At 43.1% G+C, this 67,412-nt stretch overlaps 2 protein-coding genes across 3 annotated transcripts; both read right to left on the reverse strand.

Moving 5' to 3' along the window:
- Positions 1–1,041: 1,041 nt before the first annotated feature.
- LOC117443131 (tetraspanin-8-like) lies at positions 1,042–15,883 on the reverse strand. The gene is made up of 9 exons (XM_034079077.2): positions 15,750–15,883; positions 13,652–13,708; positions 6,533–6,652; positions 6,271–6,345; positions 4,893–4,988; positions 4,265–4,381; positions 3,719–3,751; positions 3,546–3,629; positions 1,042–1,691 (listed from the first exon to the last, which is right to left on the reverse strand). The coding sequence occupies exons 1-9, from the start codon at positions 15,807–15,809 to the stop codon at positions 1,602–1,604; spliced, it is 732 nt and encodes a 243-aa protein (XP_033934968.2). The 5' UTR covers positions 15,810–15,883; the 3' UTR covers positions 1,042–1,601.
- A 24,222-nt stretch (positions 15,884–40,105) lies between these two features.
- Positions 40,106–60,450, reverse strand: LOC117443130 (tetraspanin-8-like). 2 transcript variants are annotated; one of them, XM_034079075.2, is made up of 9 exons: positions 60,291–60,445; positions 58,441–58,497; positions 54,532–54,651; positions 54,270–54,344; positions 49,874–49,969; positions 44,284–44,400; positions 42,554–42,586; positions 42,380–42,463; positions 40,106–41,230 (listed from the first exon to the last, which is right to left on the reverse strand). In XM_034079075.2, exons 1-9 carry the CDS (start codon positions 60,348–60,350, stop codon positions 41,141–41,143), a joined length of 732 nt encoding a protein of 243 aa, XP_033934966.1. In that variant the 5' UTR covers positions 60,351–60,445; the 3' UTR covers positions 40,106–41,140. The 2 variants fall into 2 exon arrangements, with proteins under 2 accessions (XP_033934966.1, XP_033934967.1); XM_034079076.2 differs by lacking the exons at positions 49,874–49,969; positions 54,270–54,344 and having other exon boundaries at positions 60,291–60,450.
- Positions 60,451–67,412: the final 6,962 nt, after the last annotated feature.

The raw sequence follows: 67,412 nt of genomic DNA on the forward strand, positions 1-67,412 counted from the left end.
GAAGGAGGCAGTTACGGCCCCTACACACGGCGGCGTGCGTTGCCGCATGGCGGTGGGCGTGTCTTGAGCTTGGGGAGTCAACGCGAGCAGCCCGACCAACAACCAATCACATGAATGTCCCGCCCCGGACATACAAAGCAAAGCATTCATGCTACATCCATGCTGGCTAACTATACTGTCTGCTTGCTAGCTGTCCATTCAAACGAAGTGCACTGGATATAAACTCCCCAAACAGGCGAACCCCTACCAGTTTCCCCCACTGCCTCTGCCACCCCCCCCATGCCTGGCTCCTCCGGTTTGTATCCCTGTATGTTCCCTACCGCCACGATCATTTTCTCCTCCTTTTGTTGACATATGGGAAATAACTGCGGTCCGGCTCTCCCAGCATACACCCGGTTTGATTGGCTACTGCTTGTACTGTCAGATTTACATACGAGGGATTTGATTGGCTGACGCCTCCGTCGAGGCGGCAAAAGTAGAACATTGCTCTACTTTTGCAGCGAGCACCTCAAGAGAAGCTACGCTTTGCTCCCACAATGCAGTTCGGCGAATCGTGACGTCACCCCATTCAAAGTGAATGGGCAGAAGCGTTGAAGCGGCAACGCACGCCGCCGTGTGTAGGGGCCGTAACGGCTGTAAAGCACCAAAGAAGACGAATCCTCTTTCACTTTTTGTTGGATTCTGTTCCTCAAAAAGTCCAAATAGTCCATCCATCCATCTTCTCCCGCTTATCCGTGGTCGGGTCGCGGCCCAATAGTGCCAAATATAACTGCTAATGATATTTAGAAGATCTGAAATTAAATCAGTTTAACAGCAAGGACTAATGAAATGATGGCATATCTGGAAAAACCACATAAAGAGTAGAGTTTATAACTAGATTATTAACTAATGTCTGTTCAATGTTCCCGGCAACTTTAGAAAACATGTTATTTTTCTCAGGTTTAGATGAAGACACAGTGGACTCAATGATACTCACTGAGGCTACCGCAATGGGAAGAGAGTGGAGCACCAAAGGGTTATTAGAGATCAGGGAATAACAACTTCAGGTCCGAATGGCTTTATTCAAATATCACAACAACACAGGATTAATATCTAGAATAAAGGTTTGTTTGTTTTCTCCTCAGAGTAATCATCTTTCAGGCATGACGTTACACACTCTGGACAGTAGGTGGCGGCATTCACCTTAAGCTGTTTCCTAATGATAACTTCAGAAATGTCTTACAATCACTGACCATCGAAACATGGATATGGACACTTCATCTGTAATTTCTCTGAGAGTTAAAGGTTAAATTGGCAATAATTTTTTAAGCAAATTAAATGGTAAAAAACGTACAAATAAAGCGTGGGACTGGGTTTCTTGGATCCAGAAGAAGTTCCTGGCGTTTACCCAATCCCACTATTCTATAACTATAATACAGAAAACGATGAAAACACACACGAGCGAATAAAAAAATAAATGTTTTGCAACTCAAGTTCTCCACAGAACAACAAGCTGAAAATAATAAAGCAGTTTTCCTGAACCACACGTCAGGAGAAGATATACTATGAAAGGTAAAGCAAGGCCTCCAGTTAAAGGTCAGAGGTCAAGAGAGGAGCTTTCTCTAGTAGCTCTGCATGGCCATGGACGACTCTCCGCCGTCGTGCTTTCTGATCTGATGGATCATCAGGACGCTCATCAGCAGGGCCAGCAGCTGGGAAAAAGACAGGAAGACGGTTAAAAGAAACCGACCAATCAGAAGACACTATTGCGGAAGAGAAAAATAAAAAGGTAAGCAAATTTAAAATCCACTTATTTTTACCCCATGAAGCGTTTTACCTCGTAACTAACTTGCTCGAAACATCAAATTCTACATTTACTTCGGTTATGTTGAGGTCCAAAAGCAACGTTAACTTTGCCGTTAAATCAAATCCAATCATCAACAATAGGGTACATTCTGACCCCTCTTTAATATTATTTTCTTTTATTTATTACTATTCATTCATTTAACAGGGACAGTGCACATTGATCAACACTTCTATACATGTGCCAGAGTTAGCCATCTGTAGTCCCTGGTCAAGCTAAAGACAATACATACAATCAAATAAAAACATGCAACACACATTACTGGAATACTTAATACAAAAATATAAAACAAAAAACAGAACAATTCAACAAAACAATTAAATAAAAAAGTATTCCAGGAAGTATTGTGTTGAACAAACCCAACTATCATTGTATCCAAGGTGTGGTTATTTTTTTGTAGTCTCCTATAATCAATAACCTATAATCAGAGTTGGGTGTAACGCGTTACAAAGAACACATGCTAAGGTGAAGCTAACGCACATAGCTGTTGTTTATTTATATCACGTAGTCTGTTCTTCTTCTCTGTTTTCCGGTTGTTGCCTGTTTTGAATGACGAATACACACTACCGCCGCCTGCTGGTAAGGAGAGTTATTGCCACTCACGCATGCGCAGTTCGTACGTGCTCGGCTGAAGTCTTTGCGGTGTCTGGCTCCAGTGCAACACATGGCCAACACGCAGGAGAACACGCCGACGCAACAGCGTGAGCAGAGATAGACTGCGCAAAATATACAGATAGCAGGAGACAGAGGACAGCCACGGTCAGATAGCAGGAGACAGAGGACAGCCACGGTCAGATAGCAGGAGACAGAGGACAGCCACGGTCAGATAGCAGGAGACAGAGGACAGCCACGGTCAGATAGCAGGAGACAGAGGACAGCCATGGTCAGATAGCAGGAGACAGAGGACAGCCACGGTCAGATAGCAGGAGACAGAGGACAGCCACGGTCAGATAGCAGGAGACAGAGGACAGCCACGGTCAGATAGCAGGAGACAGAGGACAGCCACGGTCAGATAGCAGGAAACAGAGGACAGCCACGGTCAGATAGCAGGAGACAGAGGACAGCCACGGTCAGATAGCAGGAGACAGAGGACAGCCACGGTCAGATAGCAGGAGACAGAGGACAGCCACGGTCAAATAGGAAAACATTCAGGATCTGGATCAGTCTGATGCGACAATGGAAACTGAACTAAAGAGAACATTTGAAACTTTAGCAGTCTGCGTGATCTGCCTGCAGAGAGGGGCGGGCCGGCCCTGCGACTAAAGTAACGAGTAAAGTAACGAGTAAAGTAACGAATTACTTTATGTAGAGAGTAACGAAGTAGTGTAATATATTACTTTTTTTTAGTAACTACCGCATCTCTGCCTATAATCAATAACCTATAATCAATAACCTATAATCATGCGTTCATGCGAAATTTGCTGACTTTTCTCAAAACACAACGACTTCTTAAGACCTCAAAATGTTACGTTTAGAACTTCGACTGAAGACTCGGAGAAAAATTGACTTTGTGCTTTGCTAGTGCATTTTTTAGGTCCAATGAAATAGTAGACCTTAAATGAAACGGAACAGCAAAGCAATGTGTCGAAGTCAACCCGAGCTGAAGCGAAGTTCATCTTTTCATACTTCAGGGTTGGGGGCGCTGCCGAATGGTGCCGAACCCATCAACACGGACAGAAAGAAGAATAAATAAGAAACTTACTGCGAGGATTGCAAACGTGAAGCAGATGCCCATAACGATCTTGAAGATGAAGTTGGCAATCACAAAGAGAGCACCGCTGCAGCTCTGCAGGAGAAAAGATGGAGAAAGGGTCGTTATCTGGAAACGTCACAGGAAGGAGAACTGGATGGTGTCTTGGTTAATTGATTGAATACCGTCGCGTAGATCTGGTCTGGGCCAAAGAGTCCCTGCAAGAAAAACAAAGGTACCGAAAGTCAACAAGTGTTCAAAAACAGCTATACATGCATCTAAACAGAAGGGAACCACACATCGTAGAGAGGAGGTCATTGAAGGCATCCCAATCCCTTAATACACCGTTACTGTATTAACTAACCCTGTAGATACCCTGGGTAATGCCACAGTTCATCTTTAAGAGTATGTTCTGATCCTGTGATGATAACTCCTTCTTGCTTTTCTCAGACGACTTTGACTTTCTAAGCAATACTGAGAATTGTAGTTCGTGGATTCAGTATCTTAATCTGTTCATTGTGTGGACGGAAGAAGCTCGAAAGGCAACTCAGAGACCATCCATGCCATCATTACCTAAAATCATACACAGCTTCCAGATGATTTGGTCCGTGCAGTGAGGAAAAAGTGGCTTTCATTTTTACACAAGAAGTCATCTTTACTTTGAAATGGGGCTCACTGATTACTTATACATTTCTAAACCTGGTCTTTCATTTTCATTTAACAAAACCTACCACATTGGCTTTACATCTAGATGAAAAGAGGGATCTTTTATCTTGCATCTTGCACTCACAGGACTGAGGGATGTACATTCCCCAGTCGCTGGAGCTGACCACACCACAGCATTGGAACTGAAAACATGCGAGACAAAGGGTTACACAAGGTGGGCATTTAGCCTGAGAACTATCCATTTCCAAAGCTTCTAATGGGTTGAGATAAGAAGTACTTTACTGATCCTAATTTGGGATTTGTTTGCATTGCAGCAGCATAAAAAGACAAGGCAGTGTACATTAGAGGAATTAAAAGACTAAAACAATCCAAAATGTAAACATCTCAAATAGAAATAAAATTAAAACAGTAGAAAATATACACGTTGAAATACAAATTTACATTAACAAAATATAAAGCAGGAAGTTATATTAAGTGTGTAAGGAATGGAATATTAAATATTACATTGAATATAAATGTAAAATGTGTGAGTTTTTATCAAATATGAATGTAACTGTAATGTTAGCATCGACCTTCATTAAAAAAAAGAAATCTATTTACTTCCTCTAACGTACATTGGAAAGCATTCATCCTAGAAGAACCATGTTTTAGGTTAGCTAGACGACATTTGAAAGATTTTAAAAGTGCATTTACACCCTCTTCGAATCTCATTAGTATCGATTTCAATTCTTTGTCTTCCATGAAAGGCTTTGCGGCATCAGCGGAGGCGGTGTCCAAAGAATGCTTCAGCTAGAATAAAACAAACAACAACATTAGCATCAAGACCGAGAGAGAAGGTTTAAAGAATGTTAAGAAAGTCCGGTCTCACCGCATTTCGTGTTATAGTCACGAAATTAATTTCATCTATTGATTCGTGTTCACCAACACGATCTTCGCATTTTTTTCGTGTCACACAGAGCGATTTTAGACATTATACGATTTAAAATAAAAACAATAATCGTGGCTTGATATTGAGTAAGAAAATGTTTTTATGAACCCCACAGCTTCCGGTCTTCCAGGACCCGACCGGACAACAAGACGTGGCGCAGGCACGAAACACACTACCTATAGAAATACATTGCTTTTAAAATCGTTCTGTGTGACACGAAAAAAAAAGGGGGAAATCGTGAATCAAGAGATTACATGTCGTGACTATAACACGACATGCCGTGAGACCGGGTTGTTTACAGACAGCACGTTAGCATCAAGGTAGATAAAGATAATATAAGCATGAAGTCAGTTATGGCGCGTTTCCACGGCAGCGGGTAGCTCGCTTTTTGGTTGCGTTTCCACTTGGCCTGGTTTTGGCGCTGGGCGACTTTTTCACCTTTTTTCTGGCCCGACTAAATCGTGGTTCTCGGGCCAGGAACAACCCGGCTGAGTCGGGCTGAGCATGCTACACTAGAGAGAGAATCGCTGGCAAGGAGCTACAACTACAACAAGATGAACATATTTGACCGTGATTTAATTGTAATACACGTTTCAAAATGATGCCGAAGTAACAACACACTGATACCGGTTAGTAACAACCATGAATTAATGCTTTGACAAGTCTGCAGAGAAAAACCTTTTAAAATGCGTGTTTTCTGAATGGAGATCGGCTAAGCTAACGTTGTATATGCTCCGACCGTCCACACTCACAACAACGGCCTACAGACATAAATAAACCAGCGACTGTACTCTCCATGACACAGGCAGTCTGTGGTTTGGACTTGTTTCACTTCTGTCTAGTTTCTGATCAGATATGAGGAGCTGTGAGCTCTGAGGGCTAACGGCTAACGGCTGTGTTGGTTTTGTGGTTCTCATTGAAGATGACGTCACGGCTCCGCCTACACTGCGTTGCTATAGTTACTGCCCCTGTTCCTAAACTGTAATGGAAGCGCAGCATTAAAGTGAGCCTGTCCCAACGAGGCCTAACCAACCCGAGCGAGGACGAGCGAGGCCTGCAGTGGAAAGGCGCCATTAGAGATAGAGAAAGTCACATGTAGTAGAAATAGCGTTGGGAAAGAAGGGAGCCGGATAAACAGATTACCGTGTTTCTTGAGACAACGACAACAATGCCAAAGATCAGCATGATGATCATTCCCGCCACCATGAAGCCTGCAAACTGTTAATCAAACGATGTCAGAACACTCCTGTTAAATAAGGTGCTTAATCTAAAGAAAGACAAATCAGTGTCATAATAGTAACTTAAGTCGATATAGCGCCTTTCGGGGGACCGAGGGTCGCTCTCCAGGAAAACAGGAGAAACAAAACATCATGAATTCTTCCTCTGCTTCACATCTTGTACGTACTATTCTGAGGACGAGTTCTTTCTCCATGCACGCGGCAACGATTCCCAAGACGGGGAGGATGAGGACACCGAGGGCAAACACCCAACTCCAGGCCAGACTCGGACCCCCCAACGCCGCTACCTGAAAAGCAGGACGACACAAGGTCTTTCATTCTGCAAAGTAAAGCGCAGATGGGCCCATGTTCCATCCTCAGTGTCTCCATCTATTTACTGAGACATTTAAAACCACTTCAGTGGAACACAGTGCTGGACAGGGAACACATATAACGTAACACATACGAGTCAAATGATAAAACAAGATAACAAGTACAAATAACTAGAATCCCAGACAGTCGGTAAAACATCAGGTCAGTGTGAGAAAAAGTGGAAATGTACTCCGAAGACATTCTTCACTTGGGGCCACTGGAATCTTCTTCTTCGTCATCGTATTTTACATTTTCCCACGGTTTTTACGACACCGCTAACGTAAGTGAGCGGTGAGATTTGACTGCATCACACATAGGGCTGGGTGTCGTTTGGATTTTAACGATTCCGGTTCTGCTTTTCGATTCCGGTTATTTTCGGTTCTCGATTCCAGTTCTTTGAGAGAGTAAAAATAAGTCCCATGACAAACTGGGAGAAAAATATATTTATGAAAACATTAAGTCACATCTATATTCCTATTTACAAATCCCTTCACACTGCTGAATTTCTTACAGTTATTGAATACAATTATATCAAAATAATCTCTGCATTGTTTAGTTAGTTCTAAGTGGTGCAGTTTGAGAATGTACAGTTGGCCCAGTGTCCTCTGATGCTACACTGCAGCCTGAGTCCAACCACACATCTCCAACACATAGGCCTAATAATAATAATAATAATAATAATAATACATTATTATTATCTCAAAAAGAGAGATGCTAACAAATAATCTAGGAAGTGTAACCACTTGGATTAAACCGGAGGTGTCATCCTGGACTCAGATTTGAACTTCAACACCCATTTAAACAAAGTGACCAACATAGCTTTCTTTCATCTCAGAGACAAAGCGAAGGTAAGACCATTCATAAATCACATGATGCAGAAGCTAATTCATGCTTTATATCTAGACACTGCATGCACTATTCACTGGTCTCCCCAAGGAAGCTAGACTCCAGCTCGTTCAACACTCTGCAGCTAGACTACTGACGAATACCAAAAGGAGGGAACACGTCAGTCCTGTCTCAGCTACTCTCCACTGGCTTCCTGTAACCTTCAGAACTGATTTGAAGGTGCTTCTCCTCACATACAAAGCTCTGAATGGACAAGGACCCAGCTGCTGACTCTCTGACGAACTACACACCTGCCAGAACACTGCGATCATCAGAAGCAGGTCTATAGAGGTCACCAGAAAGAGTCCTAAGAAGATCGGTGAAGCAGCCTTTGTGAACTACGCCCCAAACTGTGGAACATGTTACGCAACAATATTAGGGAAGCCAATGCGTTTATGTCTTGTTTTTTACTGATGTAAAGCACTGTGAACGGCAATCCCCTGTATGAAAGGTGCTATACAAATAAAGTTATTATTATAATATGTATAGCCTATAGGCCTAGCGCTTTTCTGTCCTGCAACACACCTGCTGCAGCTGCTCACTGTTTGTAAAATAAATAAATAGTATTTTCATTTCAATAATGTACTTTCGGGCACTTATTGATTAACTATTGACAAAATCACTAGTATTGTTTATTCTAGTACAAGTAATGAGTTTTGTTACACTTTATATCATATTGTAGTAAATGTTTGCTTCTCTATCTTTGGCGACTTTCTCAAAGGCAGAGCCTCCCCCGTCATACTCCAATGTAACGGAAAAACAACTAAAGAAAAACTAAATAGTAATAATAATAACATGTCTCCACTGATCTGTGTTGTGTGATTTCTGTTTGATTCCAATCGCTTCTTATAGTCAAAATCAGCAAATTGGCCGAGCTCCGCTACGACTAGGCTCCATGGGAGCGAAGAGGAGGGAGGCGGGACGAGCTCTGCCTCTCGTAAGCCCACAGTAACTGGCCAAAGCGCGGGCACTTATTTTGTGAGCGCGCTCAAGCCAGTTACTGTGGGGGGAGGTGAGGCACAGAGGAGCTCTGCCTCACCTCAGAATGCGTCACCCCACAGAAACGGGCTGGAAAGCGGCCCTCAGCGCATGCCTGCACCATCTCACTGTATGTCCCCAATGTAATGTTTGTAGATCCCTTTATTACATGTGTCCTCGCCATCCAGTCTCTAAATAACTTATTTCACATATATGATATTCAGGCTCTCATCGTACAACGGCAATGAAAAAAGCACCAGGGGAGGCAGCCGTAACCTCTGCCGCACTGAAGGGGGCGCACGCGAGCCCACAGGTTCTTGTTGCTACTGTTATTCTACGCAGAGACGGTAGACGCAACAACAAGCTAGACTTCTGAAACTAGAGGGAGATCAGGAGGACTTTTACAAACAAGTAATAGAGATTGTTGTCCAGAAGGAAAGCACTCGTGATGGCGAGATGAAGCTTTGAAGCTTTCCAGCCAATTGGTTCGCTAAAGGGTTTCATGAGGCTTCATCTGAACACAAACCCCCTGCTGGTCAACGTGTGTACAACAGGCAGATTGGACATCTCAACAGTGTGCTCTATCTCATACCGAGTTCCCAATGAGTACAGCCTTAGAATACCTCTAAACAACCAACATTAAATCATATATTCATGTTAACAATATTGTATTTATTCCAGTTTAATGATTGTGATTGAAAAGCCTAAGGAGGCTGGTAAACATTGCAAAGAGGGATTTGTATCCTTGATAATATTCATAAACGTAACCACGTTGTATTCCGGAGAAAAGCTAAACCATATCAAAGAATACATTTATTAACTACATTATCTCATTTAGCTGTAGCTTTTATAAACAACAACAAAGACGTATTGTTCAGTCGTTGAACCGGGACCCTGCGGTCATGAGTCAACTGCTTTCCAGCTGAGCCGCAGCACACACGCTGAAGCTCACTGAAACACTGTAAGATATGTATTCCTGTATTTATTCATGTTTTTATTTCTACATTTATTTATGCTTGTATCTATTTATACTTATGACATGTTCCAACCTCTATATAAGTGAGGGTCTGAGCGCTCTTGATTCCATCGTGTCACCGGGCCCGGGTACAGGAGGGGTAATATGTAGAGATGTCCCGATCCGATCACGTGATCGGCTCCGATCACGTGATTTTCAAAAGATCGGAATCGGGAGAAAAAAATCGGGGGTCGGGAATTTATTTTATTTTATTTTTTATAAAATATTTTTTTTATTTTATTTAATGTTACAAAACAAAAATGACCATGTTCACGTCTTAAAGTCATCCTGAGGACTTAGTTTTGGTTTAAAATTACACAACATCATGTATGTGTTGCTTTCTTTGGGCTTGTTTCAGACCTGGTTGCTTATTCCTCTCAAAGCAACAGAGTGGGCGCAGTGTCTGATAGTAGCAGCAAGCTAGCGAGAGGCTACGTTCAGCTGGTGACTCGGGAGTCGGGACGGAGAAAATGTCATACGCCACCTGAGAAACAAACAACAACAACAACACGACGAGTACACAGCGGCCACTCAGGTAACGGCACTGAAACAACCGACACTTTCAGAGGCTTTTAAAAGGAAAGAGAAACGGCCCCAGAACAGAGAAAAGGCCAAATAACAGCCAAGATAGCTGAATTCATCGCGTTGGATGACCAGCCGTTATCTGTTACCTTTTTTTTCTCTTAATGCATTGCATAAAGATCGGATCGGGAAAAATCGGTATCGGCAGATTGTCAAAATCAAATGATCGGAATCGGATCGGGAGCAAAAAAAGGTGATCGGGACATCCCTACTTATGTTTAATCCTTCCTTTCCAGGTTTTACAAAAGTCTTTGAATGTTGGCCCAACTTTTCCGTTTCAGATTGTTTAACATTTTGAGAATTGTTACATTTTCCCTTCACATTATGAGATGCCGTAAGGATTGATAGTTGAAGTCATGTAATTATGCTATCAGGCGTCTTTTGATGTAATATTTAATGAAGCCAACGTGAATATAATCCTAAATTGAAGACAGTGCAAGTTTGATTAGTTTCTTACACCTGAGCTGGATCTCTTAAGGTCCTGAAGTTTAAAATGCTTTCGACTAGTGATTGCCTGAAGTAAATCTTTAAGCAAGCCGGTTTTGATGTTATAGTTTGATAAGTGAGATTAGCTAATGAGTAAATGTAAAACATATTAGTTTAAAATAAATGTTTTTGTTATTATGTATCTGTGATTTTGTGTGTTATGCTTTTGACAAAAGATGCTCCAAACACTGATGTTTCTGTTATGATTGGCCCAATCATTGTGCTTGAATGTTTCAATCGTATCATGTTGTTCTTAATGTGATATTGATGTAATGGATGTAAGTCCACACTCAAATCTGAAGATTCCCGTTGATTTAAGAATTGAACAAAATATTATTAGACTAAGGTTTTTAGATTATCAAAACTGATAAAAAGAGAGAAACTGTTGGGGAAATATTTCCCAAGGCCCATAACGTTGACCCGGTTGATCAGGTGTGTCCTGACTGAGCACACGCACCTGTCACCTAACGGGGGGTAGTGGTGGTCTAATGGATAGTGAGGTGGGCTGAAGATCAGAAGGTTGAAATCCCGGCAGGAACACCACCACTAGTGTGCCCTTGAGCAAGGCACTTAGCCCTCAGTTACTCCAGGGAGAATGTCCCTGTAATCGGTAAGTGTAAGTCGCTTTGGATATGAAATGTAATGTAACCTGGCTGCCTCAGTGCCTCCCTGCTCCTGCCTGCTGGCGGCAGCTGGTAGAGGTGTTATGGTTCTATCTCGTTATGCAGTATGTTGATGCTTCTCTCTGAACTAGCTGGGGTAGAGTTCTTCAGAGTTGACGTGAACTCTACCGTGAAGTCAGAACCTCTGACTCTTGGACATGTCTTGTGAATTCTCCGGCCGAAGCTCCAAATAAGCCGTCAGTGTTTGCCATCAAAGCTCCCCGTGCCTCCTTTGACTCGATGCCTCCTCCTGCATTGCTACACAGAAGTTTCCCCCGCACCAAGTTTGCTTTCTGCTCTGATTGCATCGTCCTGTCTCCCAGACAAGGTGCAATGGAAAGTCTCCTGAAGGCTGCATCGGCTTTGCATTCAAAACAGAAGAAGGACCGAGCGCCTCCTCTACGTCTCACGCGGCGGCCAGGCGTTCCTTACACACATCCCCATCCCTCACCGTGACTTGTTTTAAACATCTCTAAACAGGTGCGGGGTTTCGGATGTGTGCGGGATTATCCAAGTAGCAAACCAGCTGCTTTGGTTTCCACTCAAAGCTTTGACATAATTAACATTCCTACGTCTGAAAGAGGTTATAAAAGGTTGTTTAATGGTAAACAAAATCCCCTATTTGTATTTACAGTAATCAACACAAACAACCTCTGGAACCTCTGTTTTAACTTATCGTTTTATGTGTCGTTCACAGCTGACTCTCATTTAGTGGAGTCACGTTACGGCGAATCTGCCGCCAGGAGACATCCCGTAGTGGAGAAGTTGTAAAAGATGTTTGTCACACGAGATGTCAAACTCTGGCAGAAATACAACCCTGTTTCTGGTTCAACTTCTGTCGGAGCGGTTGTAGTTTATTTATGCTTCTAGTAAACCCAGTAGTGTTGTTACTAGGGATGCTCCGATCGCCAACTTCGGGGCCGATCGCCGGAATCAGTATCGGCCGATACCGATCGCCGATCCGATCGAGTGGGCGGGGCCTAAATGGAAGATTTAAACTTTATATCTTCCATTTAAAGTGATGTTTAAACTCAGTTAATGCTCGTTCTCTGGAGCTTCCACAAACAACCATCAACTTAATTATTACATTCAAATTATGAACATTATTCAAGTTTACATTCACTTTGGAGTCAGTCTCAGTCTCTCTCTCTCCCCCCCTCTCTCTCTCTCTCCTCTCTCTCTCTCTCTCTCTCTCCTGACAGCCAGTCAGTCAGTATCTCAGTCAGTATCTTATGCAGCTCACTGATCCAGTAATGAGTGACCCGAAAGATATAAAGTGAGCGACAGCTATAACTAACTAACGCCGATGCAAAAGGCTGCAGTTCATTCCTGTCCACTGCCAAGAGGATGAGTCCTAACCCCAGGAAATGACTCATCATTTTAGCATTTCCTGTCCCCTGGTCTGGAGGGCAATGGTTATCTGAAAGTGCTTTTGGTTGTTGGTCGGTAGTTTAACACAATCTGAAGAGATGTTAAGGCTTTGTCCAACGAAATGGTTGGTTTTCGGTCTTTTCATGGGATTTATTGACAATGAAAAGAACCATCAACACATTTGAACCGAGCTAAAAAAGGCCAGTGCTAAAAAAGGTATCCAGCAGTTCTTCTATTGACCACTAGCTGCTCTAAAACCTTATAATGACTTGTATCTCTTCCTGTCCCCTGGAGTGGAAGTCAATGGTTGTTTTTGGTTGTTAGGTAAATACCCCACTGGTGAAATTTCATAAATGTTTGTTGGAGATTATTTTCATCAATATTCCAAAATCCAAAGGAAAAATCCCCGCTTTTTGTTGAGGGAACCAGGGAGATGCTACCTTCAGGGTCCACTACAGAAATAGCACATCCCTGTACCACTCTATAGTAAAAGGAGTCGTTGTTGTTTTTCTGCTTGGTTTGTCAGCAGGATTACAGAAAAACTAAAAGCACTATTTTCATCAAAATTGGTGGAAGAGTGTAGCCAAGCAAGAAGCTATTCTGGATCAGAGTCACGAGGCAGATACATAATTACGTTTCACTTTTGTTAACGTTTAGAGGTATGGCTTTTGCCCTGCAGTCATGTAGTGTCGGAATAATCTGAATGAATGTATCCAGAATCGAAATCAGGTAAACAGCCTTTACATTTGGAGAAACGTATCAGAGAGATATCTACGTATTGACTTAAAAGGCAGCCGTTCATAAAGTTAGAGGCTCATCTTGGCTTTTTAAACTTCTGACAATTTAAAATGTTAAAATGCAAATAAACTAATTTGCATGCTGTCTGCATTTCGAAAGCCAAAATGTAGAGTTTTTGTGGATTCACTATCTGTGATGTTGTTGTTGTTGTTGTTTACCTGGTGGCTGAAGGGGGTGGCCTGCACTGCTCCGAAGACCAGCACACCGCCGAGTATCTGAGGACAGAATCAAATATGTTAAAAACGCCAGGTGGCTGAAGAGTGCCAAACAATATAGATGTTTGGGAAATTGAGGATAAAAGACAACATGTAAACAATTTAGAAAGAAATTAAACCAATTGTAAATTAAACTAACATATATTTAAATGGAATAAAAACGCAAATTGTGATTGAATTTCTACCTATCCATGCCTGAAGTGTGTACCCGTTTCTGTCATTCCTGCCTTTGGACACTAGAGGGAGATAGAACCCAAAAACTAAAATCACTTTCTCCCTCCCAATTCTTTTTTTGGAATTTGTAAATAAATTACCTTTTTTTTGTATTATACAATTAGCTGATGCATTTACTCTGCTGCAAAAAAGATATGAGAGGCAGGAGACATTGTGTTCCAGGAAGGAATGTGGGTGTGATGGACAGGAAAAGTGAAGACATGTGCAGTTTTATTGCCTTGCACAATTCCAAACTTTATTTTTTTTGTTAATCTTTTCATTCTTTCTGCCTAAAACAAACAAAGAGAAGACCTGCTGATCGAGCTGAACAACATTATTTCTACCCTTCTAAATTAAATTAAAAAAGGGTGGAATGAAGGGCGGGAAAATATCTCTTTGATGTTTTCGCGCTTTATTATTCTAGAACAGGGGTGTCAAACTCAATTTCATCACGGGCCACATTCGCATAAAGGTTGCACTCAAAGGGCCGGTTGTAACGATATAAATATATAATATAAATATAAAATAATGTATTATATGACATTATTGCCTCTGAATTGGATTATTATCGGATAGGATAATAACTTAGTAATTAACTACGTCTGAAAGCAGAAGTCCAAGTCTCTTCAGTGTGCATGTTACAAAACGAGATGCATTGTGGGACATGTAGTTTATGGGCAACCTGCTTCTGTAAATCGGCATGTAACCGGTATAATAAACGTATTATATTCTTTGCAAGCTCTTGCGGGGCCGCATAAAATGAAGTCGCGGGCCGGATTTGGCCCCCGGGCCTTGAGTTTGAGACCCCTGTTCTAGAACCTGATTCAGCTTCTCTTGCTCAGTTTCCCACATTTTTTGGTGAGAAGGTTCAGTTTTATAGCTTTTTTCTCTTCTCCCTGCCAAAAACATACAGACCTTAAATGCCCTCACCCCTCAGACACCCCCCTCTCTTTAGTTCCTTCTTCCTTTCTCCAGCGCTCCGAGCAAAACACATAAACCATCTGAAACTCGACACGGCTGCCATTTGTTTTTTGCAGTTACTGGAAATGACTGAACGCTGATGTAGAAATCTGAGTTACACGAGAAATAAATTAAAAAAGAATCCTTCACTACTTTCATTTAAGTTGTATGCCTTCATTTTCAATTAAATCAAAGTTGTAGGCTTTGTGTATCCATCTTCTCCCGCGTACCCGTGGTCGGGTCGCGGGGGTAGCAGTTCCAGCTTTTTGTCCATTAAGAAATGTAATTTAAGAGTTTTGAAAACCCATAAATAAACCAAATAAATTCTAAAAACATATATTTGTATTTCTTTTGAGCAAATCTCTATCCTTTCTGTTTTTCTTCATCATAATACAAATAAATTCTAGATTCTACATTTTTGTTCCCAACAAGATAAAACCCCATCTTTGTTTAATAACAAGTGAAATAATTTTTAAAAGATATATTAATTCACTTATTATACACTTATATACTAATAAAGGGCTGACTTACCTAGAGCCAGTTGAGTAGCACTTGAAATGTTTGGCTCTATGAAACCTGATGTACTTTATGATTCTGTTTTCTTCAAGTTTGTATTTTGTTGGTCGAACGCCAACTTCTTGCAATCTTCATTTTGTAGAATTATTTTTATAAATCAAAAAAACACATTCCTACAATTTCGATTTCTTTCGATCTTTAAACACAGACAATTATTATTAAATATTTAACTTGGTTTTCTTTTCGAATGCTAACCCTAACCTCTTTCCCCCCCTCTTTTGATCGTGTAGCCCAAACACAAAACAAGGGTTGAGAAAAAGGAGCAATAATAATCATAAAGGTGTGTACTCACTGCAAACACCACATTGAAGAAGATAAAGAGGCATTTGATGCATCCGTTAATTTTCCCCATCTTCAGTTTTGAGTTTCTCTGAGATGAAACTGCGTCTGAAACACAGAGGGGGTGTGTGAGAGGGTTTCTGTGTGTGCGCTGGTATGCAGGAGCATGTGCTGTGAGGCTGGGAACTCAGATCTGCACGACATAGCACAGATCCTCACGACACAGAACAGATCTGCACACAAGAGTGATTCTGATCTAGTTCATTTTTCTCATTTGTTTCATTGCATCTTTTCCATTGAATATGCTTTGTGTGAACAGATAAGAATATTTAAGGCCAAACAACAAACTTTTTTTTTGGGACATTATTTACTTTTTAAAATGCTGCAAATACAAAACGCAGCAAGAAGCTCAAAACACAACGGAAACCAGGGGACACTAAAGAGTGACGCACACAGCTGGGAGACCAGGGGACCCTAAAGAGTGACGCACACAGCTGGGAGACCAGGGGACACTAAAGAGTGACGCACACAGCTGGGAGACCAGGGGACACTAAAGAGTGACGCACACAGCTGAGAGACCAGGGGACACTAAAGAGTGACGCACACAGCTGGGAGACCAGGGGACACTAAAGAGTGACGCACACAGCTGGGAGACCAGGGGACACTAAAGAGTGACGCACACAGCTTGGAGACCAGGGGACACTAAAGAGTGACGCACACAGCTGGGAGACCAGGGGACACTAAAGAGTGACGCACACAGCTGGGACGGAGCGCTTGGTGACGTTCAGGATTATAAAGCTGGACAACTGTCTCAATTTAAATGTTTTATGGTCTTCTTTTAACAATGTGATCACATGACTCCCTCTGATACTAGTACCTTAGCTACGTTAGCTTAGTTAGCTACGTTAGCTAGCCCCGGACGTCTCCAAGCACTCCGGCCATAGATAGGGTTGGCCGCCATCTTGCCACAGGCAGTTCTCTCATTCATAACATTATGGTTTACTATTTAAATAACCATAGCTTGCTCAATTTTCAAACGGTTTGGTTTTTTATAAACATCAAAGATGTAGTTATGATACTGCATACTTATAATCATGGACTTTCATATGAAAATAACATTAATCAGATAAAGCAATAGCTATACACACACAAGGTATTTATATTAAATATTTGCCGGTGTATATATTTCCATTTATTTTTATTACATTGTTAATATTTAAAATAAATTATAAAATTAAAATACATTTATATTTTATATATAAAAATCGGTCTCATGTTACCACTCTGTAAGCCAAGAGTTGTTAATTTAGCAATGCCTTAGCTTGAAGAACAGGGACACAACCAATGACAATAGCATATGTTGGTATATTATTTAGATATTCACACCTTTATCAGAAGAATCAAACCAACATAAAATGCGCTCACAGACAGGCCAGTTCTGTCTAATTTATCACAATTATTTTTGACATGAGATCTTCATATCATCCTAGTTTTGTATTTAGTTTCTAGATTCCAGAACCTTTGAAATATGTTATTGAAAAAAGACCAAGAATAATATAAACTGTACCATGTGTCCTTTTGTGTCCTTCTGTAGTCCATTTGTGGTTTGTCTTGTCTCACCCCGGCTGATATATCACAAAATCCACTGTTTAAATTGTTCCCTATATTGCCCCTATGCCCCTGTAAGGTGTGCTTGGTTGTTATGAAAGGCGGCCCCCCAACATAAATGTATTATTATTATTAAGAAGAACAACAAACAGGTGTGTAGATGTGTCGATGTGGTAGGACTGGGCAGCAGAGGACTTATCTACAGCTGACAGGTTTGTAGATGTGTCGATGTGGTAGGACTGGGCAGCAGAGGACATATCTACAGCTGACAGGTTTGTAGATGTGTCGATGTGGTAGGACTGGGCAGCAGAGGACATTGCTACAGCTGGTAGGGACTCCGTGTCATCCTGTGCCGTCACATTACCTTTGCTGCTTGGTTTAACAACCCCACACCGGGCCATCAGCTTCCGGAAGATGTATTTGAACTGGCTGGCATTAGGGTTGTTATTCCAGCCACCTTAAAAAAACACAAGATATACAATTAAGCAATCATACACGAGAGTACAGGCGAGTCCAGTACAGGCGTACGGACCTCGGCGCAAGCGCCTCGGTCCTGCCGCAGTACTGTCGTACCAATAATGACGTTCAAGAACGGCCTCAAGTGTATGATTGCGATTCTATAACACAAACTATCATTGTAATCAACAATATCGTAAAATAATTTCATAATGTGGGCTCATTTGCTCCCAAACCTACACTTTCTGCTTGAGTTAAACTCCGTCAGAAAGTAGTTCCTATAAAGTATAGTTCCCTTGGTAACGCTAGCCGATCAATCGAACACTGCTGCTTCCCCACTTACAGTTATTGATATAATTATAGTAAATAATATATTATTAACCAATTTATTGAAAACAATTTATTTACAACAATTCTTGAATTATGCTATTTATTTATTTGTTTACATATTTAACATGTTGGGTTCAGAATGAAGGTGGATGTTCATGCTGCCATTAAAAGTGCAATTTTTGAAACAGCTCTCCATGAACTCCATGCCAGACTGTGTGCAGGTGGTGCCGTGGTGTTCACGGGTAGGTTATCGGAAGAGCTTTCCTCCAGTGGCCGTTTCATGGCGTGTCCCGGACCGGCAAAAAGCGCGTTGCTCCACATATTTCTGTTGTCCAGAGATGGAGCCCAGTAGCTGCGAAGCGATGACTCATTTGTATGCCCGCTAACGGACATGATTTCTCTGGCCTCCAACCCTGCCTCCGCCAGCCGCTGTATGCAGGTGCTTCTGACGCAATGGTTTGTGTAACGCGTAGCAGTGCCAGCCTCTTCACTGATGCGGGTCATCATGGACCCCAGGCTGTTCACCCCCAAGGGCTCCATGCTATCCCACACCGCATCCCCAGGCTTCACCGACTTCCTTGGATGGTGGTAGAAAGCCTTTGCTGATTCGGGCATTTGCTTTCTTGTTCCAGTTCGAAAAGCAAACTGCAGGCAGTTTGCTTTTCAGCCCAACGGTATACCGTTTTTCTCAGACGCGGAGGGATACTGACTTGTTGTGAAAAGGCACGTTCTATTTGACCGTTGTTTGATCGTGGAATCAAACACGCCTATTGACCAATCAGAGAGCTTGCTCACACCTATGTGTTATAGAATACACAGATATTCAATATATCTTTATGCTTTAAAAAAAAAAAATGACAAATTAGAACCAGCAACGCCTGAATGATCTTTTTCCACATAAATTAAGTTGAATGACATTATCATACAGTTCAGCCTGTATCACAGTGGTGACACATTCTGCAAACGGATAGACAAACACACAGAAATGTGTCTTAATACTCAAAATGGTTTCTGGGACACTTCCAGATACCGTATGTCTTCAGAACCGCATTTTTCCAAAAAAACAAACAACATATGGACAGACAAACTGAAAAGAATACAAGCATTTGCTGTCACTTCGTGTTGCGGCTGGTAAATATGAACCCTACCGGATGCTCTGATGGAGTTAAAGCAGTGTTTCTCAAACTTTTTCACACCAAGGACTTAACCAATAAAAAAACAGTCGTGGACCACCTAACTCCACAAATATCCAAAATCACATCATTTTTCTAGAACAGATTATAAATCGCCTGAAAATGGTACAAACAAGTGGCAACATGTGCGACGAAGGTGTTGCGCTGGGCTATATCATGAAATCAGAAGTGAAACTTAAGCTTGCTCCATTGCGGAGATATTCCCGCGAGAGTGCGGAAAACTTCAATTTATTTATTTATTTCAAATGTGAAATGTTACCAATATACTCACGGACCACCATTGGTCCGCGGACCACACTTTGAGAAGCACTGAGTTAAAGAGAAGCTCCTGGCTGTGGTCCTGGCTGAACCTGTAGGTCAGGACATATCGCTGTCCTTCAAGCAGCACAGGAAGCATCAACATCAACGTGTCGACATTGATGATGAAGCCCAGGATAGAGAGGAACCTTCAAAACAAATATGGTATTACTACATATATGTAATATAATGTATAATGTCCTTTATTGTTTTATGTTTCATGTGGAACCTATATGCTGCAGGTCTCCCTTGAAAAAGAGATCTATGATCTCAATGGGACCAATCTGGTTAAATAAAGGTTTGAAATGAAATGAAATGAACTACGATGATCCCACCAAAACAGGAGACAAGAAAGCAGGGATGCAAACGCATACGGTACAGGGTACATAGTTCATGCTCCCAGAGCCGCACTTCTCCGGGAGCTGCCAGGGCAGACACAAATCCACATTTCACACAATTCACTTCATTGCTACATTTTGGGGGGAAAGGGACCGTACCCTAAAGCTGACTAGTTTGCATCCCTGATCTTGAAAGTATAATCAGTGTGAGGTTTAGGATGCTTAAAATTACTTTTAGGACACTAAACCTGCTTAAATTAATTCACCACTGAACAATACAGACCATTTTGACACCTGCATCTGGGGGAACACAGACTGAACACAACAGAGGAACAGAGGCAGATTCGCTGACAGCAAACACATTGGAGCAAGATGGTGTATAATACGTATCACTTTATGAACTCAATGCAGAAGACTAGAGCATCTCAAGAACTCGATGCAGACAGGACGACAGAGCATCTCAACTCGATGAAGACAGGACGACAGAGCATCTCAAGAACTCGATGCAGACAGGACGACAGAGCATCTCAACTCGATGGGGACAGGACGACAGAGCATCTCAAGAACTGGATGCAGACAGGACGACAGAGCATCTCAACTGGATGCAGACAGGACGACAGAGCATCTCAAGAACTCAATGCAGACAGGACGACAGAGCATCTCAAGAACTGGATGCAGACAGGACGACAGAGCATCTCAAGAACTGGATGCAGACAGGACGACAGAGCATCTCATGAACTCGATGCAGACAGGACGACAGAGCATCTCATGAACTCGATGCAGACAGGACGACAGAGCATCTCAAGAACTCAATGCAGACAGGACGACAGAGCATCTCAAGAACTCGATGAAGACAGGACGACAGAGCATCTCAACTGGATGCAGACAGGACGACAGAGCATCTCAAGAACTGGATGCAGACAGGACGACAGAGCATCTCAAGAACTCAATGCAGACAGGACGACAGAGCATCTCATGAACTCGATGAAGACAGGACGACAGAGCATCTCATGAACTCGATGCAGACAGGACGACAGAGCATCTCAAGAACCCGATGAAGACAGGACGACAGAGCATCTCAAGAACCCGATGAAGACAGGACGACAGAGCATCTCAAGAACTCGATGCAGACAGGACGACAGAGCATCTCAAGAACTCAATGAAGACAGGACGACAGAGCATCTCAAGAACCCGATGAAGACAGGACGACAGAGCATCTCAAGAACTGGATGCAGACAGGACGACAGAGCATCTCATGAACTCGATGAAGACAGGACGACAGAGCATCTCATGAACTCGATGCAGACAGGACGACAGAGCATCTCAAGAACTGGATGCAGACAGGACGACAGAGCATCTCAAGAACTCGATGAAGACAGGACGACAGAGCATCTCAACTCGATGAAGACAGGATGACAGAGCATCTCAACTCGATGCAGAAAGTAGTAGAGAATCACATAAACTTGATGATAAACAAGAGACCAGAGCATCTCGTGAACTTATGTCATGGACTTTAGGGATGCACTGAAACCGGTAGAGTTGAGTTATTGGTATATTATTACATATTGGTATCAATAATACAAAAATGGTACTGGGTATTGGCGACTACTGAAAAGTTGAGTAGTTGTACTTATACTTGTGTGGGGCGAAAATGGTATCAGTCTATCACCAACAGAACATTCACTATTTTAAAACACCTCTTTGTTCCATCTTCAACGTGAGCAAGTACCCCCTGGCTCTTGTCCAATTCCTAGAACCAAGGGGGGCTTTGAACCCTTTGGCTCTGGGATTGCGGCTGTTCAAGATGTCAAAAAGCCTGTCCGTTATCTATAAACACATATCTAAATGAACTGGAAGCACTGAAATCATCACCATAACTGGGTGTCAGCAGCTATCAGATAGTAAACATCCGAGTATGAGGAATAGCTTGAAATAACTTCCTCCGTGGCTGTGCTTTTTAAAATGAAATTGCTGCATATTGTTGAATTTGAGGATGGTCATAAATATGTAATCATTCCCGATGCCCAAATTCAAATGTTAATGTTTTAATGTTGTGTTATATACCGAATAACCGAAACAGAAGATCTACAAGCGGTGTGTTTTCACGTTTTTGTGAAAACTTAAAATCACAATAAAGCCTTGGTGTCAAACTCAATTTCATCGCGGGCCACATCAGCATTATGGTTGCACTCAAAGGGCCGGTTGTAACTTTAAGACTATATAAAAATACATATATAAATATATCATATATAAAATAATGTATTATATTACATCATTGCCTCTGTATTGGGTTATCATCGGATAGGGTAATAACTTCTTAATTAACTACGTCTCAAAGCAGAAGTCTAGGGCAAATAATTGCAAGTCTCTTCAGTGCGTATGTCCCAAAATGATTTAAAAAGAAAAGCCAAATTCTGGAGAAAAAAGAAATAGAAGTGACATTTTGAAATAAAAATCTAATTCTGAGAAAAAGGAATTCTATGAAAAAAAGCATATTTTGAAGAAAAAAAGGCAAATTCTGAGAAAAAAGTCATATTTGAGATGCATTGTGGGACATGTAGTTTATGGGCAACGTGCTTCTGTAACCGTATAATAAACATATTATATTCTTTGCAAGCTCTTGTGGGGCCACATAAAATGAAGTCGCGGGCCGAATGTGGCCCCCGGGCCTTGAGTTTGACACCCCTGCCTTCGAGCCTCTATCCATAAATCATCATCCAAACATACCTTCACCTTCTGATTAGCAAAGTCCACATGCGTATCTGTGACTCTGCTGGCAGCGTGTAGTCCACTTTTCTCTTGGACATGCTTCAGATGCAGCCGAGCCTTCTGCTCATTCGCCCCGCGCCTCTGGAACTCCCTCCCAGATCAGCTGAGATCTGCCCCTTCCACCGAGGTCTTCAAAACCGGCCTTAAGACCCTCTTCTTTCGGCAGGCCTTCAAATAAACTTTGAGCACGGTACACCTGGAGTACTGCCATTTTTATCGCTATCTCCGACTTTTATTTTTGTACTTTATTTTATATTTTATTTTTTGATTTCTTATTATTATTACAATTATTTGTCTTTTATTATCTCAAAGCGTATCAGTATCCCTTGTTGTGAAGCACTTCGAGATTTGTCTTGGCAGATGAGAAGCGCTATATAAATTAAATATATTATTATTAGATGAACGATGTCCCTCCAATTGATGCTGCAGTGATGCTTCTAATCGGGCGGTGCGCCTGCAGAATCTGAACATAGCACACGTCAAATGTAAAGCACCGTATTCTCCACAATGATGTCCCTTGTATTCCCGGTAGAAGCTCAAGAGAAGTATGTACGCAAAGCGGTACCACATAACGAGTGTCTTGACGTCGACAAAGATCAACGTTGAACATAGTACCGATCCAGCAGGGACAACATGTCGACGCACGGTGGGTGAACTTTACACATTTCATTAGTAGCTTCGCTTTCCCACCAACTGTCACGACGGCCGTAGCTCTGTGCCGTAATCCTGCGGGGAACCGGAGACGTGATCAGGCAGGATGAGTGGAAGTACCTGTCGGAGATCACCTGGATCTGAAGGGTATTCTCGAATAGCTTGACATGAGAAAGACGTGGACATCAACACCGCTGAGGCGTCTTCGCTCGGTTTACCTTTGGGGCGTATGACAACAACGCCTTTGACTCTCGATCAGGTTACAGCGGGGTTTCTCAAGCGAGCTTCCCCGCCGTTCAGGTGCGCAAAGACCCAGTGTGTGTGTGTGTGTGTGTGTGTGTGTGTGTGTGTGTGTGTGTGTGTGTGTGTGTGTGTGTGTGTGTGTGTGTGTGTGTGTGTGTGCGCTTTACGAGGCTCATTGTTAACGTTTTTATGATGGAAAAGTAACATTCCCGTCTGTGACTCAGGAGAATCAACAAGAAGGATAAACCACACGAGGGTCGGGCAGAAAACTCTTTAAGCTACGACACAATTACATTTCGTTTTTCAAAGTGATATATTTCAACCCGTTCGGGCCAGATGTCTGCGTGTACTCGGACTGACACCCCTGTATCCATAGTAATGTGCATGTTACTTAAAGGTCCCCTAATATACTGTTTTCCATCAATATATCCCAGGTCTCAGATGTATCCAGAGCCTGTCTCTGATTGGCTGAAACACCAAACAGGTCATTGCAGCATTACCCATAATCCCCTCTGTTTCAGCCCTGTTTCCAAAGTGCTGATTCTCTGTCTACCTATGTTGTAAATGTATTATCTCTTTCAAATCAAATCAAGTTTTATTTATATCGCACATTTATAAACGATGTTTGGTCGAGCCAAAGTGCTGTACATATAATAAAAATAGTCCTTAGACCCTCTGTCCTTAGACCCTCTGTCCTCAGACCCTCTGTCCTCAGACCCTCTGTCCTCAGACCCTCTGTCCTCAGACCCTCTGTTCTTAGACCCTCTGTCCTTAGACCCTCTGTCCTTAGACCCTCTGTCCTTAGACCCTCTGTCCTCAGACCCTCTGTCCTCAGACCCTCTGTCCTCAGACCCTCTGTTCTTAGACCCTCTGTCCTTAGACCCTCTGTCCTTAGACCCTCTGTCCTTAGACCCTCTGTCCTCAGACCCTCTGTCCTCAGACCCTCTGTCCTCAGACCCTCTGTCCTTAGACCCTCTGTCCTTAGACCCTCTGTCCTTAGACCCTCTGTCCTTAGACCCTCTATCCTTATACCCTCTGTCCTTAGACCCTCTATCCTTATACCCTCTGTCCTTAGACCCTCTATCCTTAGACCCTCTGTCCTTAGACCCTCTGTCCTTAGACCCTCTGTCCTCAGACCCTCTGTCCTTAGACCCTCTATCCTTAGACCCTCTGTCCTTAGACCCTCTATCCTTATACCCTCTGTCCTTAGACCCTCTATCCTTAGACCCTCTGTCCTTAGACCCTCTGTCCTCAGACCCTCTGTCCTTAGACCCTCTGTCCTCAGACCCTCTGTCCTTAGACCCTCTGTCCTTAGACCCTCTGTCCTCAGACCCTCTATCCTTAGACCCTCTGTCCTCAGACCCTCTGTCCTTAGACCCTCTGTCCTCTGACCCTCTGTCCTTAGACCCTCTGTCCTCAGACCCTCTGTCCTTAGACCCTCTGTCCTCAGACCCTCTGTCATCAGACCCTCTGTCCTTAGACCCTCTGTCCTTAGACCCTCTGTCCTCAGACCCTCTGTCCTTAGACCCTCTGTCCTCAGACCCTCTGTCCTTAGACCCTCTGTCCTCAGACCCTCTGTCATCAGACCCTCTGTCCTTAGACCCTCTGTCCTTAGACCCTCTGTCCTCAGACCCTCTGTCATCAGACCCTCTGTCCTCAGACCCTCTATCCTTAGACCCTCTGTCCTCAGACCCTCTGTCCTTAGACCCTCTGTCCTTACACCCTCTGTCCTTAGACCCTCTGTCCTCAGACCCTCTATCCTTAGACCCTCTGTCCTCAGACCCTCTGTCCTTACACCCTCTGTCCTTAGACCCTCTGTCCTCAGACCCTCTATCCTTAGACCCTCTGTCCTCAGACCCTCTGTCCTTAGACCCTCTGTCCTTAGACCCTCTGTCTTTAGACCCTCTGTCCTCAGACCCTCTGTCCTTAGATCCTCTGTCCTCAGACACTCTGTCCTTAGACCCTCTGTCCTTAGACCCTCTGTCTTTAGACCCTCTGTCCTCAGACCCTCTGTCCTTAGACCCTCTGTCCTCAGACCCTCTGTCCTCAGACCCTCTGTCCTTAGACCCTCTGTCCTTAGACCCTCTGTCCTCAGACACTCTGTCCTTAGACCCTCTGTCCTTAGACCCTCTGTCCTCTGACCCTCTGTCCTTAGACCCTCTGTCTTTAGACCCTCTGTCCTCAGACCCTCTGTCCTTAGACCCTCTGTCCTCAGACCCTCTGTCATCAGACCCTCTGTCCTCAGACCCTCTGTCCTTAGACCCTCTGTCCTCAGACCCTCTGTCCTTAGACCCTCTGTTCTTAGACCCTCTGTCCTCAGACCCTCTGTCCTCAGACCCTCTGTCCTTAGACCCTCTGTCCTTAGACCCTCTATCCTTAGACCCTCTGTCCTTAGACCCTCTGTCCTCAGACCCTCTGTCCTTAGACCCTCTGTCCTCAGACCCTCTGTCCTTAGACCCTCTGTCCTCAGACCCTCTGTCCTTAGACCCTCTGTCCTCAGACCCTCTGTCCTCAGACCCTCTGTCCTTAGACCCTCTGTCCTTAGACCCTCTGTCCTCAGACCCTCTGTCCTCAGACCCTCTGTCCTCAGACCCTCTGTCCTTAGACCCTCTGTCCTCAGACCCTCTGTCCTTAGACCCTCTGTCCTTAGACCCTCTGTCCTCAGACCCTCTGTTCTTAGACCCTCTGTCCTCAGACCCTCTGTCCTCAGACCCTCTGTCCTTAGACCCTCTGTCCTCAGACCCTCTGTCCTTAGACCCTCTGTCCTCAGACCCACTGTCCTCAGACCCTCTATCCTTAGACCCTCTGTCCTTAGACCCTCTGTCCTCAGACCCTCTGTCCTTAGACCCTCTGTCTTTAGACCCTCTGTCCTCAGACCCTCTGTCCTTAGACCCTCTGTCCTCAGACACTCTGTCCTTAGACCCTCTGTCCTCAGACCCTCTGTCCTTAGACCCTCTGTCCTCAGACACTCTGTCCTTAGACCCTCTGTCCTTAGACCCTCTGTCCTCTGACCCTCTGTCCTTAGACCCTCTGTCTTTAGACCCTCTGTCCTCAGACCCTCTGTCCTTAGACCCTCTGTCCTCAGACCCTCTGTCATCAGACCCTCTGTCCTTAGACCCTCTGTCCTTAGACCCTCTGTCCTCAGACCCTCTATCCTTAGACCCTCTGTCCTCAGACCCTCTGTCCTTAGACCCTCTGTCCTCAGACCCTCTGTCCTTAGACCCTCTGTTCTTAGACCCTCTGTCCTCAGACCCTCTGTCCTTAGACCCTCTGTTCTTAGACCCTCTGTCCTCAGACCCTCTGTTCTTAGACCCTCTGTCCTTAGACCCTCTGTCCTCAGACCCTCTGTCCTTAGACCCTCTGTCCTCAGACCCTCTGTCCTTAGACCCTCTGTCCTTAGACCCTCTGTCCTTAGACCCTCTGTCCTCAGACCCTCTGTCCTTAGACCCTCTGTCCTCAGACCCTCTGTCCTTAGACCCTCTGTCCTCAGACCCTCTGTCCTTAGACCCTCTGTTCTTAGACCCTCTGTCCTTAGACCCTCTGTCCTTAGACCCTCTGTCTTTAGACCCTCTGTCCTCAGACCCTCTGTCCTTAGACCCTCTGTCTTCAGAGCCTCTATCCTTAGACCCTCTGTCCTCAGACCCTCTGTCCTCAGACCCTCTGTCCTCAGACCCTCTGTCCTCAGACACTCTGTCCTCAGACCCTCTGTCCTTAGACCCTCTGTCCTTAGACCCTCTGTCTTTAGACCCTCTGTCCTCAGACCCTCTGTCCTCAGACCCTCTGTCCTCAGACCCTCTGTCCTTAGACCCTCTGTCCTCAGACCCTCTGTCCTTAGACCCTCTGTTCTTAGACCCTCTGTCCTCAGACCCTCTGTTCTTAGACCCTCTGTCCTTAGACCCTCTGTCCTCAGACCCTCTGTCCTTAGACCCTCTGTCCTCAGACCCTCTGTCCTTAGACCCTCTATCCTTAGACCCTCTGTCCTTAGACCCTCTGTCCTCAGACCCTCTGTCCTTAGACCCTCTGTCCTCAGACCCTCTGTCCTTAGACCCTCTGTCCTTAGACCCTCTATCCTTAGACCCTCTGTCCTTAGACCCTCTGTCCTCAGACCCTCTGTCCTTAGACCCTCTGTCCTCAGACCCTCTGTCCTTAGACCCTCTGTTCTTAGACCCTCTGTCCTCAGACCCTCTGTCCTTAGACCCTCTATCCTTAGACCCTCTGTCCTTAGACCCTCTGTCCTCAGACCCTCTGTCCTTAGACCCTCTGTCCTCAGACCCTCTGTCATTAGACCCTCTGTTCTTAGACCCTCTGTCCTCAGACCCTCTGTCCTTAGACCCTCTGTCCTTAGACCCTCTGTCCTTAGACCCTCTGTTCTTAGACCCTCTGTCCTCAGACCCTCTGTCCTTAGACCCTCTGTCCTTAGACCCTCTGTCCTCAGACCCTCTGTCCTTAGACCCTCTGTCCTTAGACCCTCTGTCCTCAGACCCTCTGTCCTCAGACCCTCTGTCCTTAGACCCTCTGTCCTCAGACCCTCTGTCCTCAGACCCTCTGTTCTTAGACCCTCTGTCCTCAGACCCTCTGTTCTTAGACCCTCTGTCCTCATACCCTCTGTCCTCAGACCCTCTGTCCTTAGACCCTCTGTCCTTAGACCCTCTGTCCTCAGACCCTCTGTCCTTAGACCCTCTGTTCTTAGACCCTCTGTCCTCAGACCCTCTGTTCTTAGACCCTCTGTCCTCAGACCCTCTGTCCTCAGACCCTCTGTCCTCAGACACTCTGTCCTCAGACCCTCTGTCCTTAGACCCTCTGTCCTTAGACCCTCTGTCTTTAGACCCTCTGTCCTCAGACCCTCTGTCCTCAGACCCTCTGTCCTTAGACCCTCTGTCCTCAGACCCTCTGTCCTTAGACCCTCTGTCCTCAGACCCACTGTCCTCAGACCCTCTATCCTTAGACCCTCTGTCCTTAGACCCTCTGTCCTCAGACCCACTGTCCTCAGACCCTCTATCCTTAGACCCTCTGTCCTCAGACCCTCTGTCCTTAGACCCTCTGTCCTTAGACCCTCTGTCCTCAGACCCACTGTCCTCAGACCCTCTATCCTTAGACCCTCTGTCCTTAGACCCTCTGTCCTCAGACCCTCTGTCCTTAGACCCTCTGTCTTTAGACCCTCTGTCCTCAGACCCTCTGTCCTTAGACCCTCTGTCCTCAGACACTCTGTCCTTAGACCCTCTGTCCTTAGACCCTCTGTCCTCTGACCCTCTGTCCTTAGACCCTCTGTCTTTAGACCCTCTGTCCTCAGACCCTCTGTCCTTAGACCCTCTGTCCTCAGACCCTCTGTCATCAGACCCTCTGTCCTTAGACCCTCTGTCCTTAGACCCTCTGTCCTCAGACCCTCTATCCTTAGACCCTCTGTCCTCAGACCCTCTGTCCTTAGACCCTCTGTCCTCAGACCCTCTGTCCTTAGACCCTCTGTCCTCAGACCCTCTGTCATCAGACCCTCTGTCCTTAGACCCTCTGTCCTTAGACCCTCTGTCCTCAGACCCTCTGTCATCAGACCCTCTGTCCTTAGACCCTCTGTCCTTAGACCGTCTGTCCTCAGACCCTCTATCCTTAGACCCTCTGTCCTCAGACCCTCTGTCCTTAGACCCTCTGTCCTTACACCCTCTGTCCTTAGACCCTCTGTCCTCAGACCCTCTATCCTTAGACCCTCTGTCCTCAGACCCTCTGTCCTTAGACCCTCTGTCCTTAGACCCTCTGTCTTTAGACCCTCTGTCCTCAGACCCTCTGTCCTTAGATCCTCTGTCCTCAGACACTCTGTCCTTAGACCCTCTGTCCTTAGACCCTCTGTCCTTAGACCCTCTGTCTTTAGACCCTCTGTCCTCAGACCCTCTGTCCTTAGACCCTCTGTCCTCAGACCCTCTGTCCTCAGACCCTCTGTCCTTAGACCCTCTGTCCTTAGACCCTCTGTCCTCAGACACTCTGTCCTTAGACCCTCTGTCCTTAGACCCTCTGTCCTCTGACCCTCTGTCCTTAGACCCTCTGTCTTTAGACCCTCTGTCCTCAGACCCTCTGTCCTTAGACCCTCTGTCCTCAGACCCTCTGTCATCAGACCCTCTGTCCTTAGACCCTCTGTCCTTAGACCCTCTGTCCTCAGACACTCTGTCCTTAGACCCTCTGTCCTTAGACCCTCTGTCCTCAGACCCTCTATCCTTAGACCCTCTGTCCTCAGACCCTCTGTCCTTATACCCTTTGTCCTTACACCCTCTGTCCTTAGACCCTCTGTCCTCAGACCCTCTATCCTTAGACCCTCTGTCCTCAGACCCTCTGTCCTTAGACCCTCTGTCCTTAGACCCTCTGTCCTTAGACCCTCTGTCCTCAGACCCTCTGTCCTTAGACCCTCTGTCCTTAGACCCTCTGTCCTCAGACCCTCTGTCCAGCGGGTGTGGGAGAAGTTCGGAGAAGACATGGAGAAGGACTTTCGGGCGGCACCAAAGTTGTTCTGGAAAACACCTCAGGAGGGGGAAGCAGGGAACCATCCAAGCTGTGTACAGTAAGGATGGGACGTTGTTGACCTCAACTGATGGAGTGTTGGGACGTTGGAAGGAACACTTTGAGGAACTCCTGAACCCGACAACTCCGCCCTCTATGTTAGAGGCAGAGCTGGAGTATGACGGGGGATCAACACCAGGTCCCTGAGGTCGTCAAACAACTCCACAGTGGCAAAGCCCCGGGGGTGGATGAGATCCGCCCGGAAATGCTGAAGGCTCTGGGTGTTGAGGGACTGTCATGGTTGACACGTCTCATCAACGTTGCGTGGAAGTCGGAAACCGTCCCGAAGGAGTGGCAGACCGGGGTGGTGGTCCCCCTTTTTAAAAAGGGGGATCAGAGGGTGTGTGCCAATTACAGAGGCATCACACTACTCAGCCTCCCCGGGAAAGTTTACTCCAAGGTACTTGAAAGGAGGGTCAGGCCGATTGTCGAACCTCAGATTGAGGAGGAACAATGCGGATTCCGTCCTGGTCGTGGAACGACGGATCAGCTTTTTACTCTCGCAAGGATCCTGGAGGGGGCCTGGGAGTACGCTTATCCGGTCTACATGTGTTTTGTAGACTTGGAGAAGGCGTATGACCGGGTTCCCAGGGAGTTACTGTGGGAGCCGCTCCTCCTTCGCGTCGAAAGGAGCCAGTTGAGGTGGTTCGGCACCTAGTTAGGATGCCACCTGGGCGCCTCCCTAGGGAGGTGCTCCAGGCACGTCCAGCTGGGAGGAGACCGAGGGGTAGACCTAGGACCAGGTGGAGGGATTATATCTCTTCGCTGGCCTGGGAGCGCCTTGGGACCCCCAGTCAGAGCTGGTTGATGAGGGGGAAGGAACGTTTGGGGCTCTCTGCTGGAACTGATACCCCGCGACCCGACCACGGATAAGCGGGAGAAGATGGATGGATTTTCTTCTGACATTTTGTGCCTTTTGTAGTCATTTTGTATCACTTTATGGACATATTCTATCTTTTTTTATATTTGGTGTCTTATTTTTGACTATTGTGTCTATTTGTAGCCATTTTTAATTGGCCCTCAGCAAATTCAAAAAGTATGTTTGTCTAACGGCCAGTCCACACTACAGCTTCAAAAAAAGCTTGGAGCTGGGCGTGTCTGGAGCTTGGGGATTTTATTCAAGCAACACGACAACAACCAATCACATGAATCTCCCGCCCCCGACATACAAAGCAAAAAACCCCGGGGATTTTATGGGAGCAATATATATATATATATATAAATAATATATATATATATATATATATATAAACTCCCCAAACAGGCGAAAACCTACCAGTTTCCCCACTGTCTCTGCCACCTCCCTCCATGCTGGTTCCTCCGGTTTGTGTCCCGGTAGGTGAAGAGGGTCTGCTCATACAAAACCGGGTGATTTGCTACGGCGATAGTTAGTTTCTCCTCCAACTTTTTTTGAAATATAGAAATGAACGGCGGGATATCTCTCCCAGCTTAGACGCGGTTTGATTGGCTAGCGCCTCAGCTGTCAGATTTTGGGAAACGGGATTTGATTGGCTGGCGCTGGCTACTCCGGCGTCTCGTTCAACTTCTGTCGCCTGGGACGCCGGAGACGGACCGCTCTGCTACCCACAATTCAGTTCGGCGAAAAAGCGAGGCTACGTGACGTCACCCCATTCAAAGTGAATGGGCAGATTGGAGCTTTCGACGCTGTAGTGTAGACGGGCCGTTAGAGTTGATCCCGATGGGCAACGGTGTGCATGTGCATGTCAGTGCATGTCCTAACACACACTGCTCTGTGTGAATGGGTGAACGACATGTAGCATGTAAAGCGCGTTGAGGGGTCTTAAAGACTGGATAAAGCGCTATATAAGTCTATTTACCATTTACCATTTATATCTTCTTAAATATATATCTAAACATATATTACAAATACAAATAAGCCCACTTACTCAAATAAATCCAGTCAGTTAAAGTTGTTCAAACAAATCTTACTTGATACAAAAAGCCCAATGACTTATTACCATAACACTTTAAGTACACCCTTCATATTTCTCTTTATGTTCAATCTGAAGCTTGAACATAATAAATAATAATAATAAAGTAAAGTAATCAAGTAAACCTCTGGAGAGCTGAGATGAAGGCTGTTTGTTTCTCAGAGCAATAATCATGAATAATTTACCTCCATTTCATCGAGTTTGCTAACTTCACTAATGAGGCAATACAACCTCCCCAGCCCTCCGTCTGTTGTTCTGTACTTCATCGCTTTTTCTGTGTGTGTTCTGTGTGGACCTGAGGCCTGCACGAAGCCGGTTCAACCGAACCTGGATATATTTGAGTTACCCGGTTTACCTAATCCAAAACAAGCGCCCTCTCGCTAAGCGGTCCTACGACGCGGGTTATCAACTCTGTGAATCAAGCCAGCGGTGTCCTATCTAGCTAGGTGTTCACGTGAGAGGGGTGGCATCTGGAGCATTCGACCAATCACAAACATGGAGAAGCGTACTGACAGCGCACTCAGCGGACTCAGATCAGGAGATATATGATACATTATGAAGTGATATGCCGCGGACTGTACTTAATGTACTCTGATCCGGTTACTTATGTTGTGGCAGATATTTAAGTAAGCTTTCTTAACGCTAATGTTATAATAGTCAGATTGCTCTGAAGATGGAGGTGATATTCTATTAATGTTCACGTTCACACAGTCGGTGATTTTTGCCGGCCGTCTTTCCTGCGACGGCAGTTTTTCTGTATTTCCTTTCTCCTGTGATATGACTTGATCGCTTTAAACTCCGCACACTGAGCTCTGATTGGTCAGCAGGCAGTGCTTTCACTGAGTTGAGCTCTTAGCCTGCAACCTAACCAGGCTAGCCGTTCAGCATCAGTTACCATGGAGATCTAGCCCGCTAAGAAGAGAACCATCGTCGTAGGACCGGAAACCCCGAGTTAACCTGAAGTTAGCCGCTAAGAGAACATCCGGCTTCGTAGTGCAGGCTTTTCTGAAGCTGCTTTCCTCTCCCTGCTATATATAACTGCGGTCAAGCCAGCCTCCACTTGGGAAAACACAGTCAAGCCAGCCCGCACGTGATATTGGGGTGCGCGAATATTAGAAGCATTACGGTAAAATCCCAGCGCTTACTCGGTCAATAACAAAAGCACCTATAAAAACAAACCAAACATATTACATTAAGAAATATGTACTATATAATGTGATCAATAATTATTTAAAACAAACTACGTATAACTACCACGAGTAAATGTAAAATGTAAGGAGTTTCAAAATAAAAGTCCTTTGAAATCTCATATTGAAATCTCATATATGAGCTATCAGCCCTGTGTTTAGATAAGAATAAAACGAAATCTCTCCCTGATCCAAGACTCATCTCACTGCAGGGTGATAGAAGGACACCCCATCTACTCACCCAGAAAAAATCAGGAGAGAGATTTCGTTTTATTCTTATTTATTTATTCTTATCTAAACACAGGGCTGATAGCTCATATATGAGATTTCAATATGAGATTTCAAAGGACTTTTATTTTGAAACTCCTTACATTTTATATTTACTCGTGGTAGTTATACGTAGTTTGTTTTAAATAATTATTGATCACATTATATAGTACATATTTCTTAATTTAATATGTTTGGTTTGTTTTTATAGGTTTGAAGAGCAAGCATGGGAAACAAAAGATAGCATGTACCTGTTTGGGTGCGGACCGAGGTCCGGCGACTCCACCTGCACACCATTCTCAGCTTTTGTTATTGACCGAATAAACGCTGGGATTTTACCGTAATGCTTCTAATATTCGCGCACCCCAATATCACGTGCGGGCTGGCTTGACTGTGTTTTCCCAAGTGGAGGCTGGCTTGACCGCAGTTATATTTTGGAGAAGCCAGATAACGTGGGAAAGGATAAGAGCATTCCTCCCCTTCATACAAAACTAAAACAAGAGGGACAAAGTTCATTCAGAACCGGAGATTATATACATTTATTTATTTATTCATTCTTAATGAAAGTATATGTGTAAGTTCTGTTTGTGAGCTCTGTTGTTAAATACAATTTAAATAATTACAAAAATGACATTATTTATTATATTTCTATTTATTTATTTACAACTCCTGAAATGTAATTGTTTATTTAATGATACCTGGAAAAGTGTGTTTGGGGTGATAACTGGATCAACACACATCACCCTAAAATAAAACTCAAACACCAGTTACATACACACCAGTGTGGAGTTCCTCGACACTGGGGTGTTTCTCCGCAGCTCCAGCGACCACAGCAAGACACTCGCCACCAGGGTTTTCTTTAAGGACACAGATCGCCACGCACTCCTCCACAAAACCAGCTATCACCCCGGGCACACGTACAGAGGCCTGATTAGGTCCCAGCTGATCCGCTTCCACAGGATATGCACCCTCGCGGAGGATGTGGAGGAGGCTACCAGAATCCTCTTTAGTGCGCTGAGACCCAGGGGCTATTCGAGGCGCTTCCTTAGAAGCATTAAGGCGGAGGTCAGCCGCACCTTCATGGAGAAACACAGAGACATCTCCGCCCGGCCGTCCGGCCCTGGTCCCCCTCACCACAACCTACTCAGGGAGCCTGAACAGCCTTTTAGGCAAACTAAAGGCCCATTGTGAGGGGGCCAGGGGCGGCTGTGACGCGCTGCGGCCGTGCCGGCTGATCTCTGCCTACCGACGTAATACAAATCTCCAGGACCTCCTGGTCCACACCAAACTAAATAAAAGCATTAAAACTAGGGAGGCGCCTCGGGTCTCTGAGGTTGGTTTCGTTCGCCTCCCCCACGTTTTCAATCCCTTCTCTCGAGAGGGGAGCAACGTACGGCGGGCCTTGACACCTAACACAAAAAACGCTATTTATGCAATTAGGTGCAAGGCCTGCCAGAGACTCTATGTGGGGGAAACGCGCAACGAGATCAGCCTCAGAACTAAACAACACCAATATCGAATTAGAGACGGGGACCGCACGAGCGTTTTATACAACCATTTTAAACTCCATGGCCTCCAGAGTGTGCAGTCTGTGGGCCTGGAGAGCAGCAGCGGCTGGAGCGCGGGCCAGAGGCGAGCGGCGGAGCGGAGGTGGATCCATCGCCTGGGCACCATTGACCCGGGCGGACTAAATGGAAAATATAATTGATGGGTCCGCCTCCCACCACTCAACATGTTTTAACCTGTGTGATCCCCCCCCCCCCCCCCCCCCCCCCCCCGGGTCTCTCCCCTGCAGGTGGGTGATTTGGGTTCCCTTCTCTGCGGGTGTGTCAGCCTGCTTTAATCCGCCCTCCACGTATTTTAGCACTTATATTTATTTATTTATTAATTATTTATAGATCCTCCTCATCTGGACTTTTTTTATTGGTGTGCTACATTTTTATCGCATGTTTTCAGCACTGTCTTATTTATCTTAATGGTGTTCATATTTATGTTTTTATTACTTCTTACATGTTTTATAATTTTAAATGTATATATGTGTATGTTTTTATCTGAAAATGATCAAAGCCACATGAGGAGGGACGCTTTTATTTTTACGATTTTACTAACCCGGTGTGCCTTCCTTTATTTTATTATTATTAGTTAATTTTAACACTCCCTTTACTTTTTAAATTCATATTACTGGGGAGAATGTTTTAATTATTTATATTTGTATCATTGCACTTGTGTTTTAACTGCACTTACACTTCCATGCACGGCTTTTACTAATAGAACTGGATTCACTTTTAAATTGGCCATTTTAGATCCCCCTCTCATTTAAGGTCTTTTACAGATTCCATTGGGACAAGCTCCACACACGCACACACACGTAGATACATCGATACACGCACGCACGCACGCGCGCGCACACACACACGCACACGCACGCGCGCACACACACACACACACACACACACACACACACACACACACACACACACACACACACACACACACTCCAGATCCTGGGACGGGGAGATCTGCTTTTTGGGCATACTCTGCCGCCGTTCCGTGGTCCGGCTCCGCTCTGCACTTTTTAACCATTCATCTGAGACGGTCTTGTTCTCACGGAGCTTTTATGATGCTTTTAAAAGGGTTTTTATAAGGTTTATGTTTACGGAGGTTTTTAATGTTTTTTAAACACCTATCTACCGAGAGCCAGTGCACCACCAACCTAACCCTACCCCTACCCCTACCCCTCACACCAGAGGTGCACGTTTCAGAGTGGCCTTTTATGGTGGCCAGCCTAAGGCACACCTGTGCAATAACCATGCTGTCTAATCAGCATCTTGATATGCCACACCTGAGAGGTGGGATGGATTATCTCGGCAAAGGAGAAGTGCTCACTATCACACATTCTTTCAGATTTGTGAACAATATTTGAGAGAAATGGTTATTTTGTGTTTAAAGAACATGTTTTAGATCTTTGAGTTCATCTCATGAAACATGGGAGCAAAAACAAAAGTGTTGCGTTTATATTTGTGTTCAGTGTAGTAGATGTATCCTCATTTGACACAAACCTGCTTTAGGGTTATTCAAATATATTGCGCCATCTTGTGGCTGTAGGAAGAAACTACACGCAAACGAATTTATAAAATAAACTTTATTTATAACACGCTGCCGCTCCTTCTTTATTTAAAGTCTCACAGCAGCCCTATCGTCTGGATCATTTCTCACAAATAGTCACAAACATCTGAATATTCTCTACTTAAAATGTGCATCCTGTCAAATATAAATATGGTGGTTTTTAAAAGAAATTCTGATCTAGAAAGAGTAGGCTTGTTTGAGACACATTGCGGCTCGCCTCGAAAGTAGACGAGAGTAGCCGATCGCAGCCGGGGGAGGTGTCAAAAAGCTCGTCTTAAGTCGGACAGCTCGGACTCGGAGTCGGCTTGACTGGCTGGGTTTGCAATGGCGGAAATTGCGTTGGCGTTTTTCGTTGCAGATGAAGTGGATGCAATAGAAATGCTCCTCCCTCTTAATGTTTGCAAACTGATAGGAGGACAGGCTACAAATGATCAGTCCTTCAGATCCGCACACATGAAGCTTCATGAGCATGAACTGAACAGACCTGCTGCTGTGTTCATTCTTTAGCTGCCACTTTAAGCTTTATGATGTGTACAACATGGATGTAATTTGATTTAATCTTGCCATTTTAAATGATGTATTCAATAAATAAGGTTAAACCAAATCATTACATTACAATAGATTTTATTTTAATGATTTGGTTTAACTTAAAGAGAAACTTTATTGTTATTGCACATATTACAGGTACTGAGACAACGAAATGCAGTTTAGCTTCTAACCAGGTGCAACAAGCTGTGAAGTGGAAAGTAATGTACACAATCTACAGAATAAAATATAGAATGAATTGAATGATGAATAAACAGTGGGGTAAACACTAGATATCAGCCTGTGAGCAGTTCTATTTTTGGCGTGTTAAAGGTGGGGTAGGTACATTTGAGAGAAACCGGCTCGAGATCGCTAGAATTTGAAAATACACAACCGGAGATAATCTGCTAGAGGCTGCCACTTCCTTATAGAGCCCGCCTCCTCCAACACACAGGAACGCGCACATGACCAATGAGGGCACGAGATAAATGTGTGCCCAGATGGAAGGCTGACAGGCAGGCAGGCCATCCAGTTACTTTAGCCGGGCTCATTACGCAGACGTGCGCGCCTCTGCTACCTCGTAGTAACACCATGGCGACCGGCGTCACACCTGCGGCTGTACCGCTTGTAATTCGGTTCAACTACAAACACTTCGAACAAAACGCCGGCGACACCAACAAAAGGAGCGCACTGCAAAGTCTGCAATATCAAAATCAAGGATGCTGGCGCAACAACGTCGAATTTCATCAGGCACTTGAAAACTCACCCGGAGAGGTCAGTCACATTAACGCATGGACGGTTAGCAAACATGTTTAGCTCAGCATCAGCTGTGTGATGCTAACTTAGCTTGCTGCTAGCTTTGTAACTGAATATTTGAAAAGATTAGTGAATTGCTTGTCACACTTGTTTGAGTTGAGTGGCGTTGACATCCAACTCTTGACATGACATAAAAAAGGTCGGTAACGTTAATCATTACCCGCTGCCACCATCTACTGGCTAACGTTAACCGTAGAAACATACACAGTTACATACATAAATACATCTGTGGGTCTATAGGCAGGTTACAGGTTTATTGTTGACCACGTAACGTTGATGTTACAGGTTTATCAGGTTACCATGACACTGGCTTTGAGTGAGAGGATAGAGGAATATGTTTATTTATAGTAGACTTAAAAGATGTCATTAGAGACCCAGTGTAATTAAACAATACGGTTGATACAAAGACGTATTTGACGTATTTCTGATTCTGAAGTGTTTTGCTTATAAGTTGTTTGCATTTAGCTAAAGTGTGATGTCTTCCTCACATTGCAATAGCCTGTTTAAAGTGATCATATAACAAACAACTAGTCAGTACTGATGCTGTATGCTAATAGATATAGGAGTGATAATAACACAGTACATGCTTTGAATGTCTTATAGCTGTGCAGTATTCTGAACAGACTGGATAGCAGCAGACAATAGAAGGCTGATTACAACCAGAAGAGACATGAGACTTTTATTCTTTAGAGACTTGACTTGGACTCGTGACCAAAGACTTGAGACTTGATCAAGTCTCACCCCACAAAGACTTGAGACTTGACTTGGACTCGTGACCAAAGACTTGAGACTTGACTTGGACTCGTGACCAAAGACTTGAGACTTGACTTGCACTCGTGACCAAAGACTTGAGACTTGACTTGGACTCGTGACCAAAGACTTGAGACTTGACTTGGACTCGTGACCAAAGACTTGAGACTTGACTTGGACTCGTGACCAAAGACTTGAGACTTGACTTGGACTCGTGACCAAAGACTTGAGACTGATCAAGTCTCACCCCACAAAGACTGAGACTTGACTGGACTTGTGACCAAGACTTGAGACTTGATCAAGTCTCACCCCACAAAGACTTGAGACTGACTTGGACTCGTGACCAAGACTAAGACTTGACTTGACTCGTGACCAAAGGACTTGAGACTTGACTTGCACTCGTGACCAAAGACTTGAGACTTGGACTTGGACTCGTGACCAAAGACTTGAGACTTGACTTGGACTCGTGACCAAGACTTGAGACTTGACTTGGACTCGTGACCAAAGACTTGAGACTTGACTTGGACTCGTGACCAAAGACTTGAGACTTGATCAAGTCTCACCCCACAAAGACTTGAGACTTGACTTGGACTTGTGACCAAAGACTTGAGACTTGATCAAGTCTCACCCCACAAAGACTTGAGACTTGACTTGGACTCGTGACCAAAGACTTGAGACTTGACTTGGACTTGCAAAAAAAGACTTGTGAACATCTCTGTCATTCTCCATACAATACATCGAAAAACGGCAACGCAATTTCCGCCATTGCAAACCCAGCCAGTCAAGCCGACTCCGAGTCCGAGCTGTCCGACTTAAGACGAGCTTTTTGACACCTCCCCCGGCTGCGATCGGCTACTCTCGTCTACTTTCGAGGCGAGCCGCAATGTGTCTCAAACAAGCCCAATGACTCGCCAGCAACAGGCGGCCACTTCCACCAGTCTGCTGACGTCATGTGCGCGTTCATGTGTGTTGGAGGAGGTGCTCTGAAGTCTGAAGGAAGGGGCGGATTCTTTTCGGCTGTGTACTTTCAAATGTTAGTGCACTCGAGCCGGTTTCTGAAATGTACCTACCCCACCTTTAAGTCAAATCTACTTTACAATAGTACGTAAAATGTACTTACAAAAACAGTAAAGTGTGACAGTAAAGTTTACTTAAGTGCCTTTAGTAACAAACACTTCTTAAATGTAAGTCGAAGCTACTTGAAATATACGTTGTTAAATTGACGATGAGGACACAGTGGACTCAATGATACTCACTGAGTCTACAGCAATGGGAAGAGAGTGGAGCACCAAAGGGTTATTAGAGATCAGGGAATAACAACTTCAGGTCCGAATGGCTTTATTCAAATATCACAACAACACAGGATTAATATCTAGAATAAAGGTTTGTTTGTTTTCTCCTCAGAGTAATCATCTTTCAGGCATGACGTTACACACTCTGGACAGTAGGTGGCGGCATTCACCTTAAGCTGTTTCCTAATGATAACTTCAGAAATGTCTTACAATCACTGACCATCGAAACATGGATATGGACACTTCATCTGTAATTTCTCTGAGAGTTAAAGGTTAAAAAAGAAAGCAATTGGCAAGTAATTTTGTTTATGCAAATTAAATGGTAAAAAACGTACAAATAAAGCGTGGGACCTGGGTTTCTTGGATCCAGAAGAAGTTCCTGGCGTTTACCCAATCCCACTATTCTATAACTATAATACAGTAAACCAGGGGTGTCAAACTCAAGGCCCGGGGGCCAAATCCGGCCCGCGACTTCATTTTATGTGGCCCCGCAAGAGCTTGCAAAAAATATGATATGTTTATTATACGGTTACATGCTACTTTACAGAAGCACGTTGCCCATAAACTACATGTCCCACAATGCATCTCAGAATTTGACTTTTCTTTTTTTATTTTGACTTTTCTTTTTAAATCTTTTTGTGACATTCTCACTGAAGAGACTTGCAATTATTTGCCCTAGACTTCTGCTTTCAGACGTAGTTATTATGAAGTTTTTACCCTATCCGAAAATAATCCAATGCAGAGACAATAAAGTAATATAATACATTATTTTATATATATTAAGTATTTATATATGTATTTTTATATAGTCTTAACGTTACAACCGGCCCTTTGAGTGCAACCATAATGTGAATGTGGCCCTCATTGAAATTGAGTTTGACACCCCTGCAATAAACGATCAAAACACACAAGAGCGAATAAAAAAATAAATGTTTTGCAACTCAAGTTCTCCACAGAACAACAAGCTGAAAGTAATAAAGCCGTTTTCCTGAACCACACGTCAGGAGAAGATATACTATGAAAGGCCTCCAGTTAAAGGTCAGAGGTCAAGAGAGGAGCTTTCTCTAGTAGCTCTGCATGGCCATGGACGACTCTCCGCCGTCGTGCTTTCTGATCTGATGGATCATCAGGACGCTCATCAGCAGGGCCAGCAGCTGGGAAAAAGACAGGAAGACGGTTAAAAGAAACCGACCAATCAGAAGACACTATTGCGGAAGAGAAAAATAAAAAGGTAAGCAAATTTAAAATCCACTTATTTTTACCCCATGAAGCGTTTTACCTCGTAACTAACTTGCTCGAAACAACAAATTCTACATTTACTTCGGGTATGTTGAGGTCCAAAAGCAACGTCAACTTTGCCGTTAAATCAAAAACAGTGCAAAATAAGACCCAATTTTAATATATATTTTTTTTACAAGTATTCGAGTAAGAAGTCTTGTGTTGAACCCAAACCAATAATCTGTGTATTCAAGGTTTGGTTGTTCTTTCTAATCTCGTTCAATCAATAAACAATCGTTATGGTCTAACATTAGAGTATCGGCCATTGATGGACAGGCACCAGAGAAGTTAGCCAAGATTCTCCTCAAAACACAACGACTTCTTAAGACCTCAAAATGTTACGTTTAGAACTTCGACCGAAGACTAGGAGAGAAATAACGTTGTGCTGGGGAAAATACACGTTGTCTTCTTCGACTATGGGTTTTCGGATGGGCAGTGATGGGTTAGGGTTGTTGATACCAACGTATGCGTGCTCTCGATGGTATCAACAACATGAAAGACGCCCTGCCTTCTCAGCTGCAAGGCCACACCCATCACTGCCCATCCGAAAACCCATAGTCGAAGAAGACAACGTGTATTTTCCCCAGCACAACGTTATTAACCAGAGACGTCCCGACGCCTGATCACGCCAAACCGATTTACGACTCTGTTCGGTACCTCCTGACTTTAGACGATATAAGCTTGATGTGACTTCCTGCTCCTTTGAGCAGCATACCTCATGTGTGTAAGTTGAACCATATCCTTTGTATGTGACTTAACTCGGCTCCTTCTTGCAAGAATAAATTAGTACCTGACTATTGATTCTCAACCCGGTGTCCAGTGATATTTTCCTTACACTTTGCTAGTGCATTTTTTAGCTCCAATGAATTAGTAGATCTTAAATGAAACGGAACAGCAAAGCAATGTGTCGAAGTCAACCCGAGCTGAAGCGAAGTTCATCTTTTCATACTTCAGGGTTGGGGGCGCTGCCGAATGGTGCCGAACCCATCAACACGGACAGAAAGAAGAATAAATAAGAAACTTACTGCGAGGATTGCAAACGTGAAGCAGATGCCCATAACGATCTTGAAGATGAAGTTGGCAATCACAAAGAGAGCACTGCTGCAGCTCTGCAGGAGAAGAAGATGGAGAAAGGGTCGTTATCTGGAAACGGCACAGGAAGGAGAACTGGATGGTGTCTTGGTTAATTGATTGAATACCGTCGCGTAGATCTGGTCTGGGCCAAAGAGTCCCTGCAAGAAAAACAAAGGTACAGAAAGTCATAAACAAGTGTTCAAAAACAGCTATACATGTATTTAAACAGAAGTGAACCACACATTCACGTTCAACGTTGCGTGGAAGTCGGAAACAGTACCGAAGAGCGGGGTGGTGGTTCAGAGGGTGTGTGCCAATTACAGAGGCATCACACTACTCAGCCTCCCCGGGAAAGTTTACTCCAAGCTACTCGAAAGGAGGGTCAGGCCGATTGTCGAACCTCAGATTGAGGAGGAACAATGCGGATTCCGTCCTGGTCGTGGAACGACGGATCAGCTTTTTACTCTCGCAAGGATCCTGGAGGGGGCCTGGGAGTACGCTTATCCGGTCTACATGTGTTTTGTAGACTTGGAGAAGGCGTATGACCGAGTTCCCAGGGAGTTACTGTGGGAGGTGCTGCGGGAGTATGGGGTGAGGGGGTCTCTACTCAGGGCCATCCAATCTCTGTGCTCCCAAAGCGAGAGCTGTGTCCGGGTCCTCGGCAGGAAGTCGGACCCATTTCCGGTGAGGGTTGGCCTCCGCCAGGGCTGCGCTTTGTCACCAATCCTGTTTGTAATATACATGGATCGGATTTCGAGGCGTAGTCGTGGGGGGGGGGGGGTCTGCAGTTCGGTGGACTAAGGATTGCACCACTGCTTTTTGCAGATGATGTGGTTCTGATGGCTTCATCGGTCTGCGACCTTCAGCACTCACTGGATCGGTTCGCAACCGAGTTCGGTCATCAGGGAGGGACTCGGAGTTGAGCCGCTCGGAGTTGAGCCGCTAGGAGTTGAGCCGCTAGGAGTTGAGCCGCTAGGAGTTGAGCCGCTCGGAGTTGAGCCGCTAGGAGTTGAGCCGCTCGGAGTTGAGCCGCTCCTCCTTCGCGTCGAAAGGAGCCAGTTGAGGTGGTTCGGGCACCTAGTTAGGATGCCACCTGGGCGCCTCCCTAGGGAGGTGTTACAGGCACGTCCAGCTGGGAGGAGACCGAGGGGTAGACCTAGGACCAGGTGGAGGGATTATATCTCTTCGCTGGCCTGGGAGCGCCTTGGGATCCCCCAGTCAGAGCTGGTTGATGTCGCCAGGGAAAAGAAAGTTTGGGGCTCTCTGCTGGAACTGCTACCCCCGCGACCCGACCACGGATAAGCGGGAGAAGATGGATGGATGGATGAACCACACATCGCAAAGAGGAGGTCATTTAAGGCATCCCAATCCCTTAATAAACCGTTACTGTATTAACTAAACCTGTACATACATGAACACCCTGGGTAAGGCAACAGTTCATCTTTAAGAGTATGTTCTGATCCTGTGATGATAACTCCTTCTTGCTTTACTCAGACGACTTTCACTTTCTAAGCAATACTGAGAATTGTAGTTCGTGGTTTTACCCTCGTAAAAATCACTGTTTAGAGTTTTGAAGACACTCAAACACAAAACTGCCATAGTGTTTTAGGGATATAGGATTCAGTATCTTAATCTGTTCATTGTGTGGACGGAAGAAGCTCGAAAGGCAACTCAGAGACCATCCATGCCATCATTACCTAAAATCATACACAGCTTCCAGATGATTTGGTCCGTGCAGTGAGGAAAAAGTGGCTTTCATTTTTACACAAGAAGTCATCTTTACTTTGAAATGGGGCTCACTGATTACTTATACATTTCTAAACCTGGTCTTTCATTTTCATTTAACAAAACCTACCACATTGGCTTTACATCTAGATGAAAAGAGGGATCTTTTATCTTGCATCTTGCACTCACAGGACTGAGGGATGTTCATTCCCCAGTCGCTGGAGCTGACCACACCACAGCATTGGAGCTGAAAACATGCGAGACAAAGGGTTACACAAGGTGGGCATTTAGCCTGAGAACTATCCATTTCCAAAGCTTCTAATGGGTTGAGATAAGAAGTACTTTACTGATCCTAATTTGGGATTTGTTTGCATTGCAGCAGCATAAAAAGACAAGGCAGTGTACATTAGAGGAATTAAAAGACTAAAACAATCCAAAATGTAAACATCTCAAATAGAAATTGAACAGCATTAAAAAGTAGAAAATATACATGTTGAAATACATTGCCCCCCCTAGTGGCTGAAATATGTTACAGCATTACTACGTCTAAAACAATACAAATATTTCGCATATCAATATTTTAATAGATGTAATAAAATGATTGTTACAATACAAATCTGAATAATATCATGTTTTGTTTGAAATAATTTCATTTTTGTCGCATGTTGTGTCGTGTGTGTGTGACGTGTGAGGTTAAGGACACAAGTTCCCTCGCTTTGTTTTGCACACAAGTGATGCAGCTATTGTATTACAAGAATTAGCAGTAATGGATATTCCAGCCGCTCAAAATTCACCCTCTCCTTCTTGGAGCAGAGATGGACCTTGTTAAAGCCTCTGCTGTCGCACCTGTTGCACTTCCATCTTCGAAGGAAACAGCTATCCAAATGTATACAAGAGGCTCCAGTTGGCACAGACTCTGCCTATCGGATCTGCCACCTCTGAGAGAAGTTCTTCTGCAATGAGGAGAATTCGGAACTGGCTCGGCTGCGGTCACCGAATGGAAGGAACAAGATTTTCCTCATTTGCGGTTCTTCACATTGAGGACGACATAACCGCACAGCTGTCACCTGAGGGGATAGTGGACATATATGCGGAACGTACAAAAAGGCGTCCACTTCTGCACTAAGGTAGGACACTGGTTAATAATATTGTAGCGTATTCAAGTAACCAAGGGATATAGTTATCAAATAAGTACAAGATGTGCACAGTTATGATACGTTTTACAGTTAAGTAATGCACTGTTGTTTGGGGGAGAGACCGCCCCTTCCATGAGTGTGTGTGTACAGCGGGCATGAGGCGTGCATGACGGGACAAGTTGTGTTCGTATGTGGAAAAGTCATACTCAGTGCGGTGAATGCTGGCTTTATTGCTACTGTATCCGTAGCGAGTGTGTAAGGAATGGAATATTAAATATGAAATCGAACATAAATGTAAAATGTGAGTTTTTAGAACATTTTAATGTAACTGTAATGTAATCATTAATGTACAACCCTTATATAAAATAAATAAAAACGGTTTACTTCCTCTTACGTACATTGGAAAGCATTCATCCTAGAAGAACCATGTTTGGGTTAGTTAGCTAGACTACATTTGAAAGAGTTTAAAAGTGCATTTACTCTGGTTATTGGTAGCTCTATTATGAGACACGTGAATCTAGAGACCGAAGCCTCCACAGTCACATGCATTCCGGGGGCCAGAGCGGGCGACGTTGAGGCGCATCTTAAACTGCTGGCTAAAGATAAACGTAAATACAGTAGGATTGTTATTCACGTCGGTGGTAATGATGTTCGTTTACGCCAATCAGAATGCACCAAACTTAATGTGGAGTCGGTGTGTAGTTATGCTAAAACAATGTCGGACACCGTAATCTTCTCTGGTCCCCTCCCCAATCTGATCAATGATGACATGTATAGCCGCATGTCATCATTTCAGCGCTGGTTGTCTTGGTGGTGCCCAGCAAACAATGTGGGCTTCGTAAATAATTGGACAGCCTTCTGGGGAAAACCTGGTCTGATTAAGAGAGACGGCATTCACCCTACTTTGAAAGGTGCAGATCTCATTTCGGCAAACATTTCAGGGCTTTGTGGACGTAATCCATGACAAACTGGAGTTGAGACCAGGAGGCAGAGTCGCAGTCTTACACGCTTCTCTGCGCTCTCTCCTAGGCAGTCACCCATAGGAATCCCGAACCCAATAAAATACCCAATATTAGCGGTGTGTGTGTCTGCCCAAGGACAATTTAAGGTAAAACCTAATAGAGGTGTCATACAAAATAACCTAATAAAAGTAAATGTAACAACTACTACAGTGCAACAAAACAGGAAGATTAAATGTGGTCTCTTAAACATAAGATCTCTAGCATCTAAAGCAATATTGGTAAATGATTTAATATCAGATTATAATATTGATATATGCTGTCTCACTGAAACTTGGTTGAGACATGAAGAATATGTCAGCATAAATGAGGCCACTCCACCCAGCCACGTCAACACTCATATTGCTCGAGGCACGGGCCGAGGAGGTGGAGTTGCAGCAATCTTTGACTCAAGTTTACTTATCAATACTAAACCAAAATGTAATTATACCTCTTTTGAAAGCCTCGTTTTTAGTCTTACGCATCCGACCTGGAGAACTTTGCAGCCAATCTTATTTGTTACAGTGTACCGTGCACCAGGTCCTTATTCAGAATTCTTATCAGAATTCTCTGAGTTTTTATCAACTTTGGTTCTTAAAACAGACAAAGTAATTATCGTAGGTGACTTTAATATTCATGTTGACGATGATAAAAATAGCCTTACTGTTGCATTTAACTCTATATTAGATTCTGTTGGTTTCTGTCAGTGTAAATAAACCAACCCACTGCTATAATCACACTCTCGACCTTGTTCTGACTTATGGTATTGAAATTGAGCAACTATTAATCGAACTTTTGAAGTACTGTTAGTGCTATAGCCACATTTAAGGAAGAGATTCAACCAATACTTAACTCGATAGCATGTCTGCATGTAGGGGAGGAAACTTATACAAAATGTACACCACCCCAAATTGATCATGTTGTTGATAGTGCTATAGATGCGCTGCGAATAAAATTAGACTCTGTTGCTCCTTTGAAAAAGAAGAAAATAAAACAACATAGATTAGCTCCATGCCGAAACCCGCAAAATAAAGCAAAAGTCTAGACAACTTGAAAGGATATGGCGTTCCACTAAACTTGAAGAATCTCGTTTAATTTGGCATATTACTCTCAATGAATATAAGAAAGCACTGCGTAAAGCGAGAGCAGCCTACTACTCTTCATTAATAGATGAGAATAAGAATAATGCAAGATTTCTTTTCAGCACTGTAGCCAGGCTGACAGAGAGCCACAGCTCGATTGAGCCTTCTATTCCCTTAGCACTCAGTAGTAATGATTTTATGTGCTTTTTTAACGATAAAATTGTTACTCTTAGAAACAAAATTAATGACCTCTTGCCTTCGACCAGTATAGTGTTATCAACAGCTCCCGGAATCGTAAGTTCTGGTATTACACTAGATAGTAAACTAGAATGCTTTTCAGCCATTAACCTTGAACAATTACATTCAATGATTCTCTCTTCTAAACCATCAACGTGCATGTTAGACCCAATTCCAACTAAGCTGTTGAAGGAAGTTTTTCCATTAATTAGCACTTCTTTATTAAATATTATGAATATGTCTTTATTATCAGGCTATGTTCCACAATCATTCAAAGTAGCAGTGATAAAACCGCTTCTTAAAAAGCACAACCTCGATCCAGAGGTTTTAGCCAACTATAGACCTATTTCTAATCTTCCGTTCCTCTCAAAGATTCTTGAGAAAGCGGTCGCAAAACAGTTGTGTGATTACTTAAAAAACAATGATTTATTTGAAGATTTTCAGTCTGGCTTTAGAACACATCATAGCACAGAGACAGCTCTGGTTAAAGTCACAAATGATATTCTAATAGCCTCAGACAAGGGACTTGTCTCTATTCTTGTTTTGCTCGATCTCAGTGCTGCATTTGATACTATCGACCATGATATCCTATTGCAAAGACTAGAGCACTTATTTGGCATACAGGGAACTGCTTTAGGCTGGTTTAGGTCCTATCTATCTGAACGCTCTCAGTTTGTACGTGTTAACGATGAATCTTCCACGCAAACAAAAGTTAGCCATGGAGTGCCACAGGGCTCAGTGCTCGGACCTATTTTGTTCACATTATATATGCTTCCGTTAGGCAATATTATAAGGAATCATTCTGTAAACTTTCATTGTTATGCGGATGATACTCAACTATATTTATCAATCAAGCCTGATGAAATTAATCATCTAAATAAAATTCAAGACTGCCTTAAGGACTTAAAAACGTGGATGACCTTAAACTTTTTGATGTTAAACACGACCAAAACTGAAGTTATTGTACTTGGCCCGAAGAATCTACGAAACAAATTATCTAAAGACATACTAACTATGGATGGCATGAATTTGGCCTCCAGTGAGACTGTAAGGAATCTTGGTGTTATATTTGATCAGGATTTATCCTTTAACGCCCACATAAAATCAATTTCAAGGACCGCCTACTTCCATCTACGTAACATTGCAAAAATCAGGCATATCTTGCCTCAAAACGATGCAGAGAAACTAGTCCATGCATTTGTTACTTCTAGGCTGGATTATTGTAACTCTTTATTATCAGGGAGTACCAAGAAGTCAATCAAGTCGCTTCAGCTGATTCAAAATGCTGCGGCTCGTGTACTAACCAGAGTTAGGAAAAGGGACCACATGACTCCTGTTCTGGCTGCCTTACACTGGCTCCCTATAGAACACAGGATAGAATTTAAAATTCTTCTTCTCGCTTACAAAGCCCTTAATGGGCAGGCGCCATCTTACCTTAAAGAACTCATTATACCCTACTGTCCTACTAGGGCATTGCGTTCCAAGAATGCAGGGTTGTTGGTTGTTCCTAGAATCTTTAAAAGTACAATGGGAGCCAGAGCCTTTTCTTATCAAGCTCCACATTTGTGGAATCAGCTTCCAGTTTGTGTTCGGGCGGCAGACACCCTATCCGTTTTTAAGAGTGCGCTTAAGACCTTCCTTTTTGATAAAGCTTATAGTTAGGGCTGATTAGATTCAGCCCCTAGTTTTGCTGATATAGGCTCAGTTTGTCGGGGGACATCTTACTTCTTCCTTCTCTCTGTCTATACCCGTGTACACTCATGTTCCAATTAACCCAGCTTCCCCAAATGTCTTTCTTTTTGGTGTCTATATACGCCGGGATCCGGAGTCATGGATGATCCTGCGGTCCTGTGTCCTGGATCGCGAGCGCTGGATCTTGAGTCGTGGCTGTGGTCCTGGATCATCGGTCCTGGATGGATATCCTCGTGGATTCATCTTCCTATTATACACACATGCATTTCCAAACATTTGGACTACCTATGTTGCAAATGTATTATCTTTTCAATTTACACACGGCATCTATTGCACGTCTGTCCGTCCTGGGAGAGGGATCCCTCCTCTGTTGCTCTCCCTGAGGTTTCTCCCATTTTTCCCTTTAAACTGGGTTTTCTTTGGAAGTTTTTCCTTGTACGATGTGAGGGTCTAAGGACAGAGGGTGTCGTATTGTCCTACTGATATTCTGTACACACTGTGAAGACCACTGAGACAAATGTAACATTTGTGATATTGGGCTATATAAATAAACATTGATTGATTGATTGATTTACAGATTGTTCGAATGCCATTAGCATATTTCTCGTTTCTTTCGCTTCCATGATAGGCTTTGCCAGTTCAGCGGAGACGGTGTCAAAAGAATCATTCATCTATAAAAAAAAGAAACAACAACATTAGCATCAAGACAAGAGAGAAGGTTTTAAGAATGTTAAGAAAGTAAATAAACTTAAAACTTAAACTAGCATCAAGTTCGGGAAACACCATTTAAAGAAAAGTGTAGTTTTGTAACATCTTCTAGCAGAAAAGCTTAAATATACAATTCTTAATGATGTTTTCATTGGTTTTATAATCACTTAAAACTTAAAGGTAACTAGACGGAGTGTTAGCATCAAGGTAGCTAGAGATAGCGTTAGCATAAAGGTAACTAGACAGAGTGTTAGCATCACGGTAGCTAGAGATAGCGTTAGCATAAAGGTAACTAGACGGAGTGTTAGCATCACGGTAGCTAGACTGAGTGTTAGCATCAAGGTATCTAGACAGACTGTTAGCATAAAGGTAGAATGAGAGAATGTTAGCATCATCATCGATAGAGATGTTAGCATTAGGGTAAATAGAGAGACTGTAGCAACAAGGTCGATAGAGAGAATGTTAGCATGAAGGTAGCTGGACAGAGTGTTGGCATAAAGGTAGCGAGACGGATTGTTAGCATCAAGGTAGCTGGACAGAGTGTTAGCATAAAGGTAGCTAGACAGAGTGTTAGCATCAAGGTAGCTGGACAGAGTGTTAGCATAAAGGTAGCTAGACAGAGTGTTAGCATCAAGGTAGCTGGACAGAGTGTTAGCATAAAGGTAGCTAGACGGAGTGTTAGCATCACGGTAGCTAGAGATAGCATTAGCATAAAGGTAACTAGACGGAGTGTTAGCATAAAGGTAGAATGAGAGAATGTTAGCATCATCGATAGAGATGTTAGCATTAGGGTAAATAGAGAGACTGTAGCATCAAGGTAGATAGAGAGAATGTTAGCATAAAGGTAACTAGACGGAGTGTTAGCATCACGGTAGCTAGAGATAGCGTTAGCATAAAGGTAACTAGACGGAGTGTTAGCATCACGGTAGCTAGAGATAGCGTTAGCATAAAGGTAACTAGACAGAGTGTTAGCATAAAGGTAGAATGAGAGAATGTTAGCATCATCATCGATAGAGATGTTAGTATTAGTGTAAATAGAGAGACTGTAGCATCAAGGTAGATAGAGAGAATGTTAGCGTGAAGGTAGCTGAACAGAGTGTTGGCATAAAGGTAGCGAGACGGAGTGTTAGCATCAAGGTAGCTGGACAGAGTGTTAGCATAAAGGTAGCTAGACGGAGTGTTAGCGTCAAGGTAGCTGGACAGAGTGTTAGCATAAAGGTAGCTAGACGGAGTGTTAGCATCAAGGTAGCTGGACAGAGTGTTAGCATAAAGGTAGCTAGACGGAGTGTTAGCATCAAGGTAGCTGGACAGAGTGTTAGCATAAAGGTAGCTAGACGGAGTGTTAACATCAAGGTAGCTGGACAGAGTGTTAGCATAAAGGTAGCTTGACGGGGTGTTAGCGTCAAGGTAGCTGGACAAAGTGTTAGCATCAAGGTAGCTTGACGTGGTGTTATCGTCAAGGTAGCTGGACAGAGTGTTAGCATAAAGGTAGCTAGACGGAGTGTTAGCATCAAGGTAGCTGGACAGAGTGTTAGCATAAAGGTAGCTAGACGGAGTGTTAGCATCAAGGTAGCTGGACAGAGTGTTAGCATCAAGGTAGCTGGACGGAGTGTTAGCATCAAGGTAGCTGGACAGAGTGTTAGCATAAAGGTAGCTAGACGGAGTGTTAGCATCAAGGTAGCTGGACAGAGTGTTAGCATAAAGGTAGCTTGACGGGGTGTTAGCGTCAAGGTAGCTGGACAGAGTGTTAGCATAAAGGTAGCTTGACGGGGTGTTAGCGTCAAGGTAGCTAGACGGAGTGTTAGCATCAAGGTAGCTGGACAGAGTGTTAGCATCAAGGTAGCTGGACGGAGTGTTAGCATCAAGGTAGCTGGACAGAGTGTTAGCATAAAGGTAGCTAGACGGAGTGTTAGCATCAAGGTAGCTGGACAGAGTGTTAGCATAAAGGTAGCTAGACGGAGTGTTAGCATCAAGGTAGCTGGACAGAGTGTTAGCATAAAGGTAGCTTGACGGGGTGTTAGCGTCAAGGTAGCTGGACAAAGTGTTAGCATCAAGGTAGCTTGACGTGGTGTTATCGTCAAGGTAGCTGGATAAAGTGTTAGCATCAAGGTAGAACGAGATGTTAGTGTAACAGAGTTATAAAGGTTGGTGTAAAATCCGGGTTAAATTGGAGAATTACGCCATCTGGTGTTACAAACGCGTGCCTGCATTGCTGTAGCTTTGTTACCGCAATGGATTGTGGGAGGTTCTCATACCGCATGAGGATCTGTTGAGAGTAAAGTGCTATTGTATTATGTCTGTGGACAAAATGTATGTTATTATTTTATTAGGACAATAACGTTCTGTTGTGTTTGTTTAGTGTAATGTTAGTCGTTTAATGCTCACAGCAACATGTTTTTTGTGTGATTTGCTATTTGTGTTATATGATTTCGTTAGCTAATTTGAGCTAATAGGCTAACGTGAGCGTGGTGCTATCTCTCCAACAGAACGCAGCTCACGTGTCCATTGTATGTGTCCATTGCCATGCAGGTATGTGAGTTTTGTACACCAGTTTGTTTATGTCTAATGTTACACATTGTTTATACTACCACTATACGATCATTGTTGTGTTGTTGATTATTGGACACTTATTTTGTTCCAGCTCTGAGTGGTCTGTTGCTGAGGGGACACTACACCGGGGTTACATTAGCATCATCATAAATAGAGATGTTAGCCTCATGATAGAGATGTTAGCATCAAGGAAGAGAGAGATAATGTTAGTATGGAGTCAGATTTGGGTCAATACTCTAGCGCGTAAAACAAGCTACTCACGAGCAGCGGCTATGCGCTCGCTCACGAGAGAGACTGCCCTCTTACTCCCTGTCAGCCTCACTCGCTCGCGGAGTTTGTCTGCGCGCGTGACAAGTTTCTGGCACTTTGGGGGCGGAGCCACTGGACTTTGATTGACAGCTGCCAGGAAGCCCGGAGTTGCCAGGTTTGATAAATGCCTGAACTACCAAGAGCCGAGGAGTGACAGCTGCAAGATCAGTTGGACGAGACTGAATGGTAAAGTTGTCCATAAAAAACTATTATATTCGTAAAGTGTACAGCTAATATTCATATATATATATATATATATATATATATATATATATATATATATATATATATGAATTCATTTCATATACAAAAATGACATTAATTCTAGGAGTGCAATACTTTTACAAACACTATAGTAATAATATGCATTCATTATGACAATATCATATTACTATAGGAGTGTTCTATAGTGTGTTCAAAAAACAGAAACACTATATATTATACTATAGTTATACTATTTAAAATAATATAGGAATACTACAAAGATCTAGATACAGAGTATTACTATTGAAATATTATAGGGCTACTATAGCTAATAAAATGGCACTACAGAATAAACTATAGTAATACAATAGCTGGTGAAAAATACTACAGAACTCTACAAACTTACTAAAGGACACTATACAACTCTTACAGTATACTATAGTATTACTACTATAGTAATACTATAGTATTACTATAGTTCATTTCGTAAGGGAGGTGCGTACAGCAGACAGTATAGCTAGCAGTTTGACAGATACAGCCCACTCAAAAATATATTGTTTTATATAACATTAATTAATATATATATATATATATATATTAGCTGTACACTTTACGAATATAATAGTTTTTTATGGACAACTTTACCATTCAGTCTCGTCCAACTGATCTTGCAGCTCTCACTCCTCGGCTCTTGGTAGTTCAGGCATTTATCAAACCTGGCAACTCCGGGCTTCCTGGCAGCTGTCAATCAAAGTCCAGTGGCTCCGCCCCCAAAGTGCCAGAAACTTTTCACGCACGCGCAGACAGACGAGTCGAGTGAGGCTGACACTCCCCCGCGAGGGAGCAAGAGGGCCGCTCGCGGGGGTTTAATCTGCGCGCAAGGGTAATTTCATGCGCGTATAAAAGCACATGTCCCGCTCGTGAGTAGCTTGTTTTGCGCGCTAGAATATTGACCCAAATCTGACTCAAGGGTATATATGTATATAAAGAGAACGTTAGCATCAAGGGTTTATAGACAGCACGCTAGCATCAAGGTAGATATATAAGCATGAAGTCAGTCAGATATAGAGAGCGTCACATGCAGTAGAAATAGCGTTGGGAAAGAAGGTGTGTAGCACTGTTGGAGGAGCCTGTGACCTCAGATTGTCATCGTCAGCTATGTTCGTATGAACCTTGAAGGGAGCCGGATAAACAGATTACCGTGTTTCTTGAGACAACGACAACAATGCCAAAGATCAGCATGATGATCATTCCCGCCACCATGAAGCCTGCAAACTGTTAATCAAACGATGTCAGAACACTCCTGTTAAATAAGGTGCTTAATCTAAAGAAAGACAAATCAGTGTCATAATAGTAACTTAAGTCGATATAGCGCCTTTCGGGGGACCGAGGGTCGCTCTCCAGGAAAACAGGAGAAACAAAACATCATGAATTCTTCCTCTGCTTCACATCTTGTACGTACTATTCTGAGGACGAGTTCTTTCTCCATGCACGCGGCAACGATTCCCAAGACGGGGAGGATGAGGACACCGAGGGCAAACACCCAACTCCAGGCCAGACTCGGACCCCCCAACGCCGCTACCTGAAAAGCAGGACGACACAAGATCGAGTTTCTTTCATTCTGCAAAGTAAAGCGCAGATGGGCCCATGTTTCAAGTCAATTGAAAGATCTACTTGTCCGATATTGTAAATAACACGTCCCGGACGGTGGGGCGTGTACTTTTTCGCACACTGCATCAGGTATGTTCAAAGCTCCTTCAGACTGGAATCATTCACCACAACATACAGGACGCTTCACTTATTTTAAAAGTCTTCTTTTGCTGTTAGCTGTGCATGCTATTGATCAACTCACAAGCACACAACACTTTGTCTTTATTCTGTTTTAGTTTGTATTGGTAGGAACATGTATTCATGTCCACATTTGTATCCTTAATGTTTGTGTTGTGATCGTAGTAGTCTTGTCTGTTGGCTGTTTTGTGACGTGATTTCGTTTTGCTTTGGTTTTCACCGTCTTGCTGTTTGTAGGTTACCATGTTAGGGTACACGTGATGGTTCATTTCAAGGGGTCTACCCTAAACTAACACATTTCAAATAATAATATGTTGCTTCTGAAGATAAATGATTAATTTATCATCAACATCCGAGAAAATACGCTACCTAGCCGGGCTAGCTTAGATCAGAAACAGCTTGTTCTGAAATCGATGTTCGGAGCTGCGTTTCTGGCAAATTCGAAACGTAGGGATTTATAAAATACTCAACAGACGTTTACTTAATCTCAATTACAAGCAATATAAACAGCGGTTAGTATTTGCCCTTTTCCATTTGTTGGATCACATTAATGAATGAAAGTGCTGCTTATGTTTTTGCCCACTGACCGGCTGGTCTTTTTTTTCATGGGATTTGTTGACAATGAAATTAACCATCAACACATTTTAACTGAGCTAAAAAGGGCCAGTGCTAAAAAACAAGCTAATGCAAACAAAGGTAAACAGCAGTTCCTCTTATGGCCAACGGGACTAGATAATGTATTAGCATTTTCAAAATGCATTTTATAAAAACTGAATTGGAGTTAATTATTTAGTATTATTAAATAAATGACATGCACCTTCAGTTAACATGTTCAATTGTAGAATATTATTTGTGTACGTTTTTTGGTCCAAAACAACAAAAACTAAATAAAGTTTTACACTATCATACATATTTCACTAAAAAAATGTATGTGGTAATTATTCTAGATTTGTTGATCAATTGTTTGGTCTTTAAAATATCAGAAACAATTTTACAATCCCAGTTTCTCAAAGTTTATGTTTTTAAAAGGCTTGTTCTTTAAGTCCAAACCAAAACATATTAAATTTGATAGAATATTAATCAGATTAGCTTCTTCAAGAAAATCTTTGGTAAAGAATCATGGAATTAATACGATATATTTTGGTTCTGTTGCAGCTCGTGGGAGGGGGACGATTCGGATAAGGAAGAAAAACCTGAACAGTTCCAATTCCCATAGATAGCTGCAAGAATAAGTCCGAATTGTATCACTTCCTGTACCCTGGAGTGGAAGTCAATGGTTTTCTGAATGTGTTTTTGGTCCTTAGCCTGAAAGGAGGTGTGTGTTAACACAAGCTGAGGCGTTTTTTATTCTACGTAATAAAATACATCAGGAAATAACCCCCTAGTAAAATTCCATAAACGTCTGTTGGAGATTATTTTCTGCAATAACCCGAAATCCCTTGTTTTTTGGTGGAGGGCACCAGGGAGATGCTGCCTCCAGGGTCCACAACAGAAATAGGACTTCCCTGTACCCCTCGATGGGTTTTTGCTTGGTTCGTCAGCAGGATTACAGAAAAACTAAAGGCACAATTTTCATTAAAAATGGTGGAAGAGTGTAGCCTTGGCCAAGCAAGAACCCATTACATTTTGGATTTGATCCAGCCGACACATTCTCACTCCCAACTCGGCCTATGTTGACGTTATGTCAGGGTCACGGGGGGGCCCTTCAGCGTCGAGTTTCAACTACCAGGGCGTCCCATTGACTTGCATAGAGCTCCCTGAACGTTGGTAATAGACGAGTTGGGATCGCGGAGAAATGCTCTCCGCAGACCCATTCTCACAACCTTTTTCTTACTCAATATCAAGCCACACTTATTGTTTTTACTTCTTTATTTTAATTGAATAATGTCGGACTTTTGTTGCCGTCAGTTATGGGGAGAGTAGGGGCTCAGAAAACTGAAATCTGTATTGTTTCATCGGACCGAGGGTCGGAGCAGCTCATAGTAGTTGCTTTAGAGAATTTTACACCCGGAAGTAAGTATTCTCTCCGCTTTGCTTGACAACCCCTGTGATAGTCCTCAAGCTCTGTGATTGGATGTTTGAGTGGCAGTGCGCCGAGGGTTACGCCGAGCGTCAAACAGCACTTTGAAATGGGATAGAACCACGGCAGACTGTCAAAAACTGGATTTGAACAGGTCCACCCCGTCCCTTCGAAAAACTTTTCAGAGTTTTACGGGGCGTGGTTTGCAATTCGCCCAGCCAATAGAAATTGGTACTTTTTTTGTACTTTTTTGGTACCCCCTCTCTAGCAGGCAAAAGGGGGTAAAAGTGTCAGGACTTGAGTTTTGTGTGTTAAGTTTTGCTGTTCTGTGTTCCCTGTCGCATGTTTCCCTCCTTGTGTCTTGTCTGATCCTTCTTCCTGTGTGTGCCTTCCTGTCGTTAGTGTCCCTGGTGTGTCTGATTGTCTCATTGTGTTCACCTGTTGCCCTTGTGTTTCTCCCTCCTTTACCCAGCTGTTTCTTGTCCCGTGATTACCCCTCTCTGTATTTAGTCTTTCCCTGTGTTCCCCTGTCGCTTCATTGTCTGTCTTTCCCTTCACGTCACGCTCCATGTTTGTCCCTGAAGTTTCGATCCTGGATTCTTTACTCGTGCTCCCCTGTTTTGGTAATGTTAAGTTTGTTTCTTGTTTTCTTTTGTCATCGGCTTTTTTGTAGAATAAAGCTCGCTTTTTGTTATCCCTTAAAACCCGCTTATCCTTTTTAATCCTGCATTTTGGGTCCTACCTTTCCCGAATCGTAACAAAAAGCTCCCGGCACTAAGTACTCCTTTTAGTGTGAACGCGACATAACGGAACGAAACGGGAAAAGTACGGGGAGAAGTACTCCGGTGTGAACCCGCCTATTAAAAATATACTGCTGTTTCCAGTTTAGTTTATGATGGATCTATATTTTTTTATCCACACATATATTGTTTTTATATTTATAACACCAAACCGACAGAACATATGGTCTTAACATGACCCAGTGGCCTCGTTGATAAAAAGTATATTATCAAGCATAATATTAAAATGAACTCTTATTTTGAAAATACAGCTTCCTGTGTTCGAATGAGCTGTATTGTTCCTGACGGACTCCAAAAGTTCGACATTATACAATCAAACAAATAAATAAACACAAGGATAATTGTGTCTTATTGTTGAGTAAATAACAGTGTGTGGTTTAGAAAAGAATACAAAATTAGAAGGAAAAAACAATGAGACAATACAGATTTCAGCTTTCTGAGCCCCTACTCTCCCCATAACTGACGGCAACAAAAGTCAGACATTATACAATTAAAATAAAGAAGTAAAAACAATAAGTGTGGCTTGATATTGAGTTAGAAAAAGGTTGATAAACGCTGTGAGAATGGATCTGCGGAGAGAATGGATCTGCGGAGAGAATTTCTCCGCGATCCCAACTCGTCTATTACCAAGGTAAATGTAAACCATGGTCAAAATGTTGAATTGAAAATATACTAATTTGCGTTTTTTTCTGCATTTCGAAAGCCAAAATGTAAGGCTTGTTGTGTATTCACTATCTGTGATGTTGTTGTTGTTGTTGTTTACCTGGTGGCTGAAGGCGGTGATTTGCACTGCTAGGTAGAACAGCACACAGCCGAGTATCTGAGGATAGAATAAAATATGTTAAAAACGGCAAGTATGGAGGCTGAAGAGTGCCAAACAATATAGATGTTTCGAAAATTGAGGATGAAAGACAACATGTAAACAATTTAGAAATAAATTAAAGCAATTGGAAAATAAATGAACATATATTTAAATGGGATAAAAAACACAAATGGCAAATTGTGTTTCTCCTTTCACGTCTTTTGTAATTTTGTTTTAATTTCTACCTATCGAGGAAGGTTTCTAATTTCTCTAATTTGTCATTTTTATAATACAAATAGCCGATGCATTTACTCTGCTGCAAAAGATATATAAGGAGAGGCAGGAGACGGACATTGTGTTGGTTTGCCCCTCACCTCAGAAACCCACTCTTTATTTCCTTCTTCCTTTATCGCACCAGCGCTCCGAGCAAAACACATAAACCATCCAGTTACTGGAAATGACTGATGTAAAAATCTGATCTAGTTACACGAGTAATAAATACAAAAATAATCCTTCACTACTTTCATTTAAGTTTAACACCTTCATTTTCAATTAAATCAAAGTTTTTTTTTACATTAATATATTTAATTTAAGAGTTTTAAAAACAGGGCCTTCAAGGTATTCAGAGAACACCTGGAACACTCAGATAAAACAAACAAAAAATCGATTTAATTATATAAATAAATAAGAATGGTATCCGTGTTGTTGATCTGTAATATCACAGTGTTACGTTGATTTGTTTGTTGCTACGCATTTCAGTGGTTTGTGTTAGAAAAGAAAGCAACCAATCAGATCGTGTTCTGGGTCTCTGGGTAGAATCTCCTTCAAGGTATTCTGCATCCTTGATCGAAGGCCCTGGCCGGTGCACTGAATGAGAGCGTACGTTTGGACTGACAGTTTGATCAACCAATCAGATATTGACTTGTAGTTCATAACTCAGTAGGCCGACGTGTGAAGGTCATTTAACCATCAACATCATTTAATTTGATTTAATTTAGGTGAAATTATCTAATCATTCAGGCAGAGATGCAATACATGACAGGAGTTGTCACTACAGTATGGGTTCGAAACCCGAGCCCACTGAAGTTTGCAGGCATTGTCTTCCCCTCTATCTCTCTATTTAACACCCTCTCTGGAATAAAGGCACTCTGGCCCAAACAAATATCAATAAATAAATAAAAGAAAAGTAGATTACTTTTTAACATTATACTCAAAGGGCCAGTAAATATCACCCCGGTGCCGGATTTGGCCCGCGGGCCGGCAATTGAATAACCCTGCTCTAGATGAATGCGACAAAGCAATTCATATATATATAATTCTTGTCAGTACCCTTTTCAAGACAACAATTCAGTGAAAAGACAGACATTATAACGGCAGGTGGGGCGGCGGCGGCGGGGGTGTGTGTGTCTACAGAAGGTCCAGTTGTGATAGACACGGTTTGCCACCGCTAAACCAAATAACTTCTAAAAAGATATATATTTGTATTTCTTTCAAGCAAATCTCTAACTTTTCTGGTTTTCTTCATCATAATCAAAATAAATTCCAGATTTCTTGGGTTAAAATTGATTTTCTTGTCCCAACAAGATAAAACCCCATCTTTGTTTAATAACAAGTGAAATAATAACTTCTTGCAGTCTTCATTTTGTCGCATATTTAACTATTTGTATAAATAATTATTTTTAAACACAGAAAATAATTATTAAATATTTAACTTGGGTTTTCGGATTCCAGTCTTTTTTCCCCTTTTTAGCCCAAACACAAAACAACGTTGAGAAAAAGGAGCAATAATAATCATAAAGGTGTGTACTCACTGCAAACACCACATTGAAGAAGATAAAGAGGCATTTGATGCATCCGTTAATTTTCCCCATCTTCAGTTTTGAGAGTTTCTCTGAGATGAAACTGCGTCTGAAACACAGAGGGGGTGTGTGAGAGGGTTTCTGTGTGTGCGCTGGTATGCAGGAGCAGGTGCTGTGATGCTGAGAACTCAGATCTGCACGACACAGAACAGATCTGCACGACATAGAACAGATCTGCACGACACAGAACAGATCTGCACGACATAGAACAGATCCTTACGACACAGAACAGATCCTCACGACACAGAACAGATCTGCACGACATAGAACAGATCTGCACGACACAGAACAGATCTGCACGACACAGAACAGATCCTTACGACATAGAACAGATCCTTACGACACAGAACAGATCCTCACGACACAGAACAGATCTGCACGACATAGAACAGATCTGCACGACACAGAACAGATCCTCACGACACAGAACAGATCTGCACGACATAGAACAGATCCTCACGACACAGAACAGATCTGCACGACACAGAACAGATCTGCACGACATAGAACAGATCTGCACGACACAGAACAGATCCTCACGACACAGAACAGATCTGCACGACATAGAACAGATCCTTACGACACAGAACAGATCCTCACGACACAGAACAGATCTGCACGACATAGAACAGATCTGCACGACACAGAACAGATCCTCACGACACAGAACAGATCTGCACGACATAGAACAGATCCTCACGACACAGAACAGATCTGCACGACACAGAACAGATCTGCACGACATAGAACAGATCTGCACGACACAGAACAGATCCTCACGACACAGAACAGATCTGCACGACATAGAACAGATCCTTACGACACAGAACAGATCCTCACGACACAGAACAGATCTGCACGACATAGAACAGATCTGCACGACATAGAACAGATCCTCACGACACAGAACATATCTGCTTATGTGTGAACAGATAAGAAGATTTAAGGCCAAACAACAAACTTTACAACAGACATTATTCACTTTTTAAAATGCTGCAAATACAAAACTCTGCAAGAAGCTCAAAACACAACGGACACCAGGGGAAACTAAAAAGTGACGTTCAGGGCTAGCTATCTAACGTAGCTAACGTAGCTAACGTAGCTAATGCAGCTAACGTAGCTAACGTAGTAATATCAGAAGGAGATTTTGCTTAAAATAAGGTGTGCGTCATATGAGAGGCCCCGCCTTAAATTGAGCGTGATTTGTTTGAAGACTCATAACTGATTTGCGAAGATCGAAGATGTACTTGAGTAACTGTATTTTGTAAAATGATCATCTCTCCGGGACAGAACCAGTAAACTAACATAAACGATCTCCTTCTGTTTGCAGCCTTGAGAAAGTCCTGGAGAATAAGCAGCCATAAGAAAATCATAAAATCACCATCAATAATAAAATGTGTATTGTGTGTGTGTGCGTTTCAACGAGTCCTCCAACTCATACGACCAAATATGTCGTTTGTTCAAGCGCTTAATACGACCTATAATTACATTTTAAAGTTTTCGCCCTCTAGTGCTCCCGTTGAATGCAGACGTTACAGATGGTCGTTTATTCACAAATAACCCTCTCTGTAAAATCCTAAATTGTCGGATAGTTCGGCATTAAAATGCTTTTTGATTAGATTTCTAGCGAGAAGTGTATGTTGTACTTTTAGAATCCACGTCCAGTCGATATGTAGGATCTGTAGTTTGATAGATATTACGAAAAAACTATTTGTTTCTTGGAATCGAAGGTTAAAAACACAAAAGCATTGTACACAATTTAAAACAATCAATATTGTGTAATTAACAAGAATAAACGGATGTTTTTTAGTGGATGAGAAATGCAGATATCACTGTGTACTCATTTGACAGTGAGGGGAACATATCTGGTTTTATTATGAAAACGTTGAGACCGGAAAAACTGTTTTCACCCACGTTAACTTTACATGGAAGCTGCCGCATATACACGTTATCCTGGCAAGACCTCAAATCATCTTCGTAATATCTATCAAACTATAGATCCTACACATCGACTGGACGTGGATTCTAAGAGTACAATATACACTTCTCTCCAGAAATCGAATCAAAAAGCATTTTAACGGCCAAACTATTCTACAGTTTAGGATTTTCCAGAGAGGGTTATTTGTGAATAAAACGTCTCTCCGGAGCGTTGGCAATCAACGGGCCGGGAGCATGTTGTTTCTTACACGACCACTAGAGGTGCTCTAGTGGTCGTGTAAGAAACAACATGCACTTTAAAACGTGTCTCTGGGTCGTAATAAGGGCTTGAACGATCGGCCGATATGGTCGTTTTTGTAGGAGGGCAGGCTGGTGATTTTGTGTGTCTCTCTCTCCCTCAGGTGCAGCCTCTCCCCCAGGTGCTCCCAATTCCCAATCAGGGCCTCCTTAAAGGACCTGAGGAAGGCTGCAGTGGCCCTCTCCTTCTCCTCTGGCTGCCGTATTTAAGATCAACCGATCGTGGCGACCTCCAATATGACATCCAGCAACAGAGTTATCTTAGGTGTGACTTACCTTCTGATAAAACAATGCATTCGCTTTTTTCTCCGCCTCATTGTAGCGAAAATGGGCCCAAATATCACATCCTTTCTTTCTCCCAAGCAGTGGTGGCTTTTTCGTTGTCAGTCATTTTGACAGGATCGTAACATTTCCGTCATAATCCATTATTACCCGTCGAGTGCACAATTTATCAATCACTCGCGCTGACGGGGGGTATTCGGTTAATGCGAGTGCGACCTCTGCTCCCAAGCCCTGTTGTTGCCATTTTATTTTCTGTTAAATAAAGTTAGTTAGACCATGAGTTAGACCCGAGTCTTCCTGACAGTTCACAGGGTGCCGCTGCCCGGTGTAATTCAAATCTACCGCCGCACGCAGCACAGACACACAGCTGCTGCCCTGCCGCAGCACCGGAATGGAACTGCTGGGAGAAAAACTGACTATCAGAAATGTAAAGTTATCTTTGATAATATTTCGTCTCCTCATTTTTCGTCAACGAAAGTAAAGAGAGATTTTGGCACAGTTTTTATTTAGTAAACTACATTTTCGTCTCGTCACTTTTCGTCAACGATATTGCATGATGATTTCGTTATTGTTTACTGCCGTCGGTGCGGTCTCGTCATCGTCTCGTTTTCGTCATGGAAAAAAAGGTCGTTGACGAACACATTTCGTCATAGTTTTAGTCAACGAAATTAACACTATATAGCACATTTAAAAACGATTTTTGGTGGAGCCAAAGTGCTGTACATAAAATACGCGGGTTTGTCAAGCTAAGCACATGGTGTAGTCCCAAACGATAGCTGAGGATTCTGGGTAGTGTAGTGTCTTCTGCCGTCCAAAAACTCAGAAAAAATATTTGTTTCTCCGAATCGAAGGGGGGAAATACAAAAGCATTGTACACAATTCAAACCAATCAATGTTGTGTAATTAACAAGGATAATCTGGTGTGTTTGAGTCGATGAGTAGTTCAGATATCACTGTAAAATCAATTCTCCGTTATCCAATGGGAATGGACGCTCGTAATACAATACAGGGGATTATTTATCTTTTAAATAACGTTAACTAAAGGGAACAATCTATTTGACACAGCTGAAGCTCTGGCCTTCCTTAAAAACTAACTAATTTAATAAAAATCACAGTTGCATTACCCACAATGCACTGTTTTTTGAGAACACAAATTCGTAACTAATGTAATTTTTACATTCAGACGAAAAATAATTATGAATACAAATAAAATAAAAGAAGCCTCCCGGTTACTACAAGCTATAAAGTAGATTTTAAAAACGTTTTATAGAATAAAAGCTCACTGCTGGACGTTGTAGAAATGCGTGTGTGCACCACGACAAAGGAGCCTCATTCACTTTACATTGGGGTTGTTTGCGTGGTGCCGACACGTAAATGTAACAAAGTTCGTGAGTCACGCATTCTGGTGAGATCAGGTTGTTCCTGTCCCCTAAACCTCCAGGGATGTACACAGTTTAATACTGGCAACTTCTTATGATGGGAAATACGAAAACGTCTTTTAAAACTACAACTCCCAGTAGAGACGTGCCATAGATAGAGAACATGTTGCGAAACAGAATAGCCAGTATGTGTAGTTCTGGGGACGGGGTGGGGGAGGGGGGGGGACGCGGTGGACCTGTCCAAATCCAGTTTTGAACAGTCTGCCGTGGTTCCATCCCATTTCAAGTGCTGTTCGAGGCTCGGTAACCCTCGGAGCACACTCTCCAATCACAGAGCTTGAGGACTATCACGGGGTTTGTCAAACAGAGCACATGGTGTAGTCCAAACGATAGCTGGGGATTCTGGGTAGTGTAGTGTCTTCTGCCATCCTTTACTCAGAAAAAAGATTTGTTTCTCCGAATCGAAGGGGAAAAATACAAAAGCATTGCACACAATTTAAACCAATCAATGTTGTGTAATTAGAATAATCTGGTGGTTTTCAGTCGATGAGTAGTGCAGATATCACTGTAAAATCAATCGACAGTAAGGGGAATACTTACTTCCTGGTGTACAATTCTCCGTTATCCAATGAGAATGGTCGCTCACATTACCTTTTAAGGGCAGCCGACACAAAAAATGCCGTGCTTCCATGAGCGTCCATAGGAGCATATGGACATCCCGGAAAGCTGAAAATGGACGCTAAGGGCCCCCCCCCCCTTGCGTTGAAAATGGACGCTAAGGGCCCCCCCCCCTTGCGTTGGAAAAAGCCGACACAGGGGACTTGACATAACGTCAATATAGGCCGACCTGGGAGTGAGGATGTGTTGGTCATTACAACTTCACGAATCTGCTCTGTGGCAGAATACATTGACGAATCTGCGGTCTTGACTTCTGCTACACTTCTTGCGATCAATGTGTCGCTAAAGTAATTTTCCCCTGTAGATGTGCGGGGGGGGGACGGCGTCGGGTCGATGATCGTGTTACTTTTAATCACACGAAGCCAGAATAAATTAAATAACTACTTCTCCAACCTTATACTTTTCTCAATGTGTTCCAGTATGAATTGGCGTTGTTTGGCATCACAATGTCTGAACATCACTAAGTTCTTTTTTTTCTACAAGCTACAAAACTTTTTTTTTTTATCTTCTGTGACTTCAAATTTGGTTCAGAGATACGTAGATATTTTTGTGTAGATGTAAGCACACAAGCTCAGATTTTGTTTTCTGCCAGTGTTGCACCATATCTACCTTCATGTGAAACGGGCGACATGCGGGGCCCGCAGTCATCCGGTTCGACGTGGCATGGCTGTGTGAACCGAGCTTGCGCCTCGTTGTTCTGGTAGCTCCGCCCCTTCGCACCAACCCCCCCCCTCCCCCACATCTACAGGTGAAAATTACTTAGCGACACATTCATCGCAAGAAGTGTAGCAAAAGTCAAGGCCGCAGATTCGTCGATGTATTCTGCCACACAGCAGATTCGTGAAGTTGTAATGACTGATTTGAGAGGTTGTAATAACCAAGTTGCAGTTGTAATGGAAAAGATATTTTAAAATATATATTTTTCTGCAAGTAAACATTTCATCACTAAGTTCGTTTTTGTTCTACAAGCAATAAAACATGTTTTTTCTTTTGTGACTTCACATTTGGTTTACAGATACGTGGATATTTTACACAAGTGTACATGTATGCACATTGCACACAAGCTCAGATTTTTGTCCTGCAAGTGCTGACATCAGGTTTTACAAGCTCTTGCATTTTGCACCAGATCTACCTGCATGACTGAGAAGCAGGATGTTGTTTAATGTGGTTCTCACTCGCCTCTCAGGAAACGTTTCAGAAATCTCAAAACCGTAGAGCACACAGAGCACTTTGATTGGCCCTCAGCTAATTCAAAAAGCAAGCTTGTCTTAAATTGTACTTCTTAAAAATATATCGAAACACAGTTATGTTGATTTGTGGACATGTTGTATCTCTTTGTGGTCGTTTTTAGTTGATTATTTTAGATATTTTGTGTGACTTTTTTTGACATTTGAAAATAAAATCTGACATTTGGGGAATTTTCGTAGCTATTTTGTATAATTTAAGGACATTTGGAATCTTTTTAGAAATGTTGTGACTTTTTTTTATATTTTGTGTCTTATTTTTGACTATATTTATTTGTAGCCCTCAGCAAATTCAAAAAGTATGTTTGTCTTATGTCATACTTCTTAAATATATATCTAAACATATCTAAACACAGTTATGTTGATTTGTGGCCATTTTGCTTCATTCTTTTACATGTTGTATCTTTGTGGTCGTTTTATGTGATTATTTTAGATATTTTGCGTGACTTTTTTTACATTTTAAATTTGTTTTGAAGTTATTTCATGGACATTAAGTATCTTTTTTTGAAATGTTGTGACTTTTGTAGTCATTTTGTATCATTTTATATATTTTGTGTCTTATTTTTGACTATTGTGCGGAGCCCCTAAAGGGACATGTAAAAAGAAAGAGAGAGTGAACTTTTTGAGAAAGTTGCCGGTGCGCCATGGAGGAAGTGGAGCGCACACACCTCAACACAAACACCTCCACCACACACACACACACACACACACACACATACACACACACACACACACACCTCTCCATCGAACTGCCCAATTACTCCCCCTTTTATTAGTTTTATGAAGGAGATGTCACCAAGGCGCGGTGACCGGACAGGGTATGGCTGGGGTATACAGGCTACAGCCATACCAAGAAATGGCTTAGCCCCACCTTAGCCCCACCTTAGCCCCACCTTAGCCCCACCATGAAAAATTATGTTAAAGTAAGCAAAAAAAAGTCTGCCAACTCGCGCCGAGTAAATTGCACATCGGAAACTTCTCGAGACTTGTCAGGGTCACCAGTGTCGTGCCGAGAGATAGGGAGTCAGAGGCGGAGCAAGGAAGGTGCAAAAGGGTACTTTATTTGGGAGCAGCAAAGGTCGTGTTGTCCGGTTGCAGTCCGGGAAGACGAGAGAGAAGAGAGGAGGGCACACAACATAGAAAACACCAACTGTAGTTCCATGTATGAATTATGAACCCACAGTATATACTAACAACATGTAAGCAAAAGATAGCTCAAATAAATAATGCAAAAGTTGACCACAATAAAAAATCTA

The sequence above is a fragment of the Pseudochaenichthys georgianus genome, unplaced genomic scaffold (genome assembly GCF_902827115.2).
Source record: "Pseudochaenichthys georgianus unplaced genomic scaffold, fPseGeo1.2 scaffold_544_arrow_ctg1, whole genome shotgun sequence".
Taxonomy (NCBI): domain Eukaryota; kingdom Metazoa; phylum Chordata; class Actinopteri; order Perciformes; family Channichthyidae; genus Pseudochaenichthys; species Pseudochaenichthys georgianus.

What these genes read in the sequence shown, in the direction of transcription:
- LOC117443131 (XM_034079077.2), bottom strand. Translation starts at nt 15,809, where the DNA reads ATGGGGAAAATTAACGGATGCATCAAATGCCTCTTTATCTTCTTCAAT. An exon ending in CCACCCCCTTCAGCCACCAG is followed by an intron (nt 6,653 to 13,651) that starts GTAAACAACAAC and finishes CCTGCTTTTCAG; the next exon opens with GTAGCGGCGTTGGGGGGTCC. An exon ending in TAATGAGATTCGAAGAGGGT is followed by an intron (nt 4,382 to 4,892) that starts GTAAATGCACTT and finishes GCATGTTTTCAG; the next exon opens with TTCCAATGCTGTGGTGTGGT.
- LOC117443130 (XM_034079075.2), bottom strand. Translation starts at nt 60,350, where the DNA reads ATGGGGAAAATTAACGGATGCATCAAATGCCTCTTTATCTTCTTCAAT. An exon ending in TCGTTGTCTCAAGAAACACG is followed by an intron (nt 49,970 to 54,269) that starts GTAATCTGTTTA and finishes TTTTTTTTATAG; the next exon opens with ATGAATGATTCTTTTGACAC. An exon ending in CTAGATGTAAAGCCAATGTG is followed by an intron (nt 42,587 to 44,283) that starts GTAGGTTTTGTT and finishes TTTTTCTTGCAG; the next exon opens with GGACTCTTTGGCCCAGACCA.